We start from the raw sequence: 72089 nt of genomic DNA, 5'->3' as shown, positions 1-72089 counted from the left end.
TCACAATTCCCCAATTTCGTGGTAAGAATGATCCTGACACTTATTGTGAATGGGAATCTAAGATTGAACTCATGTTTCGGTATTATAAATGTCCGGATGATGAAAAGGTAGCATTAGCAACATTGGAATTTTCTGATTATGCATTAAGTTGGTGGACTCAACTTGGGGTAAACCGCCATCGGAATTATGAAGGTGAGATTTCGACATGGGATGAGTTGAAACAGATTATGCGTAAAAGGTTTATTCCACCTCACTACTATAGAGAAATTAAAACAAAGTTGAGAAGACTTATCCAAGGTAGTAGGACGGTGGATGAATATTTTAAAGAGATGGAGATGCTCATTCAGAGAGCTAATGTGGAGGAAGATGAAGAAACAACTATGGTTCGATTCATTGATGGTTTGAACAGGCCGATAGCTAATACATTGAGGCTACAAACTTACATTGATTTGGAAGAAGCAGTTCACAAAGCCATTGAGATCGAGCAACAATTAAAGGAACAAAGGTTTGGGTCCTTCTCTACTTCACAATATTATCGAGGTAACAATTCCAATTCTGATTTTAAGAGTTCAAAACCACCTTTTGTTACTAACAAGTCTTCTTTGAGTAATGGAAGTAAACAATCAGATTGGAAAAAGGGGCTCCTGCTAAAACGCAAACACCTTCTAAGCAACCCAATTTAGGTGATTCGAGTGCGAAGAGGACTCGTGAGATTGAATGCTTTAAGTGCAAAGGGCGTGGTCATTATAGTAGAGAATGCCCTAACACGAGATTACTTCTTCTAAAAGATAACAGTGAGTACACTTCCGACTCTGATAATACAGATCCAGATATGCCAGACCTTGTGGATGACAGTGTTAATGGCGACGAGTTGGTCGAACCACCAAAGGAAGGGGACTTTGCTAATTTTCAATGCCTCGTAGTTCGTCGAACCCTTAACATTCAGATGAAAGATGATGATAGCCAAAGGGCCAATATTTTCCATTCTCGGTGTTTTATTAAAGGTAACTTATGTTCACTCATTATTGATAGTGGTAGTTGCTCGAATGTAGTGAGTAGTTATTTGGTGGATTCTTTAAAGTTGCCTTGTACCAAACACCCTAAGCCATATCACCTTCAGTGGCTTAATGAATGTTCCGAAGTTAAAGTTACGAAATAGTCCTTGGTCACTTTTAAACTCGGCAATTATGAGGATGACGTATGGTGTGATGTAGTCCCCATGCATGCGGCACACTTGCTCCTTGGACGACCTTGGCAATTTGATCACGATGTTACACACCAAGGTAAACTTAATCGATACTCCCTTGTATTTAAAGGCAAGAAATTCACTTTTGCTCCTTTAAATCCTACTGATGTATATAAAGATCAATTGAGGATGATAAAATTTTGTGAGGGGGTAAGGGAGAAAGAGCAAGTACAAAAGACAGAAAGAAAAGAGGCTAATAGTAGTGGAAAAAGTCAAAATTTAAAAAGCCCAAAGGTGAGTGAATCCTCTAGTGGTAAAATGAGTGGAAAAAATCTTTTGGCAACAAAAAAAGATGTGAAGAGAGCCCTACTTAATAAACAGCCTTGTATCCTTGTGAGGTTTAGGCAAAATTATTTATCTTTATCTAACATTAACGAAAATTTGCCTAGTGTGTTTCAATCTCTTTTGCAGGATTATGAGGATGTTTTTAGTGAGGCCCCTAAAGGTTTACCACCTTTACGAGGGATAGAACATCAAATTGACTTAGTACCCGGAGCTTTAATCCCAAATCGACCAGCCTATAGATGCAATCCCGAGGAGACAAAGAATTGCAAAGGCAAGTGGAGGAATTACTAGACAAAGGGTACATTCGTGAGAGCCTAAGTCCTTGTGCTGTTCCTATCTTATTGGTGCCAAAGAAAGATGGTACGTTTCGTATGTGTGTTGATTGTCGCCCAATCAACAAGATAACGGTAAAGTATCGACACCCAATCCCTAGACTTGATGATATGCTTGATGAATTACATGGTTCAATAATATTTACAAAAATTGATTTAAAAAGTGGTTATCATCAAATTCGAATGAGGGAAGGGGATGAATGGAAAACAGCCTTTAAAACAAAATTTGGATTGTATGAATGGTTAGTTATGCCTTTCGGCCTTACTAATGCACCTAGTACATTTATGAGATTAATGAATCATGTTTTGAGGCTACATTTGGGTAAATTTGTAGTAGTTTACTTTGATGATATTTTAATTTACTCAAAGTCATTAGATGATCATGTTTTCCATGTTCGAACCGTTTTGGATATTCTACGAACTGAAAGATTATTTGCCAACCTTGATAAATGCACATTCTGTTGTGATAAACTAATATTCTTAGGTTTCATAGTTAGTGCTCAAGGTATTCATGTCGACGAGGACAAAGTTAAGGCAATTAAGGAGTGGCCGACTCCTAAATCGGTAACTGAGGTGAGATCTTTCCATGGTTTAGCCAGTTTTTATAGACGATTTGTGAAAGATTTCTCTACTATTGCTACCCCATTGATTGAAGTTATAAAGAAATCAGTGGGTTTCAAATGGGGTGAAACCCAAGAAAAAGCTTTTCAAACTCTAAAAGCTAAGTTATGTTCTGCTCCTTTGCTTAAATTACCTGATTTTGCTAAAACTTTTGAACTTGAGTGTGATGCTTCAGGAATTGGAATCGGCGCCGTTTTAATGCAAGATAAGCAACCTATTGCTTATTTTAGTGAGAAATTGAACGGTGCACAGTTAAATTACTCGACTTATGACAAAGAACTATTGGCATTAGTTCGTGCACTTCAAGTATGGCAACATTATTTGCTGCCTAATGAGTTTGTCATACATACAGATCATGAGTCTCTTAAATGGTTAAAGGGACAAGGTAAGTTGAGTAAAAGACATGCCCGATGGGTAGAATTCATTGAAACATTCCCTTATGTGATTCAATATAAAACAGGTAAAGATAATGTAGTCGCAGATGCTTTGTCTAGACGATATACTTTAATAACTACATTGAATGCTAAAGTCTTAGGGTTTGAACATATTAAAGAGTTATATGATGATGATACTGATTTCAGCCATATCTATAAGAATTGTGGACATACTGCTTTTGAAAAATTTTATCTTGTAGATGGCTTTCTTTTTCGTTTAAACAGGTTATGCATACCAAAGTGTTCCATGAGAGAATTGTTGATTCATGAAGCCCATAGTGGGGGATTAATGGGACATTTTGGAGTGGCCAAAACACTAGACATATTGCAAGAACACTTCCATTGGCCACATATGAAGAAGGATGTAGAAAAGGTATGTTCCAAGTGCATTACATGCAAACAAGCAAAATCTAAGGTAATGCCTCATGGCCTTTACACTCCTTTACCGATTCCTACTTCACCTTGGGTAGATTTATCCATGGACTTTATTCTAGGTTTGCCTCGAAATAAGAAAGGAAGAGATAGTATATTTGTTGTTGTTGACAGGTTCTCAAAGATGGCACATTTTATTTCTTGTCACAAAACAGATGATGCTACACATATAGCAGACTTATTCTTTAAAGAGGTGGTAAGACTTCATGGCATCCCTAAAACAATTGTTTCTGACAGAGATGTCAAATTTCTCAGCCACTTTTGGAAAGTATTATGGGGTAAGCTTGGTACTAAATTACTTTATTCCACTACATGTCACCCCCAAACTGATGGCCAAACCGAAGTAGTTAATCGGATCTTAGGGACTTTATTACGATCTGTTGTGGGAAAGAACATTAGAAATTGGGAAGAATGCCTACCGTTTGTTGAATTTGCATATAATAGATCTATTCATTCTACAACTGGTTATTCTCCATTTGAACTTGTTTATGGTTTTAACCCACTAACAGTACTTGATCTTGCGCCATTACCACTTGAACACATTGTTAATTTAGATGGTGAACAGAAAGCTGAGTTGGTGAAATCCTTACATGAGCAGGCTAGGCAACGAATAGCCAAAACATATGATGCCAACACCAACAAAGCAAACAAGGGGCGCAAACGGGTTGTCCTAGAACCCGGAGATTGGGTTTGGGTCCATATGAGGAAAGAACGATTTCCTGCAAGAAGAAAGACCAAGTTGGACCCAAGGGGCGATGGGCCTTTCCAAGTACTCGAGAGGATCAACGATAATGCCTATAAAATTAATCTACCTGGTGAGTACAATGTAAGTTCTACTTTTAATGTGGCTGACTTGTCCCCATTTGATTTTTCAGATTCGAGGTCGAATCTTTTTGAGGAAGGGGGGAATGATACGAGATCAAAGGCCCGACAAATGCGTTCCAAACTAAATGGGACCATCCAGGAGTTTGTTAGTAAGGCCTTAGATGCGTACACAAAAGAAAGGGAAAATCAAGATTTCAAATATTGGGAATCTTGGTCCAAGACACCAAATCTTGCAGCCAAAGCGCATTGGATCTCCATTACGAGCATCAACGATTCAATTTCGGTAGGAGATGGATCACAAGCCCAAATTCTTGAGGGCAAGGCCCAATAAGAAGATTCCAAGCCCAATCAAGAAATCCACCCATACTTAGTTGAAAATCAGGCCAAATTGTTAAAGTGGCCCAAGTTGTAAAGTTTTATTTTTATTTATTTATTTATTTTACTTAGTTTAAATGTTTGTCCAAGAGTCCCAAATAAAAGACCCTTGGCCGAATTTCCATATTAAAATAATTAGGAGTTTTTTTTTAGTTTTAGTTTTAGTGTTCTAATTAAATTAGGAAAACATTTGAAAGGCCTATTTATATGGCTTGGCCAACCACCCTACATTACATTACAATTACATTGAAAATTTCAGATTTGATTTGAGTGAAAATTCTCTTTGAGTTCTTCAAGGATTTTCTCTTGAGTTTTCTTTAGAAGTTGTTTTAACAATCTTTTTGATTGTGGGAGCCATCTTCAACCTTCTTCTTGCCATTGATATTCTTTGGAGGGGAGATTAGAGCCGTTTGAAGGGAGTTGTGAGATCTTTCGAGATTTCAAGGCTTCTTAGGACTTATCTTTTAATTTCTTACTGTCAATTCTTTCTTTATTTCTACTTGTGCTGAATCATTATCTAATCTATTTTCTGTTCTTATTGTGTTTTCAGCCTTTTTCTATCTTAAGGAATCAGCCCACAAATCCCCAATTTCTAGGGTTTTTCCATACTCTTTTTGGGTGAAATTAGATTGTCGAAATTTGGGGAAAACTATCTTGGTGTTCAATTGGGCAGAATCACAATCTCCTTGAGGGTTTCAAGAACCCTAACACTTATTTCTATTCTCAATTTGATTCTTTGCTGATTTTGGGGATTTTATTTCAGATCTGAAAATTCAAAAATCTAATCTTTTAATTTTCTGTTTCGTTTCAGATCTAATTGTTTAGGGTTTTTGTAGGAGTTTCTCGTGACTTGGCAACTCGATCTTGGTCCGCGCGCAACCCCGTATCAATCCTGGTGTGGCGTTCATCCACCTTTTTATACCTTTGGTTCCTACCTCTCTATAGGTAACGGGTCAAGGTCCATCTTCGACAATCCATTAAACCCACCTTAAGCAATATAAGTCCCGGGGCAATACTTCATATAGTATTGAATCGTTCTTCGCTTGAGTTCTATTTTTCCATTCCATTTTAACTATTAAATTATAAACAATATTTCTTTATTTCACCGAGCCTATCAAATATCTATCCAAACCATCTTTTGAACCCATTTTCTCAACTTCCGCTATAAAAAATCATCTAACTCCATCTATCTACAAAATCGAACAAACTTCTCGTCGACGATCGGGCAATCAAGTGAATCGACTCAATCAACCGAGCCGGATCACATCATTTGGTATCAGAGCTACTAAAACGAGGAGCGCCGACGTTCGTAATAAGGCCGCAAGTAGGTTCGAAACGTGAAAAAAAAAATCAAAAAAAAAATTGAGTTGTAATTTAATTTTTTTTCCCTTGTATTGAGCTTACTATTGTATTGGAGTAACAAAAAAAATCAAAAAAAATTCGAAAAAAAAAATTGATTGAAAAAAAAAATTCAAAAAAAAAGTGAAAAAAAAATCGAGCAAAAAAAAAGGTGAGCAAAAAAAAATCAAGTTAAAAAAAAAGTGAAAAGTCTTGCGAGTTTTTATTTTTTTCCCTCTTATTTGCTCCAATCATCAAGTTTCCCTTCCTACCATTATTTACCATCCCAACGCCACACTTAGCCTTGATTTTATTTTGTTTAGCCTACCTTACACCCACATCATTCCTTTGTAACCTATTTTGAAACCGACCCTCAAGCAGCAAATTAAGTCTATCGAGACGAATTACGAAATTGTGAGACGAGGTCGAGAGGTAAAAGGCACGTGTGTTTTACATCAAAGAAAAAGCCTAGAAGAGTGTAAACACGAGTGGAGTGCTATCCAATTTCCATTGTGAGTGAAACGTGAGATTTTTGTGGTGAGGTATTTACTTTCTATTTTATTTTAATCATTTTTTTAAAAAAAAAATCATGTCACAAGAATTTTCCGAATCAGATTTCCAATATTTGAAGCAAGAGATACGTAGAATTGTGAAATCAAATTTTGATAAATTGCATGATAGATTGGATCGAATAGAGACAAGAGCCCAACAAAAGCAAATTTTATCGAGTCATGAGACGGAGTTAAGATCATCCCGACGACACTACTCGACAAGAGACTCTTATCAAGACATTTATTCAACAAGGCGTTCGAGACCAAGAGAAGCAAACTCCGAGTTTGAGTCCTTCCGAGATGATAAACGAAAAAGTAAACGTGTCTCTACAAGTGCCTCAATTTATTCATCTACAAAGGATTATTTACGAAGAGGCGAACGTGCTTCAAGAGTGTCAAAGTACTCGGCTACGGAAGATCTATCACAAAGAGAAGATTGCCATTTGTGTGAAGAACCCTTTTCTTATTCTCAACAAAAGGTTTCTCTTTTTGATGATTTATACTTTTGTAATGAAATCGAAACATCATGTGAAAAAGAAAAAGAGTGTGAGCGAGAAAATGAAAAAGAAAAAGAAATGAAAGAAAAAGAAGATGAGTGTGAGATAGAAAAGAAAATTGAAAATGAGATTGAGAATAAAAACGAGTGCGAAAAAGAAAAGGAAACCGAAAAAGAGAGTGAGATTGAAGGAAGAAACGAGAGTGAAGAAGAAAGGAGTGTTGTTACTAACCATCCTATGAATTTTCCTTGTTTTGTTTCTACTTTTCAGGTTTCTCAAAATCCCATCGATCAATTTCAACTTCAATATTTTTCTAAGGAGAAACGATTTCGATTAGTCGAGAAAGGTAAGATCGTAGATGACCCTAGTCCACAAGTGCTTAAAGGTAAGCCATGTAAGGGATCTACTGTATTTGAGTCTTCCCAATCTTACTTGATTCTTGATGACGAGATTAGCAAAGACTTAGTTTGTGAGAAAGTTTTTCATCTTGATCTGATTGGAAATCATAATTTGATTGTTGATAAATGTGTTTTACATAGTAATGTGAAATATCTTTCTGCTCATGAGCCTATCATTGTCAAGATTGATCAAGAAGTAAGTCCAGGTAAGCCCGAACAAAATTTGGGATTGTGTGATGAAAAGTTGACATATAATCTGTGTGCTTGTGATGATCATGTGAATTATCTAAAATGTGGTGTGAACTTTTCTTGTTTACGTGTGCGAATGAAATATGAAGGGTTTGATTGCTCAAATGTATGTATGCCTAACTCCTATTTGCTTGACATGTGTGAAGTCTTGGTGAAGAAGAAATTTTTGTTGCGTTGCGAAACGATCAATGAAAATCGCGTTTTTAAACCCGGGATATACATTCCTAAGTTAACGTCAAGCCAAGCAAGGGGAAGCTTTGTTTTTGACCCCGGAGATTATTATTCTTTGTTCTTGTTAAAAGGGTTTGGATTTTGCAATTTTGATTTTCGAGATTATGCTTTTCGACTGACTTGTGATTTAGGTTTGTGTCCATTGGAGAAAAAGGTAAGAACGGTTTTTATTTTTGATCCCGGCACTGGTTCATTGGTGCAATTTTTGCATAAGATCTTAAGAAGACCTTTTGAACTTATAAACCATGGTGTCACTAATCTATTTAATTTTTGTGTAGGTGACACTTCGAAGTGGTTCCCTCCTAAAGAGGGAGGGTATAAACATAAATTGTGTCCTACTCAAGGCATGTCTGATTTGCAGGTTTTTGGGAGCAACTATGTCAACTCCATCGACAAAGGGGCTGGTGACGATGTAAAATTTTTTTTGAGAAAATGGCCCGATTTGAGGACAAATCGTCTTCAAGAGGGAGGGTATGATGTGATCTCAATCGCATCATGTTGTGGCACCACTCGTTGCTATCATGATTGGCCTAAACACGAGGGCCCCAAGTGCAAGATGAAGCTCAATCTCAACTCAACAAGCTCAATCTTAGTTTTTCCCAGCTCGATTTAGCTCACATGAGCTTAATTTAGCTCGTTTGAGCTCAATTTAGCTTACTTTAGCTCGTTTGAGCTTGGCTTAAGTTTATTTCAACTCATTTATTTTAATGTCTGAATAAATTAAGTAATTTATTAATTTAGTTTAAATTACTACAGCTCATAATCATGTTTTGACTTATTACATGTTTTAAATGTGTCTTGGCCAAATTTAATATGTCTTGTTAAGACTTTATTAAATTTGTCTAATTTAATTTATGTTTAATTAGTGTGTCTAAATTATATTAATGTTTGTTCAGCTGAATTTTATGTGATTTAATTTTGGTTCATGTGTTTTTGTAGGTGAGCTGAATTTGGAGAGTAATTAAACAAGGTTCATGCATGATAGGTTCAATGTATGGGACGGTGCATGTAAGGCCTCTTTCAATGAATGGTGGCTTATCCATTTGGCTCCCCAAGGCACCTATTTGGCCAAAAGGTGTCCAGCAATTTAAAGCACAAGCTTGGCCGATCGTATTCCCAAGGCAGCATCTAAGCCATTCACACCTCAATTTGACCAATCAGCTCCTATACATGTATGGGTGGATTCATGAACGTCCAAAGGGAGGAAATATTACCTTAATTCATCACATTGAATGTATAATGTGCATGTACAAAGGGGAGAACGAATTTAGAAGGTACATGCTTCCATTCATGAACCAGCCCATCATTAAAGCTTTAATTAAGAGAGATACATGACCCATGCACCTAGCATTCGTCCAAGAGGGGTTGGATATGAATTGAAGATGCACATTCATGGAACAAGGAAGCTTTCTTATTGGTTAAGCATGCATGAACGGGTTTTGGGAAGAAACATGATTATTCAACCATGCATGAACTTACACTATCCATGAACAGAGATTTAATGCTTGAAGTGTGAACATTTTTAATTGTTGTGTGAACACATTAGTAGCTGAATTTTAATAGGCATTAGAGAGCCTATAAATAGTTTATTTTGTTTATTGTAAAAGGTTACAGAATTTGATCAATTAAACTTAATAGAACTTTTGTTCTTGTGAGGTTACCTCCTCTCTTCTTTCGTTCGAGTCTCGTTCTGACTTATCTAGCTCGCTAGTGGCGTCAACCCGACTTCTTGAACTTATCACCATCCTGGTGTGGCGTTCATCCACCTTTTTATACCTTTGGTTCCTACCTCTCTATAGGTAACGGGTCAAGGTCCATCTTCGACAATCCATTAAACCCACCTTAAGCAATATAAGTCCCGGGGCAATACTTCATATAGTATTGAATCGTTCTTCGCTTGAGTTCTATTTTTCCATTCCATTTTAACTATTAAATTATAAACAATATTTCTTTATTTCACCGAGCCTATCAAATATCTATCCAAACCATCTTTTGAACCCATTTTCTCAACTTCTGATGTGATCCGGCTCAGTTGATTGAGTCGATTCACTTGATTGCCCGATCGTCGACGAGAAGTTTGTTCGATTTTGTAGATAGATGGAGTTAGATGATTTTTTTATAGCGGAAGTTGAGAAAATGGGTTCAAAAGATGGTTTGGATAGATGTTTGATAGGCTCGGTGAAATAAAGAAATATTGTTTATAATTTAATAGTTAAAATGGAATGGAAAAATAGAACTCAAGCGAAGAACGATTCAATACTATATGAAGTATTGCCCCGGGACTTATATTGCTCAAGGTGGATTAAATGGATTGTCGAAGATGGACCTTGACCCGTTACCTATAGAGAGGTAGGAACCAAAGGTATAAAAAGGTGGATGAACGCCACACCAGGATGGTGATAAGTTCAAGAAGTCGGGTTGACGCCACTAGCGAGCTAGATAAGTCAGAACGAGACTCGTACGAAATAGGATAGGAGGAAACCTCACAATCAAGTTTTCAATAATCAAATTCTGTAACCTTTTACAATAAACAAAATAAACTATTTATAGGCTCTCTAATGCCTATTAAAATTCAGCTACTAATGTGTTCACACAACAATTAAAAATGTTCACACTTCAAGCATTAAATCTCTGTTCATGGATAGTGTAAGTTCATGCATGGTTGAATAATCATGTTTCTTCCCAAAACCCGTTCATGCATGCTTAACCAATAAGAAAGCTTCCTTGTTCCATGAATGTGCATCTTCAATTCATATCCAACCCCTCTTGGACAAACGCTAGGTGCATGGGTCATGTATCTCTCTTAATTAAAGCTTTAATGATGGGCTGGTTCATGAATGGAAGCATGTACCTTCTAAATTCGTTCTCCCCTTTGTACATGCACATTATACATTCAATGTGATGAATTAAGGTAATATTTCCTCCCTTTGGACGTTCATGAATCCACCCATACATGTATAGGAGCTGATTGGTCAAATTGAGGTGTGAATGGCTTAGATGCTGCCTTGGGAATACGATCGGCCAAGCTTGTGCTTTAAATTGCTGGACACCTTTTGGCCAAATAGGTGCCTTGGGGAGCCAAATGGATAAGCCACCATTCATTGAAAGAGGCCTTACATGCACCGTCCCATACATTGAACCTATCATGCATGAACCTTGTTTAATTACTCTCCAAATTCAGCTCACCTACAAAAACACATGGACCAAAATTAAATCACATAAAATTCAGCTGAACAAACATTAATATAATTTAGACACACTAATTAAACATAAATTAAATTAGACAAATTTAATAAAGTCTTAACAAGACATATTAAATTTGGCCAAGACACATTTAAAACATGTAATAAGTCAAAACATAATTATGAGCTGTAGTAATTTAAACTAAATTAATAAATTACTTAATTTATTCAGACATTAAAATAAATGAGTTGAAATAAACTTAAGCCAAGCTCAAACGAGCTAAAGTAAGCTAAATTGAGCTCAAACGAGCTAAATTAAGCTCATGTGAGCTAAATCGAGCTGGGAAAAACTAAGATTGAGCTTGTTGAGTTGAGATTGAGCTTCATCTTGCACTTGGGGCCCTCGTGTTTAGGCCAATCATGATAGCAACGAGTGGTGCCACAACATGATGCGATTGAGATCACATCATACCCTCCCTCTTGAAGACGATTTGTCCTCAAATCGGGCCATTTTCTCAAAAAAAATTTTACATCGTCACCAGCCCCTTTGTCGATGGAATTGGCATAGTTGCTCCCAAAAACCTGGAAATCAGACATGCCTTGAGTAGGACACAATTTATGTTTATACCCTCCCTCTTTAGGAGGGAACCACTTTGAAGTGTCACCTACACAAAAATTAAATAGATTAGTGACACCATGGTTTATAAGTTCAAAAGGTCTTCTTAAGATCTTATGCAAAAATTGAACCAATGAACCAGTGCCGGGATCAAAAGTAAAAACCGTTCTTACCTTTTTCTCCAATGGACACAAACCTAAATCACAAGTCAGTCGAAAAGCATAATCTCGAAAATCAAAATTGCAAAATCCAAACCCTTTTAACAAGAACAAAGAATAATAATCTCCGGGGTCAAAAACAAAGCTTCCTCTTGCTTGGCTTGACATTAACTTAGGAATGTATATCCCGGGTTTAAAAACGCGATTTTCATTGATCGTTTCGCAACACAACAAAAATTTCTTCTTCACCAAGACTTCACACATGTCAAGCAAATAGGAGTTAGGCATACATACATTTGAGCAATCAAACCCTTCATATTTCATTCGCACACGTAAACAAGAAAAGTTCACACCACAATTTAGATAATTCACATGATCATCACAAACACACAGATTAGATGTCAACTTTTCATCACACAATCCCAAATTTTGTTCGGGCTTACCTTGACTTACTTCTTGATCAATCTTGACAATGATAGGCTCATGAGCAGAAAGATATTTCACATTACTATGTAAAACACATTTATCAACAATCAAATTATGATTTCCAATCAGATCAAGATGAAAAACTTTCTCACAAACTAAGTCTTTGCTAATCTCGTCATCAAGAATCAAGTAAGATTGGGAAGACTCAAATACAGTAGATCCCTTACATGGCTTACCTTTAAGCACTTGTGGACTAGGGTCATCTACGATCTTACCTTTCTCGACTAATCGAAATCGTTTCTCCTTAGAAAAATATTGAAGTTGAAATTGATCGATGGGATTTTGAGAAACCTGAAAAGTAGAAACAAAACAAGGAAAATTCATAGGATGGTTAGTAACAACACTCCTTTCTTCTTCACTCTCGTTTCTTCCTTCAATCTCACTCTCTTTTTCGGTTTCCTTTTCTTTTTCGCACTCGTTTTTATTTTCAATCTCATTTTCAATTTTCTTTTCTATCTCACACTCATCCTCTTTTTCTTTCATTTCTTTTTCTTTTTCATTTTCTCGCTCACACTCTTTTTCTTTCTCACATGATGTTTCGATTTCATTACAAAAGTATAAATCATCAAAAAGAGAAACCTTTTGTTGAGAATAAGAAAAGGGTTCTTCACACAAATGGCAATCTTCTCTTTGTGATAGATCTTCCGTAGCCGAGTACTTTGACACTCTTGAAGCACGTTCGCCTCTTCGTAAATAATCCTTTGTAGATGAATAAATTGAGGCACTTGTAGAGACACGTTTACTTTTTCGTTTATCATCTCGGAAGGACTCAAACTCGGAGTTTGCTTCTCTTGGTCTCGAACGCCTTGTTGAATAAATGTCTTGATAAGAGTCTCTTGTCGAGTAGTGTCGTCGGGATGATCTTAACTCCGTCTCATGACTCGATGAAATTTGCTTTTGTTGGGCTCTTGTCTCTATTCGATCCAATCTATCATGCAATTTATCAAAATTTGATTTCACAATTCTACGTATCTCTTGCTTCAAATATTGGAAATCTGATTCGGAAAATTCTTGTGACATGATTTTTTTTATTTTAAAATGATTAAAATAAAATAGAAAGTAAATACCTCACCACAAAAATCTCACGTTTCACTCACAATGGAAATTGGATAGCACTCCACTCGTGTTTACACTCTTCTAGGCTTTTTCTTTGATGTAAAACACACGTGCCTTTTACCTCTCGACCTCGTCTCACAATTTCGTAATTCGTCTCGATAGACTTAATTTGCTACTTGAGGGTCGGTTTCAAAATAGGTTACAAAGGAATGATGTGGGTGTAGGGTAGGCTAAACAAAATAAAATCAAGGCTAAGTGTGGCGTTGGGATGGGTAAATAATGGTAGGAAGGGAAACTTGATGATCGGAGCAAATAAGAGAGAAAAATAAAATAAAAACTCACAATACTTTTCACTTTTTTTTGTTCTTTTCTTTTACTTTTTTTTTCGATTTTTTTTGAATTTTTTTTTTCTGAATCAATTTTTTTTTTCGAATTTTTTTTTTGATTTTTTTTGTTACTCCAATACAATAGTAAGCTAAATACAAGGGAAAAAAAATTAAATTACAACTCAAAAATTTTTTTTTGATTTTTTTTTTCACGTTTCGAACCTACTTGCGGCCTTATTACGAATGTCGGTGCTCCTCGTTTTGCAAGCTCTGATACCAAATGATGTGATCCGGCTCAGTTGATTGAGTCGATTCACTTGATTGCCCGATCGTCGACGAGAAGTTTGTTCGATTTTGTAGATAGATGGAGTTAGATGATTTTTTTATAGCGGAAGTTGAGAAAATGGGTTCAAAAGATGGTTTGGATAGATGTTTGATAGGCTCGGTGAAATAAAGAAATATTGTTTATAATTTAATAGTTAAAATGGAATGGAAAAATAGAACTCAAGCGAAGAACGATTCAATACTATATGAAGTATTGCCCCGGGACTTATATTGCTCAAGGTGGATTAAATGGATTGTCGAAGATGGACCTTGACCCGTTACCTATAGAGAGGTAGGAACCAAAGGTATAAAAAGGTGGATGAACGCCACACCAGGATGGTGATAAGTTCAAGAAGTCGGGTTGACGCCACTAGCGAGCTAGATAAGTCAGAACGAGACTTGTACGAAATAGGATAGGAGGAAACCTCACAATCAAGTTTTCAATAATCAAATTCTGTAACCTTTTACAATAAACAAAATAAACTATTTATAGGCTCTCTAATGCCTATTAAAATTCAGCTACTAATGTGTTCACACAACAATTAAAAATGTTCACACTTCAAGCATTAAATCTCTGTTCATGGATAGTGTAAGTTCATGCATGGTTGAATAATCATGTTTCTTCCCAAAACCCGTTTATGCATGCTTAACCAATAAGAAAGCTTCCTTGTTCCATGAATGTGCATCTTCAATTCATATCCAACCCCTCTTGGACAAATGCTAGGTGCATGGGTCATGTATCTCTCTTAATTAAAGCTTTAATGATGGGCTGGTTCATGAATGGAAGCATGTACCTTCTAAATTCGTTCTCCCCTTTGTACATGCACATTATACATTCAATGTGATGAATTAAGGTAATATTTCCTCCCTTTGGACGTTCATGAATCCACCCATACATGTATAGGAGCTGATTGGTCAAATTGAGGTGTGAATGGCTTAGATGCTGCCTTGGGAATACGATCGGCCAAGCTTGTGCTTTAAATTGCTGGACACCTTTTGGCCAAATAGGTGCCTTGGGGAGCCAAATGGATAAGCCACCATTCATTGAAAGAGGCCTTACATGCACCGTCCCATACATTGAACCTATCATGCATGAACCTTGTTTAATTACTCTCCAAATTCAGCTCACCTACAAAAACACATGGACCAAAATTAAATCACATAAAATTCAGCTGAACAAACATTAATATAATTTAGACACACTAATTAAACATAAATTAAATTAGACAAATTTAATAAAGTCTTAACAAGACATATTAAATTTGGCCAAGACACATTTAAAACATGTAATAAGTCAAAACATAATTATGAGCTGTAGTAATTTAAACTAAATTAATAAATTACTTAATTTATTCAGACATTAAAATAAATGAGTTGAAATAAACTTAAGCCAAGCTCAAACGAGCTAAAGTAAGCTAAATTGAGCTCAAACGAGCTAAATTAAGCTCATGTGAGCTAAATCGAGCTGGGAAAAACTAAGATTGAGCTTGTTGAGTTGAGATTGAGCTTCATCTTGCACTTGGGGCCCTCGTGTTTAGGCCAATCATGATAGCAACGAGTGGTGCCACAACATGATGCGATTGAGATCACATCAACTTCCGCTATAAAAAATCATCTAACTCCATCTATCTACAAAATCGAACAAACTTCTCGTCGACGATCGGGCAATCAAGTGAATCGACTCAATCAACCGAGCCGGATCACATCATTTGTTTTACTCTTTTGTAGGTGACACTTGGAGATGGCGTCCCCCTAAAGAGGGAGGGCGTGGAAATAACCCATTTCCTTTTCGAACCATTTGTGGTTCCTTGGATTTTGGAAATAATTCCGTATCGATCATGAACAAGATGGTTTGTGATCTTGGAAAAAAATTTTCGAGCAAGTGGCCCTATTTGCGGACAAATCGTCTTCAAGTGGGAGGGAATGATACGAATCCCGATGAATCATGGTTCGACACAATTCGACAATATCAAGCATGGCCTAAGTTAAGGGCCCAAGTTCAAAATGAAGCCTGATCTTAAATTTCAACAAGCTCAATTCAGCCCGATTTTAGCTCAATGAGCTCGTTTGCTCATTTTTCTAGTTTATTTTAATTTAAGCATTTTATTAGTTGCTGGAATAAATTAATTGAGTCTAGTTAAACTTAATTAAATCAGCTCAATAATTTGGTTGTGTTATTTTTAATAAATTCAAATCTGGACATTTTTAATTATGTTTAAATGTGTTAGTTATATTAGTTAATTTGCTTAGCTCATAATTATGTTTAGCTTAATAATTGGGTTTTAATATGTTCCAGCCGAAATTAATATGTCTGAATTGGAACATGTTTTAATTTGTTCTAGTATAGCCATTTAACTTGTCTTAGTTTAGGACACATTTATTTCTTGTCCAGCCGAATGTGCTTTAAATTTGCTGTCAATTTAATATGTTCAAAGCTGATTAATTTTGGTTTAAATGTGCAGCTATTTTCAACATTAAAGGAGCAAGCATGCCGAATTCAATGTGCTTATTGCTACAGCCGAATTAATTAGTGAACAAGGCATGGACGGCACATTAAAGAGCTGCTGGTGCATAGGGGCATGAAACGTGATTAATGCATTAAAAAGCTGCTGGTGCATGAATAGCCTAGGAGCATGAAACGTGATTAATGCTTGAAGGCTGCTGGTTGGTGTTCCCAAATGGCCATTCAGTCAAAAGATGGCTAAATATTCATTGTTCCAAGCTGAATTAAAAGGTCAGCTGCTGTTTAAGTTTCTCTAGGTGCTTTTTCAGGAATAACAAGGGCCATGGCTAATTATAATTAATCCCATTCAGCTGCTCACATTCAGCTTCTATATCTATTGTCCATTGGCGTCCTCAAGGAGCATTTAAGCTGCCCAAGCCTATCCAGCTGGTCAAAGCAATATATTTAATATCATGCACTCTCTTTGGCCGAATATTACAAGATTTTTCAGCTCATTTAATTCTCCAGCTGATGAGGAAACTTCTAAGAAAATTCTCAACTCTTCTAGTTGAATTACAAAGTGACCATTCGGCTTTCTAGGTGGCTGATTAGCTCACCTTTATTTTAAATGAAACCAGCTTCATGAAGACACCTTGGAAGCTGTCCAAATACGTTCTTAAGGCTGGAGGAAGCATCCTAGAATTTTGTAAATTTTTCTGGAAATTTCAGCTCATTTAAAGGTTTAATTAAATGACCATTCAGCTACTTTTTGAGGCCATTCGGTTGACCATGTTTTAGGCTATAAATAATTGTTAAATTTCATTTGTAAAAGGTTAGACATTTTTTTTGTTAGACTTTTCACTTAATGAAACTTTGTTAAACTTTCATGGAATTTGTGAGATTTCTTTCTCTCATATTTCGTTGAGGACTTCGTTGGCTTATCTAGGAAGCCTAGTGGCGTCAACCCTGTTCTTCACTATCCCGAACTTATCACTATCAAATAGTGTGGCGTTCACCCATATTGATACGACCCGCCCCCGGGAACGGCTATTGTTTCAGCCTACAAGCGAGGCTCATCGTGTTTGCAAGCTGGACGTAGCTCAATTTTATTTTGTGGAGTTTCAATTAGCTTGTTTCCAGCTCTTTACAACCTCAATGAGCTCGAACTAGCTCAATAAACTCATTTTAGTTTCTTTTAGTTTTGCATTTTTTTTTATTTTGCTGGAATAAATTTTAGTTAATTTAGTTTAAGCTAATTAACTAATTTAACTAGGTGTTAATTGTGCCTTTAAGTCATTTAATGTGTCTTATTATTTTCGGCATTAATTAGTTGAGTTAATTAATTTGTCTTGATCTAGTTAAATTAAAGATGTCTTGATTTTATTTAGCTTGTCTAAATTTATACATGCATTAAATCTGTCCAGCCGAATTTATGTGTCATGTTTATTAATATTCAAGTTGTCACAATGATAATTAGGATGTTCACATTATGTTTTTAATTAAGTTCATTTGTGTTATGTAGGTGCACCCGAATTTGAAGATACATTGGGCAGATTCATGCATGTAGATTCAATGAATGTGAAGGTGCATGTGCAGCTGGTTTAATGCATTAAAGTTGATTAATTTTAGTGTTTTTCAAGGCAACTATTCGGCCAAAAGTGTCCAAGTTGTTCATTCCTCCAAGCTTGGCCGATTCTCTTCTCAAGGGAGCATAAAGGCTATTCACACCATGGCTGTTCGGTTCAGCCATGTTCACACCATGGGGACTCTTCAAAACCTTCCATTCACACCCCAAAAAGGCTGCTCAAGTCCTCTTTTAATGCTGGTCGTTTTTCATCAAGAGTTGCCTAATGAATGAGTCAATTAAACTCATTAGGTGAACTTGGCTGCTACATGAATCTCCGAAATTCATTTGATCAATTTGGAAGCTTTAATTTTTGGTCACCATTCAGCCGAATCTACATTGGCCAATATACATGGATTTAAGCTGAATTTATTTCAATGTTTGCTTAGATATTAAGTCTTGAACTTGTCTATTCGGCTACTAGTCACTCAAGCTATAAATAGTTGCTGAATTTCTTGTAAAAGGACTTTTTGCCAAATTTCTGAATGAAACATAATTTTAGTGAGAAATTCACTCTCTTTATTCTCCAAAGCTCAAATTGACTTATCTTCAACGAGTGGCGTCAATCTGACTTTGTTCGAACTTATCACCCATTGGTGTGGCGTTCTTCATACCGTAGGTTCCTATTTTGCTAAATAGAGGGTCTCGGTTTTTATCCTATTTCCATTTCTTTCTTTGAAACCTTAAGCCCGGGTCCTTATTTGATAATAAGGGTTCGATCTTGTTTCATCGAATTACCCAGCAAACAACAACCCATTAAACTCCTTTGTTCCTAAAGCCATCCAACTTCAAACACCAAGACTTGAATTTGATTCAATTCCGACACTACCTAATTTCGATCGGGAAAGATTACGACTCGTCTTTACATCCGAAACGAGCTCGTATCACATATACCGAGGTTCTTACTTTGCTAAGTAGCGGGTCGAGGTTTATCACTTTCATCCTCCACCTTGAAAGCCTATAAGCATTTGGATCGATATTTTCTAATATTGGTTCATGCTTGCTTTTAAGAACCCTTTTCTTCCATATCCATCATCTATTTACTTCTTTCACTTTCCCTTCCAATTTAGCCGAACCTATGCATATTATTCTTATCCATAAACCATCATAGAACCATTATACATAGCTTCCGTCCTATTTTTCCATCAACTTCATTTCAAAAGTGAATTGAACGATACTTTCTCGTAGACGATCGGGCAACTCAGCATACGACTCGACTCTCCCCGAGGCGGTTCGTATCATCAGCCGAATCAAGACCTAGCTAATTAATGTTTTCATTCTAGAACATTATAGTTAGTTCATAGCCAAATTTGCTTAGTCTTTAAGCTACCTAATTTGTCCATTCGGCAACACAAGTTAGTCTATAAATAGTTTACTCATTTCTTTGTAAAAGGACTTTTGCCAAATTATTGAATGAACATTGTTCTTGTGAGCTTGCTTCCTCTCATATCTCATACAAGTTTCGAAGGACTTATCTAGTTTTTGCTAGTGGCGTCAATCGACCTTGTTTGAACTTATCACCATTCTTAGTGTGGCGTTCACTTATCTTTTATTCCATCCTTTCACCTTAACAATATAGGAATTGGGGTGACACTTTTTAGCGTTGAATCATTCCTGACGTTAAGTTCATTAATCCATCCCCACTTTCCTAAATTTCTTAATCGAACCACCTTTCCAACAACCATCCTTTCTACCCTTAGCCGAACCTCTCACTATTTTTACACTTATTTGAAACCTTCTGCTTATTCAAACCTATGCATTCACTTCTATTTCCAAAATCGAGGCAAGAACTACTCTTCTTGTCTACGATCGGGCAACTACATGAATTCGACTCAACCACCCAAATCGGATCACATCATTTGGTATCAGAGCTTGTAAAATGAGAGGCGCTGACGTTCGCATCAAGATCGAAATAGGTTTGTTGTGAAAAAAATTTGAATTAAAAATAAAAAAATTTCAAGTTGTAATTTCGTTTTACTATTGTAATAGTGGCATTGTGAGGTATCAAAAAAATAAGAAATTAAAAAAAAAGTGAAGTGATCAAGTTCGATTCTACTGTTTATATCTTGTTCCGATCATCTCGTGTCTTTTCTTTAACTTTAGGCCCCCCATTCCCAAAACGCCACACTACACCAAAGAAAAATTTTCTTTTTAGCCTACCCGTACACACATACATCTTATTCCTTGTAACCATTTTGAAGCCGATCTCAAAGCACCACGACGAGTCAAGAGAAACAAAATACGAGGTTACGAGAGTAAGTTTGAGTGGTAAAAAGCTAGAGAGTGTGAGACCATTCGAGTGTTGAAAAAGCCTAAAATGAGTGCAAACACGAGTAGAGTGTTCATCAATTATTTTCTTTTTGAGAGAATTAGTGAGGTTTGTGGTGAGGTTTTAACTATTATTTAAAATCAACATGGAAAAAATGTGGAGGGAAGGCAACCCGTTTGGAATGCACCGGACTTAAACTTACAAGCCTTGCTTCGTGAAGTCGAGCGATTATTCAATCGTAAGTTGGAGCCAATACAAGAAAGACTCGACCAAGTTTGGGATGACGAGGTTTTCGAACCAAGTGAAGCCGAAAGCGAAGCTGACATTAGCGATCGGTAGAGAGGCCAACGTCATCATGGCCAACGAGAGCAAGAAAGGTTTGATGATGACTTGAAAAGCATTAAGATATCAATTCCCCCTTTTCAAGTGATGTGAGCACGCCCAGGGCATCTTCGAGTGCAAACCAAGATCTAAACGAGCTGCCTAAAGGACCTATAACTCAAGCTCATGCTAAACATTTCCTAGAAGCTATTTTAGCTTCTAATGCAAAACCTTGGTTCGAAACAAGGGCCAATGCTCACAAAATCAGCTTGAAGCAACTATCCAAAGGACCCGTGCATTGTTGGCAAGCTGATCCTAGCTCATTTCCAGCTCCTCGAGCTCCGTGCAGCTCAACTCAGCTCATTTGAGCTCGTTTCAGCTCGTTTGAGCTCAACCGAGCTTACTTTCAGCTCCTTCTTTCTTCCTTTCAATAAACTAAGTCTTAATTTAGTTTATAATTAAGTTTGCTACAGCTCATGCCGAAACCCCTAGCTCAAATTCAACTCATTAAGTGTTTTGACTATTTTTGAGCTAGCCGAATTTACTTCATAAGTTGACTTATAATTATTATGTCTAAATTTAATTATTGCTTTTAAATTATTTAGTTATTATTTTAAATTATAATTATATGAATAGTTGTGTGCTATTTAATTATGTTATTTAATTATGTAGGTTAGCCGAATTTGGAAGATACATTCATGGCATTTAATGCAAGGTGCATGAACGGGAATGTTCATTGAACGGGAGGATACATGCATGGACCGGTTCAATGTTTGGAGGACATACATTCATGTACATGGAAGGTTAATGCATATTGAAAGGTGCATCTCCCTTGGACGGCACACATGCATGAATGGGGGTAATCAATGCAAGTGCATGTACGGCTAGGTTCAAGGCCCCTTCCAAGTTCATGTACAACCGATGCATGTGGGAGGACCCTTGGAGTTTCCTAAGCACCTATTCGGCCAAGAGACACCCTTTGGGAGTTTCATGCATCCCATGGCCGAACCTAGACAATCCCATTGGCTTCCAAAGCTTGCTCATACATGAAGCTGCCCATTCACCTCCCATTCGGCCAAACATGGACAAGGACACCATTGGTCATTTTTCTAGAACGTTCATGTCTTAATTTAGGTTCATTACTTAATCCTTAAGTTCATGAATGGACTATTCGGTTAGCATAAGAAACTAGTATAAATAGTTTGTTGATTTCATTTGTAAAGGACTTTTGCCAAATTTGTTAATGAACATTTGTTCTTGTGAGGTTGCTTCCTCTCATATCTCGTACAAGTTTCGAAAGACTTATCTGGCTTGTGCTAGTGGCGTCAATCGTCTTGTTTGAACTTATCAACAATCTTGGTGTGGCGTTCACCTATCCATCTATCCATACTTCACCTTAACAATATAGGAACCGGGGTGACACTTCTTAGTGTTGAATCATTCCTGACGTTGAGTTTGTTTTTCCATCCCCCATCTTTCAACTTTCCTTCTTGTAACCAAACCGACCCATTTATCCATCACCCATCTTTGCTACACATAACCGAACCTATTACTAAACTTACCCTTCTTGAAACCTTCCACTTATTCTAATCCATTATTTTACTTTTATTACTAAAATCTGAGGCACGAACGACTCTCTCGAACTACGATCGGGCAACTACGTGAATTCGACTCATCTACCCGGGCCGGATCACATCATCAAGGCTGTTTGAATCCTGAAGCATATTTAGAGTGGGAGAAAAAAGATCAAACTCATTTTCGAGTGCCATAACTATTCGGAGACTAAGAAAGTCAAATTCACTGCCATAGAATTCACTGACTACGCCATGATTTGGTGGGACTAACTTACCTTAAGCCAGAGGCGAAATGGCGAGTGACCCATTAACACTTGGGCCGAAATGAAGGCTGTCATACGACGGAGGTTCATTCCAACGCACTGCCACCGTGAACTTTACCAAAAGCTCCAAAACCTTTCCCAAGGTACGAGAAGTGGCGAGGACTATTACAAAGAGATGGAAGTTGCTATGATCCGTGCGAAAAGAAGCAACTATGGCTAGATTTCTGTCCAGACTTAATCACGAGATCGCCAACATCGTGGAGCTACAATACTATGTGGAGATAGTTTATATGGTCCACATGGCCATCAAGATTGAGAAACAACTCAAGAAGAAAGGTGCTGCCCGAGGTTATTCAACCACTAATATGCCCAGATGGAGCCAAGGCATAAGCAAGAGTGCTTCGGCGAGCCAAACGAAAGATCCTATGGCACCCGCCAAAACTACTAAGCCTATGGTTGAAAATAGCAAATGCAAGGCTGTTGAAAGTACCCAAAACCGGTCGAGGGACATTAAATGTTTTAAGTGCCTTGGAAAAGGGTATATTGCGAGCCAATGTCTGAATCGGAGCACCATGGTGGTTTGACCCAATGGCAATATTGAATCAGAGGAGGAGGAAGACGAAAGAGTTGAAAACGATGCCGAAAACCCTTCTAATGCCTAGGAAGAATTGGAGTATGCGGTCGAAGGCTAGATGCTTGTTGTTAAGAGGAGCTTAGGTGCGCAAGGAACCAAAATCGATCCGCAATGAGAGAACCTTTTTCATACCCGTTGTTTTGTCCGTGGAAAGGTATGTAGCTTACTGATTGATGGAGGAAGTTGTACAAATGTTGCAAGCACCCTCCTAGTTGAAAGGCTTGATCTACCGACAAGTGTACATCTGAGTCCTTACAAGCTACAATGGCTTAATGATGGAGTTGAGTTAAAGGTAACCAAGCAAGACCTTGTTCCATTTTCAATTGGAAAATATGAAGATGAAATTCTTTGTGATGTGGTGCCCATACATGCGGGCCATATATTGCTTGGAAGGCCATGGAAATTCGACCGAAGGGTGAAGCACGACGAGTTTGCAAATCAATATACTTTCAAGTATCATGGCTAAAATTTTACTTTGGCACCCTTGACACCAAAACAAGTTGTGGAGGATCAACAACGACTGAAACAATCTTTGGAGCGTATAAGAGTGGAAAAAGAAAGTCAAAATGAAAATGAAAGAAAAGAAAATGAAAGAGAAAAGAAAAAGAATTGTGATAAAAATAAGACCAAAGTGAGAGAAAAGGAAATTCAAAGAAACATGAGCGAAGAAAAGAAAAGAGTTTTGATTAACCAAAGTTTTCTTGTTTCTAATTCTTTTCAGGCCGACTCAAATCCTATGATGCGGTTGCAATACATTTCTGAAGAGAGAAGGTTTGTAATGGTAGGAAAAGGTAAAACTAATTCTTGTTTACCTGCTCAAGGTATGGTTTCTGGAATTTATAATACATCTTTGTCCAATTCGGTTGATGAAGAAAATAATAACGATGAAGATATAACTGTTTTGGTTGATGGACAAAAGATTCTTGGTATGAGTGATATTGTATGGATATTTGTTTTCCAAATTGCATTGTTTGAGTAAACAAAAAAATAAACTCAATCTATCTTTTCCATTGCTTGTTTATGACGGACATTTGCAACTTTTAAACTGTTGCATGAATTCTTGTCGATGTCACTATACTTTGCGAATACAATTTGAGATGCCCAAGCGAATTACGGACATTATGTTCTTAAAGCCCTTGTTCGTTAATTTCTTAAGTTGCAATGAAACAAGTTTATTTGATAGTGAAAATGGGATATTGGTACTGTCTTGTTGTAATTGTTTTAAGCGTAAGATGACTTGCTTCTATGACCATTTGAATAAGATCCTGCTCTATAATGATTCTTATTTGGTTGCAAGTTTTGTGACATTTATGCAGCAAGGCATGATGCGACAATTAATCACATTTATACAAGAACGAACAAGTAGGCATCCCAAACAAGTAGGCATCCTTGTTTCAAAATTAATGATACGACCACACCTCCCGAGTTGTCGGCTGCCAATGAAGATCCTCTCAAATTGCTTGTAGGACCGATCACCCGAGCTCGAGCAAAGAGATTCAAAGATGCAACAACAGCCTTAGTTGATAAAGTTTGGGGTGAAACCGTTGCTGGACTTCTTGAAAGCTCTTGGACCAGCAAGCCAAGCAAACCATGCATACTCCTTCAAGCTCAAATCAGCTCAAATCAGCTCAACTTCAACTTAACTTAGCTCAAGGAGCTCGTTTCAGCTCATTTCATTTTTACGTTTAATTTGCTGGAATAAAATCATTTAATTTGCTGTTAGTTAAATTAGTTAATTAGGTCTTAATAATTATTTTGTCAAAATCTGGACTTTATAACTAGGTATAATGGTGTCCTAAACTAGCTTAATTTATTAGCTAATTAATTTGTCAAGTTTAAGACCGGTTTTAAATGTGCTGCTCATTAAATTTGCCAGCCAATTTTTGCTATTAAATTTGTCAAGTTCCAGCCGATTTAATACATGTCTTAACCTTGCATAATTAATTTGCCTTAGCTATTACAAGTTTTAAATGTGTCTTTAGCACCCGAAATTAATGTGTCTAAATAAATTAATGTGCTGAATTAATTTGTGTGTGCAGGTGGACAGCATGGGACGGCATTTAATCAAATTAAAGTGGCTGAATTAGTTTTCCCAAAAGCCATGATGGTTCGGTCAATACAACAATCACCATAAGCTGATGGTTACTCTCCCCAACGTGGCTACTCAATTTTCGAAGCTGGCATTCAAGATTTTCACACCAACAACCATGCGTTCACATTGAGGGGCTGTCCATTGATTTGCTTTCACACTTTATGGCCGACCAACTACTCAAGGAGCTCATTTAAATGCCAAGGCCATTCATCTCTTCCAAGCATCAGCTTAATTAAGCTCCCAAGTTCTAATGTCGAATTTAAATATGCATTTCAGCTCCCAAAACGTGCCATTAATTCCAGCTTCTAGAAATGCCGTCCAATGAGTTCTCCAAAGCCAAGAAGCTTCAAGGAAACTTCCTAAATAAATCTGGAATTTTCTAGCTTAATTAGGAAGAAAACAAAAGGTTATTTAGCTACATAAAGTGGCTATTCGGCTAGCCTTTACAACAGCTATAAATAGTTTGTTTATTTCTTGTAAATGAACTTTTTGGCCAAATTTTATAGAACCGAACTTTTGTTCTTGTAAGAACTTCTTCTCTAAGTCTCGTTTAAGATTTTCGTTGGCTTATCTACCTAGTAGTGGCGTCAACCTCTTTCTTTACGAAGCTGAACTTATCACTAGTTTTAGTGTGGCATTCAAAACCCTTTATACCGAGGTTCCTATCTGCCTAGATAGTCGGTCGAGGTCTATTTCGTTTCAACCATCCCTTCTTAAGAACTCATAAGTTTCGGTTCGGTATTGGCTAATATCAGTTCAACTTGTTCTTAGGACCACCATTCCCATATTTCATTCCTTTTTCCGGACTAAAACCAAAATTACCAATATCCTAATTCCCTTTCCTTACCCAAACCTAAGATTACTTATCCATCCTTGAACCCAACTTACATAACCAATTTAACTTCAATCTACATACGACTCAACTCAAGTCGAGGCGAGCTTGTATCAATTAACCGGTGACTCGACATGAGGACAAGTTGCTTTGAAGACGGGGGGAATGATGTATGCACACTCGGGACATCCTCAAATGCAAATCAAGATATAATCAAGCTTCCAAAAGGCCCCATGACTCGGGCTCATACTAAGCAACTTCAAAAAGCTTTATCAGCTTTGTTGTTGCGCATTTGGGATGATAACAAGGTCCATGACATTGGAGAAGCTAAGGACAACTCCTTGAAGACTCATTGCACTCTTTTACAATTCGATCTCCTCTCCAGCTTCCCAAGCTCCATTCAGCTCCAATCAGCTCACTTGAGCTCGTTTCGGCTTGTTTGAGCTCGATTTTAGCTCGTCTCAGCTCATTTCTTTTCCTTTACAATAAACTAAGTTCTAACTTTATTTTTAATTAAATTTGCTACAGCTCATGTCGATTTCCCTAACTCAAATTAGTTCATTAAGTATTTTTTATTATTTGAGCTAGCCGAATTTAATATGCTAGATGACTTTTAATTAATATGTCCAAATTTAGTTAGTGTCATTTAAGTTGTCTAGTTGCTGTTTAAATTATGATTATATGAATAATTATATTTTATTTAATTATATTTTTATTTCTTTGTAGGTTCAGCCGAATGTGGAGGTACATTAATGGCTAGGTGCATGTACGGGTTTGTTCATTGAATGAGAAGGTTCATGGATGGTTCGATTCAATGCTTGGAGGAATTATGTTCATGTACATGGAGGATTAATTGCATACATTGGATTATGAAGAATACATCTCCTTTGGACGGCACACATGCATGAATGGAGAACAATTAATTCAAGTTCATGAATGGCCAGATTCAAGCTCCCTTCCAAGTTCCATGAATAGCCGAATGAATGTAGGAGGACCTTTGGAGTTTCTATGCACCTATTCGGCCAAGAGACACCTCTTGGAAGCTACATGCATCCCATGGCCGAACCTAGACAATCTATTTAGCTTCCAAAGCTTCACATACATTCAAGTACTTTTGCTTATACATGAAGCTGTCCAATACACTCCCATCAGCCGAATTAAGACCTAGCTAATTAATGTTTTCATTCTAGAACATTCTAGTTAGTTCATGGCCGAATTTGCTTAGTCTTTAAGCTAGCTAATTTGTCCATTCGGCTACACAAGTTAGTCTATAAATAGTTTACTCATTTCTTTGTAAAAGGACTTTTGCCAAATTATTGAATGAACATTGTTCTTGTGAGGTTGCTTCCTCTCATATCTCATACAAGTTTCGAAAGACTTATCTAGTTTGTGCTAGTGGCGTCAATCGACCTTGTTTGAACTTATCACCATTCTTGGTGTGGCGTTTACCTATCTTCTATTCCATTCTTTCACCTTAACAATATAGGAATCGGGGTGACACTTTTTAGTGTTGAATCATTCCTGATGTTAAGTTCGCTAATCCATCCCCATTTTCCCAAATTTCTTTCTTTCATTACCAAAATCGAACCACCCTTCCAACAACCATCCTTTCTACCCTTAGCTGAACCTATCACTATTCTCACACTTATTTGAAACCTTCCGCTTATTCAAACTATCCATTCACTTCTATCTCCAAAATCGAGGCACGAACGACTCTTCTCGTTTATGATCGGGCAACTACATGAATTCGACTCAACCACCCAAGCTGGATCACATCACTAATGGTTCCGTAAGAGACGTGCTAGTTAACGAAGCTCACGGTGGTGGACTCATGGGCCACTTTGGAGTTGTTCAAACATTGGCCATATTGCAAGAACATTTTTATTGGCCAAGAATGAAACACGATGTGATGAAGAAGAGCGACCGATGTATTGCTTGTAAGAAAGCAAAGTCATGGATCAAACCGCATGGTTTGTATACACCATTGCCCATCTCGAATACACCTGGGTAGACATTTCGATGGATTTTGTTCTAGGTCTCCCTAGAACCAAATGTGGAAAAGACTCAATATTTATGGTTGTAGATTATTTTTTGAAAATGGCTCATTTTATACCTTGTCACAAGATTGATGATGCCACTAACATTACCAATTTGTTTTTCAAGGAAATTGTCAGGTTGCACGGAATATCCTGCACCATCATCTCCGACCAGGATACAAAATTTCTTAGCCACTTTTAGAGGACGCTATGGGGGAAGTTAGGCACCAAATTGTTGTTTTCAACCACGTGCCATCCCCAAACTGATGGCCAAATTGAGGTAGTTAACCGAGTCTTGTCGACTTTACTACGAGCCATCATTCGTAAGAATTTAAAGTCATGGGAAGAATATTTTCCACATGTGAAGTTCGCTTACAACTGAACAATTCATTCTGCCACAAAACATTCTCCTTTTGAGGTAGTATACGGCTTCAATCCATTAACTCCTCTTGACTTAGAACCTTTGCCTTCTAACCAGCTAGTGCATGTAAATGGCAAAAGAAAAGCCAATTTTGTTAAACAACTTCACAAGAAGGTCAAGGATAATATCGAGTGAAGGACCGAACAATATGTACGAGGAGCGAACAAGGGACACAAACGAGTCGTGTTCGAACCTGGAGACTGGGTTTGGATCCATATGCATAAAGAAAGATTTCCTGAGCAACGAAAATCAAAACTCCAACCAAGGGGAGACAGTCCTTTCCAAGTGTTGGAACAGATCAATGATAATGTCTACAAAATAGATTTACCTGGTGAGTATGGAGTTGGCGCTAGTTTTAACATTGCTGATATCTCCCCTTTCGATGTAGGTAATGATTTGGGGACAAATTACCTTTAAGAGGGGGGAATGATGCGAGCTTGGCTACGGAGCTAATAGTCGAACCCTTGGAGCTACCATTGGGACCAATCACTCAAGCCTGAGCAAAGAGGTTCCAAGAGTCTATTTCAAGCTACATAAATCAAACTTGGAAAGAAGGAGTGTTTGAATAGCAAGTGAACAACTCAACAAGCTCATGCTGCAGCGTCCTACAAGCTGACTTAGCTCTTTTCAGCTCAAAGGAGTTCAATTCGATACAAAGCTAGCTCATTGAGCTGATTTTTAACTTATTTATTTTATGCATCTTTTGTGTTGAAATAAATTCATTAAGTAGTGCTAGTTAATTTTCAGTTCAAATAAATAATTATTTAAATCTGAACATTTTTAATTTAATGTATTAAATATGTTTCACATTAATATAGGTGTTTTTAATATGTCTGGTTTAGGACATAATTTAATATGTCTAGAATAGAAAAAATTAATTAGTTGCTACTAATTTAATTTGTCCAGTGGCATGACATAAATTACATTGGTTTGAATGCTGTCGAATTTAATGTGTCCTAACCCTTTTTGTCTAGCCGCGTGACATGAATTAAATTGGTTTGCCTGCTGCCAATTTTAATGTGTTTTAACCCTTTAATTGTTGTTTTATCTTGCAGTAAACACATGCATGAATCGGCCAAAGGAGGGAGCTAAACACACATTAATTCCAGCTGACTTTTTCATGCACACCAATAATCAAGAAGGATTAAATTCAGCAACAGTCCTTTTCCTCTATTCTAGGTGATGCCTTGAGCAAAGTAAGGGACACCCTTATTCATTAAGCAACCAGCTAAAGGGGGGCTGACATTTGGAGTTTTCTAAGCTATTTTAATACCTTCCATGACTGTTTAGCTCAACGAAGGACCACCAGCTGGCTGCTTGCATTCGGCTGAACCTTCCAATAGGCTATTTGAACTCATTCATTCACCAGCAGTGGAGGAAGCTTCAAGGAAATTTCCATGGCCTATTCTAGCATGTTCTAGCCGATTCTAAATGTCCAATAGGCTGCCAAGAGTGACCATTCGACTAGCTTTTCATTTTACCTATAATAGTTGTTCAAATCATTGTAAAAGAGACTAATGCCAAATTTATGCTAAAATTGTTATTTGTGAGATTGTTGTGACAGCCCTAAATTGACCCTAGTCAGAAAGCGGTTCTGGGACCGCTAAACTGAATCATCGAAGTATTTGAATATGATATTTATTGTCTAAAATGTTTGAATATAAATGTGAAAGTTTTAAGCTCTGATTTAGTCGATTGCATGTGAATTCAGCTAATAGGACTTATGTGTGACACTTTTAAAATGTGACAGGTTAATCTATAAGGATCAATTAATGCATGTTATAAGAATGATGGGTTTGCATGTCAAATTTCCAATTATAATGAGTAGTGGCCAGCCATGAATGGGTCATTGATGATAATATGAATTTTCTATTAGCATTATTAGTTTAGAAAATAAAATAGTGAATTAAGAATGATAAAACATGAGGTGAGTGGGAGGAGAAACCAAAGTTGTCTCACCCTTACTCCCCCATTACCGTGACTAAAGAAAGAGGAGGAAGAAAAATCTTTAGGGAAGAAATTTGACCAAGGTGGATAGCAAGAGGAAGGTAAGTTCAATGCCATTCTTGAAAAAAAAAACTTATGCACCATTTGAATGATTAGTTAAATTCTACCTATTTTATGGTTTGAAGATAGGTTTTGTATGAGTTAAGTTTCGGCTAAGGTAGATTTGTGTTGATGTCATTAGCATGCTAAGTGTGAAGCTTTGTAATGATACATGTGATGGTGGATTGATGATTCTTGGATTTTCTTTTTAGCATTTTGAGTTAGTCATTAAGTTCTTTGCTTAACCCATGGCAAAATTTGAAACGGTGTGGTAGCTAGAGCATTCGGCCATGGTAGAAAATGGAAGAGATATATGGTTGTTGTTTCATGTTAAATTTAGATGAACGATGGTAGATGAGTGTTTGAACTATACAAAAAATCATATGTGAGCATTGGGTGCTACGGGTAAAGAATCGGCTACCTTATTATGTACCAAGACCGAATGTGAATTTGATTATGTTTGAGTAATTTATGTGCTTAAAATTGATGTAGTATAAATTATTTGCCGAATAAATATTTGATCAAAGAGGAGTTTGTTATTGAATATTGGTTCAGCTACTAAGCTAGGAAATAATTGTTGGAAACATGGTATCTAAGCACTTATGTAGATATATATATATATGGCACTTTAATTAAAATTGTTCATTTGATAAAGTTGGCTAATAGTTCAAGTAAGGATTACTCTATTTGAGAATGTACATGAATTGAGGGTTGATGTTTAAGTGAGGTAAGTATAGGTATATTCGGCTTGTAGTTTTATAATTGTGATATGAGTGTTTTGTTTTGTAAATGAGTAGTATGTTAAGAATGGTTCTAAAATATATATGGATGCCATGTGATTGTGTTTGATTGGGAAGCAAATTGTTTGATTTAGCTCAAGAGCTTAGAGGATCAAAGTTGGATAAGGGAAAGGAAAAAGTGATCGAATAGCCGTTGAAGTCGTTCGACAGCATCCGAGGTAAGTTTTTGAGTAATGGAACTTAGATTATGATTCGATTAGATCATGTTATATAGCGAATCAAAACCATGCTCTTTGTATGTGGCTATTGAGCTGAAAATGGTAATGGTAGATAGGTGCCTTGTGTCTGAGTTCTAGCAACGAAAACGAAATAAAAATGTGTTATGATTTGTGGACATGTGTGCATGATTATTCGGATGATAACCGGACTAAGATCCGAAGGCATTCGTGCGAGTTGCTATATCCGGGCTATGTCCCGAAGGCATTTATGCTAGTGATTATATCCGGCCTAAGACCCGAAGGCATTTGTGCGAGTTGCTATATCTGGGCTAAGACCCGAAGGCATTTATACGAGTTGTTATATCCGGCTAAATCCCGAAGATGCTTGGGTTTGGAAGTGAGCGATTTTGCTGTAATAATTTCAATTAATACGCTCATAAATCCAAACGATAAGGTATGTCTCGTATATGCATCGGAAAAGTCAATTCGTTTTAAATAGTATCCGTTCAATTGATTAACGAATTTTTGGCCTTTTGTTAGGTTGATACCTTGTGTATGAATATATTGATTGAAGCGTGAAGTAAGTATGATTATGAGAATGTGCATATATGAAGTTATTCATTTAGCCATATGAATGTTATACCTTAGCCGAATTAATTTCATTATTCAAAACTTACTAAGCATTAAATGCTTATTCCGTTTCTTTGATTCTCTATTTTATAGATTTTGGTTCGTCAGCTATCGGACTCGGGATTGTCAAAGTCGAAGTCATCCACACTATCAAAGCCCCTTTGGTACTCTTTTAGTTGAACTCTGAAAATGGCATGTATAGGACTACCCTTTTGTTGTTGGTCATGCACCTTTCGGTAATGTATATATTTGGATAGCCATGCGAAAATGGCTTATATATATTTTGAGCATAGCGTTATAATCATTTTGTATGTTGTTCATGGAGTGTTATGGAAATGTTGGTAACGATTAGCCATTGGAATGGTTAATCACGATCATTTTGGTGCTATGTATGACAAAATTTTAGTTGATCCATGGAAAACCATGAAATAGGTAAAGTTACCTTAAAAATAGATGCTGACAGCAGTAGTGATGTGGATTTGAAAAATCACTAAAAATAGTAGGAATGGAATTAAATAGTGAATAAATTATGTAATCGAACCTTGATGAATATATTTTTATATGAAAGTAACGAAATGATCATATGAGCCGTATTTTATGAGATGTTTAAGTTTTCGTAAAACAGGGCCAGAGCGATTTCTGGATCCCCTATTCCGAATTTGGAAATTCACTATAAATTAACCAAAGATAATTAGAAGTCATGCCCTATATGCACAGATTCCTTTTCGAGTCTAGTTTCTTTAGAAACAAACGGCATAGTATTGAAGCCCTGTACAGGGAGATATATAAGTCGTAATGCATGAAGGTCAGAGTAGTCAAACCCTGAAACAGGGGAGACTTTAACTAATAAACTGTACTAATTGGCTCGACCAAAAATTCTAGAAAAAAATTTGTAGATGGACATATGAGTATAGTTTCAGGAAAAATTTACGGAACTAGATTTCGAGTTTTTGAACTCGAGATATGATTTTTAAGGTGACAGTGACGCAGTTAGCCAGCTTGTCTGGAAATTTTAAAATGGACTGTGCAAATAAATGAATTAAGTCTGTTAGCACCTCGTGTTTGACTCCAGCAACAGTCTCGGGTACGGGGTGTTATAATTGTTCTCTCTTGTATTTCTCCAAAGATTGACCTGACTTATCAAGTGACCTTTGTGTTGTCAAACCGTCTTTGTTTACGAACTTATCACTTTGTTACTAAAGTGTGGCGTTCACTTATACCGAAGGTTCCAATCAATCTTAATAGAGAGTCTCGGTCTTCACTCTATTCTTCAATCACTCAATTATCCTTTTCTATCTTTCACTAAGCGTTCATATAAGTTTTGGGTTAACACATCTATATTGTGTTAGTTCATACTTGAACCTTAGCTGAACCATATCCCTATTCCTTAACTGACTTTGCCATTTCTTCCTAAACCATTCCTACTTTGAATTTTTAGCCTATTTGCAAACCGCTTAAAGCTTACCCAATTTAACAATCAGGCAAACTTTTACGACTCAATTCTTCATCGAGGCAAGCATATATCAGAATGTCTACCCCACATTGAATTTGCATACAATCAATCAGTACATTTGGCTACTAAGTACTTTCCATTTGAGGTAGTGTATGGATTTAATCCCTTAACTTCATTGGATTTGTTACCTTTACCTTCTGATAAAGTTGGTGCATGTAGATGGAAAGAAAAAGGTAGATTTTGTTAAACAATTGCATCAGCGAGTTATAGATAATATCGAGCGAAGAATGGAGCAATATGCTCATCAATTTAACAAAGGTCGTAAACAAGTGATATTTGAACCTGGTGATTGGGTTTGGATTCACATGCATAAAGAGAGATTTCCCGTTCAACGGCGATCCAAGTTTTTGCCACGCGGAGATGGACCCTTTCAAGTCTTGATAAGAATTAATGATAACGCATATAAATTGGATCTACCTGGTGAATATGGGGTTAGTGCGACTTTTAATGTTGCTAATTTATCCCTTTTTGATGTAGGTGATGATTTGGGGATAAATCGACTCAAAGAGGGGGAATGATGCGATCATAGCTCAGGAAATCACTACCGAATCCATTGATGATACAATCTGACTTTGTGATGAATCAAATTATATGTAAAATGCCCGATCATCTATGAGAAGCAATGATAATTTAGTTTAGTGAAATTGGTATGGAATGAAGTTGTTTTGGCAAATTAGCTGATGTGATCCGGCTCGAGATGATAAGTCGAATTCACTTAGTTGCCCTATCGTTGTTCGAGAGAGTCGTTTGAGCTTCGGGTTTTAGAACTAGAAGTGAATGAAAAGATACAGGTAAGCGGAAGGTTTCAAAGTAGGGTGAATTTAGTAATAGGTTCGATTTAGTAGCAAAGATGGATGATGGTTAAATGGCTCGGTTAGGAATAACAAGAAAATAATTCGAAGGATGGGAATGGAAAACGAACTTAATGTCAGGAATGATTCAACACTAAGAAGTGTCACCCCGGTTCCTATATTGTTAAGGTAAAAAGATGGATAGATGGATAGGTGAACGCCACACCAAGATTGGTGATAAGTTCAAACAAGACGATTGATGCCACTAGCACAAGCCAAGTAAGTCTTTCGAAACTTGTACGAGATATGAGAGGAAGCAACCTCACAAGAACAAATGTTCATTAACAATTTTGGCAAAAAGTCCCTTTACAATGAAATGTGCAAACTATTATAGGCTAACAAGTAGTAGCCGAATGGACAAACTAATAGTTTTAAAGACTAAATAAATTCAGCTATGAATGCACTAGAATAATCTAGAACAAGTCTTTAATTAGCTAGGACTAAATTCGGCTGATGGGAACTCCATTGGACAGCTTCATGTGTAAGCAAAGCATCTTGGATGAATGTGATGTCTTGGGAACTCAATAGCTTGTCTAGATTCGGCCATGGAAGGAATGAATAATCAAAAAGTGTCTCTTGGCCGAATAGGTGCTTAGGGAAGTCATTTGGACAGCACACAATTCATGTATTTCACCCACATACATTCAGCCATGCATGAACTAGAAGGGAGCTTGAATCTGGCCGTACATGAACATGCAATAAATGCCTTCATTCATGCATGTGTGCCGTCCAAAGTGAATGTATCTTCTTAATCCACATGCGTGTAATTAACCTCCCATGTATATGAACTTAATTCCCTCCAAGCATTGAACCAGGCCGTGCATGAATCTTCCTATTCATTGAACTTTCCCGTTCATGCATCTCTTCATGAATGTACCTTCCACATTCGGCTAACCTACATGAATTAACACACAATTAATTAAAATATAACTATTCATAAAAATCATAATTAATAATTAAACAATTTAATGAAATTAACTAAATTCAAACATAATAATTATAAGTCAACTTATGAAGTAAATTCGGCTAGCTCAAAAATAGTCAAAACACTTAATGAGTTGAAATTGAGCTAGGGGTTTCGGCATGAGCTGTAGCAAACTTAATTATAAACTAAATTAAGACTTAGTTTATTGAAAGGAAGAAAGAAGGAGCTAAAAGTAAGCTCGATTGAGCTCAAACGAGCTGAAACAAGCTTAAATGAGCTGAGTTGAGCTGGACGGAGCTCGAGGAGCTGGAAATGAGCTAGGATCAGCTTGCCAACAATGCACGGGTCCTTTGGATAGTTGCTTCAAGCTGATTTTGTGAGCACTGGCCCTTGTTTCGAACCAAGGTTTTGCATTAGAAGCTAAAATAGCTTCTAGGAAATGTTTAGCATGAGCTTGAGTTATAGGTCCTTTAGGCAGCTCGTTTAGATCTTGGTTTGCATTCGAAGATGCCCCGGGCGTGCTCACATCAATAGGATTAGTGTGCCAAATTTATTTAGGTGTAGGTACATTGCATGGGCAGCATTTAAGCTAGTTAAAAGCTACTGATTAGTGTTCCCCAACAGCCATGATGGTTCGTTCATTGCAACAGCCACCATTGCTCTCTCCAACGTGACCACTTAGCTCTCCCAAGCTACTCTTGAAGACGTTCACACCAGCAGCCAAGTTGCTCACATTACAAGGGCCAATGCTCACAAAATCAGCTTGAAGCAACTATCCAAAGGACCCGTGCATTGTTGGCAAGCTGATCCTAGCTCATTTCCAGCTCCTCGAGCTCCGTCCAGCTCAACTCAGCTCATTTGAGCTCGTTGTTTCGAAAGACTTATCTGGCTTGTGCTAGTGGCGTCAATCGTCTTGTTTGAACTTATCACCAATCTTGGTGTGGTGTTCATCTATCCATCTATCCATCTTTTCACCTTAACAATATAGGAACCGGGGTGACACTTCTTAGTGTTGAATCATTCCTGACGTTAAGTTCGTTTTCCATTCCCATCCTTCGAATTATTTTCTTGTTATTCCAAACCGAGCCATTTAACCATCATCCATCTTTGATACTAAATCGAACCTATTACTAAATTCACCCTACTTTGAAACCTTCCGCTTACCCGCATCTTTTCATTCACTTCTAGTTCTAAAACCCAAAGCACAAACGACTCTCTCGAACGACGATCGGGCAACTAAGTGAATTCGACTCATCATCCCGAGCCGGATCACATCATTTGGTATCAGAGCTTGTAAATCGAGAGGCGCCGATGTTCGTAACAAGATCGAAATAGGTTCGTAGTTAAAAAAAATTCGAATTAAAAAAAATTCAAGTTGTAATTTTCATTCTCTCTCTTGTAATAGTGATATTGTGAAGTATTAAAAAAAAGAGACAAAAAAATATACGAAATTAAAAAAAAAAGAAGGAAAGTGTGTGATCAAGATCTATTCTTTTGTTTACATTTTTTGTTCTGACCTTCAATGATACGCCCCGGCTCGGGAAGGAGAGTCGAGTCGTAGATGTGCCCGATCGTGAATTGGAGTAATACTCGAGGGTGGACGAAATAGGTTAAGAAAGAAGAGATAAAGGCTCAAATTTAGTTCAAAGGGGTTATGAAATGTATTGAGGATGATAGGTGAATGAAAACCAAGTATTCAAGTTGAACCAACACAATATAAGTGTGTTAACCCGGGACTTATACGAATACTTAGGAAAGGTTAAATGTTGTATGGATGGAAAACGAATAAAATGGAACCTTGACCCACTATCAAAGATGATAGGAACCTCGGTATAACTTGAACGCCACACTTTGGGTGCAAAGTGATAAGTTCGAAATACAAAAACGGGTTGACGCCACAAGGGTTACTTGATAAGTCTAACCAGTCCTTGGAGAACAATGAGAGTTGAAAACAAACTCACAAAGTAAACAAATTTCATATAAGTTTTAAAAATATCTTGTCTAACCCGAAAATGATTACAAAGCAACTATTTATAGCTAATATTGAATGTCAAACCGAATGGTCACAAAAGGTAGATAAATGGACAGTTTTAGTTCAGCTTAATTAAGTTGAAATTGCTTGGAAGCTTCCTTAATCGTCCCTTGTAGTTTCCTAGGTCACTTGGCTTAGAAATCTGAAAAGAAATAACTTCTAGAATGAGAGGATTCGGCTGGACATTGATGGAGAAATTTATGGACTAGTCCCGATTCGGCCTTGATACTTTAAAATGGCTTTAAAAGCTTCTTTGGGTAGTGTAAAGTTCGGCCTTGAAGAGAGGAAACGCCAAGCATGATGTTGGCCGAATGGCTACTTGGAAAAACCAACCAACAGCCCTTTGTTGTTCACGAAAATAGCACCTGCTTCAGCAGCTCATTAATGGACGAATCTTGCATGCCCAACAGCACCTTAAATGCATGTCTATGCTTTACATTAAATTCGGCCAACACCTCCTTTATTGCTGCTCATTTAATTCATGTCTTTGCTTCCCTTTAAATGCCGTTCCTTGCATGTAGAACAGTAACTTAAATGCATGTCTCCTTTGCCATTAAGTAGTTGTTTCCAGCTGAATTAATTACCTGCAGACACAAAATAAATTCGGTCAAGACATAAATTAAACCTCATTAAATTCGGCAGCCTCCTTTAATACATAATTAACTCATGCATGAAACAAACAAGTTAATTAACATATTAATTTTGGCTGGACAATAAAAACAACAATAAATTCGTCACTTTTAAAGAACTTAAGACACATTTAATACTACTCTTTAATTCGGCTGAAACTAAAAAAAACATTAATAAATTCAGCATATTAAATAGATGTAATAAATAAAACACAATCAATTAAACTAAAAAAATTATTAAAGATGTTCAGATTTCTTAATTAAACACTTAGTAATTATTTGAGCTAAAATAACTAACTCAACTAATTAATTTATTCCGGCAAATTAAATTAAAAGAGCTAAAGAGCTAATAACGAGCTCAACGAGTTAAATTGAGCTTGAATGAGCTGACTTGAGCACGAATGAGGTAACTTGAGCTCGAATGAGTTGAACCACAAGAAAAGAAATTCAAATGAGCTAAAAATTCACGTTGGGTTGTGACATTACATGATGCGATCAGGATCACATCATTCAATCTTTCTTTCCAGCAACTTTTACCCCCCAAAACGCCACACTACACCAAAGACTATTTTTCTTTTAGCCTACCCATACACCGTGACATTCTAACCTTTGTAACCATCTTGAAACCGACCCCAAGGCACCAAGACAAGTCGAAAGAAACAAAATACGAGGTTACGAGAGTAAGCTTGAGTGGTAAAAGGCTAGAGTGTGTGAGAACATTCGAGAGTTGAAAAGCCAAAAACGAGCGAAAACACGAGTGTGAGTGCCATCATTCTTTCTTTCCAAGTGAACTCGTGAGGATGTTGTAGTGAGGACTTTGTGTCTATTTTACTTAACAATTTTCCTTTCAGCGATAACATCATGTCTCGCGAAGAATTTGCCGAATCAGAATATTAATATTTGGTGCAAGAAATGCGAAGAATGGTGACAACTAAGTTTGACAAATTGCATGAGAGATTAGATCGAGTGGAGAAAAGAGACCAACGGGCACGAACGTCATCAAGTCAAAAAGTGGATTCGAGAGCATCACGGAGATACACATCCAATGACTACTCAAGAAGAGATTACGATCGAGATTCTTTTTCATCAAGGAATTCAAGACGAAGAGAAGTCGATTTTGATTTTGAATCCTTCCGAGAAGACGTGCGAGATGAAAGATACACATCTTCAAGAGCTTCAAAGAAAATAGCCACGGAGAGATCTTCACGAAGGATTGTTCGTGAATCATATGTAAATGATTTTTCTTCTTTTGAACAAAATGATTTTTCTCCTAAATCTTTTGTAACCTCTTGTAAAAAGCAAGCGAGAAAAGAAGAAGACGAAAAGCAAAAAGAGATCAAAAGAAAAGAGAGGCAAGAAAAGATTATGAGAGAAAATGAGAGGATTTTGAATGAAATCGAGAGAAGAAATAAAGAAAATGAGAGAATCTTGAATGAAATCGAGAAAAGAAACAAAGAAATGAAAGAAAAAGAAAAAGAGATTGAGAGTGAGAGTGAGAGTGAGAGTGAAAAAGAAAATGAGATTGAGATTGAAAAAGAGAATGAAAAAGAGTTTGAGAGAGAAAAAGAATGTGAACAAGAAAAAAGAGTGGAAAAAGAAATTGAGATAAAAGAAACGAGTGGTTCAGAAGAAATAGAATCGGGTGAAAATGATGTTAGTGAGCAAGCGAGAATTCTTTCTACTAACACTTATGCTCGATCTTTTAGTGATCTTTCTTTTCAGGTTCCTAAAAGTCCGTGCGACCAAATCCAACTCCGATACCTTCAAAACGAGATTTTTTTTCAATTGTTTGAAAAAGGTAAGTCCGTGGACGACCGCCACCCATTGGAAATCAAAGGTAAAGAAGGTAAGGAATCTTTGTTTATCGAATCAAGGCCGCCTGATTTAAAAATTATTCATAAAGATTTAGATGGCATAACTTCTGAAAAACTTCCATCTTTTGATCTGGCTAATTATTGTTCACATATTAATGTTAACGATGTTGATTCAATAGATGCCACAAAGATTTCGTTTTATGACATGTTTTATAACGACAATTCTGTTGATTCTGTTGGACTGGTTCATCCTGCGCAAATTGTGAATGTATATGATAAAAGGTTTTCACATTTTGATAACCATGGCTATGTAAATTCTTTGAATTCATCATTCTGTTTAGACGTGCCTATTCAAATGATTTGTGATGGATTTGAATTTCTGAAAGGTCGCATGAACACAACTTCTTTGCTCGATATATGTGGTAAAAGATTTTTGCATGAAATATTTAATCTGTTTGATTATGCTCTTCAAGAGAAATCTTTGAATTTCTATGCAAAATATCCATGTTTCGGACTGTTTGTTCGACTAGGATTTGTGAAACATGAATGCTTGTGTATTTTTTAGTTTAAAGTCTCTTTGATTCACTTTTGCGACCTATCTGTGAAAATAAAATTTTTGTTGCAATTTGGGATAAGTGATCAAAACCGAGTCGTTAAGCTGGGAGTAAGCCAATTCGAGTTCTTTCCAAGAAAAGGTAAGCATTGTGATCTTATTGTAAGTAACTTTGTTTTACCTTCTCATCTTCTTTGAGTCTTATCTTTATTTTTGGAAATTAAGCATGTGGCTGGATTACAAAATCAAAACCTAGTTTTTGATTCTGAAAATTTTAATTTTGATCCCGGCATTAGTTTATTTGCCCAACTTTGGATTAAGAAGCTGGAGCGAGATTGTATGTTCGTTCATGCATGGCCGAATGTATGTGGGTGAAATACATGAATTGTTTGCTGTTCAATTGACTTCCCTAGGTGTCTATTCGGCCAAGAGACACTTTTTGAATGATTCATTCATCCCATGGCTGAATTTAGGCAAGCTATTGAGTTCCCAAGACATCACATTCATCCAAGATGCTTTGCTTACACATGAAGCTATCCAATGGAGTTCCCATCAGCCGAATTTAGTCCTAGCTAATTAAATACTTGTTCTAGATTATTCTAGTGCATTCATAGCTGAATTTATTTAGTCTTTAAAGCTATTAGTTTGTCCATTCGGCTACTACTTGTTAGCCTATAAATAGTTTGCACATTTCATTGTAAAAGGGACTTTTTGCCAAAATTGTTAATGAACATTTGTTCTTGTGAGGTTGCTTCCTCTCATATCTCGTACAAGTTTCGAAAGACTTATCTGGCTTGTGCTAGTGGCGTTAATCGTCTTGTTTGAACTTATCACCAATCTTGGTGTGGCATTCACCTATCCATCTATCCATCTTTCCACCTTAACAATATAGGAACCAGGGTGACACTTCTTACTGTTGAATCATTCCTGACGTTAAGTTCGTTTTCCATTCCCATCCTTCGAATTATTTTCTTGTTATTCCAAACCGAGCCATTTAACCATCATCCATCTTTGCTACTAAATCGAACCTATTACTAAATTCAGCCTACTTTGAAACCTTTCGCTTACCCGTATCTTTTCATTCACTTCTAGTTCTAAAACCCGAAGCTCGAACAACGATCGGGCAACTAAGTGAATTCGACTCATCATCCCGAGCCAGATCACATCATTAGCTGTTGGTTTAAGATTATGGTATGAAAAAGGTAAGGTGGAAAAGAAGGAATTTGTTTTGGTTCGAAATAGTAAGATGTGAAAAGAAAGAATTAGCTTCGGAACCAAATGGTTAAGAAAGGAAAATGGATTGAACAAAAGTGCAAACAAGAACCAATACCGGTTTGGTATCGACACGTTCCTTATAAGCCCTTTAGTTCGATTTAAGAATGGTTAAGGTGACCTCGACCCACTATCTAGCAAGATAGGAACCTTGGTATGTTTGAACGCCACACTACGAGTAGTGATAAGTTTAGTTTCCGTCAAAGAAAATGGATGACACAACTAGAACACTAGGTAGCCAACGAATCCTTAAACGAAAATATAGAAAAGTTTGCCTCACAAATTTGGCAGCATAAAATTAACAAAATGTCCCAAAAGTTCTTCCATTCAATAAACTGGTTACATATATTTATAGTGTCAGAAAAGACTAGCTGAATGGTCACTTTTAATTAAGCTAATAATGAGGCCTAATGAAAAGTCACAACTATAGAAATTCTAATCCAAGTAACTCCAGCCTTCAATGTGATTTACTTCTTCAATTATGTTGCTTTCAAACTATTTTGAAGTCTCCATGAGCAACCGAAAAGACACCAGATTCTTTGATGGAGAATTGAATTGATGTAGTGATTACTCATGAAGCAAACGGTTATGGAAGATGAAACAAAGTTGCTGCCCAATTTAGAGAAGAATAATGCTCTCCTTTAATTGATAAAAAAACTTCTTAATGATATTTAAAGCCTGCCCCCTCTTTTGTAACCCAAATCTCTTGAAAAGTCACCTTATTGAATGCATAACAACCCCGTAAATGTAATGGATGTGAGCTGGAAAGTCACCTGCAATTAACACATGTAAGCAACACATTTATTCAATTATTAAACTTAAAACAAATTAACAACTAACTTAAATAAATGAACTATCACTTATGCATCATTTATTCCAGCAACTAATTTAATTAAGTGAAGCATTATTAAATGAACTTTAACTCATGCATCAATAAATTATCCTAGTAACTAGATTATTTAAAGAAGCAACTATTAAATCAAGTTCATAAAAAACTCAATTAATTAAACTAGGATGAGTTGAATTAATGATCAGCAACTCATTTATTAAACTAAGATGCTTAAATTCAAGTATTAAAATGCAACTAAAGGCAAAGCTGAAAAATAAAAAGTTCAATTTAGTTGGAACGGCTTCAAAGAACTGGAATTGAGCTGAAATCTATTTGCAATATGTTTCAAGGAAACTTTATTGAACTGGTCCCAACCCGTTCTATTTCTCCAACCAAAGCCTCACCCCACAATTGGTTAACTAAGGATGAAATGGCCTCTTTGAATTGCTTAGCTTGAGCTCACGTAATTGGTCCTTGGGGCAGCACCGTTGAATCCTTGCTTGAACTTGATGCACTCCGGGATGCGATCATATCAATTGAGCTACCACGAGGACTTATAACTCGATCACAGCAAGCTATGTCGATCGAGGTTGGGGAGTGCAAGAAGCCAAATCCAATAGCCACGCATGGAACAGCTCAACTGGCATCACTTGCAATTTATTGCAAGTTGAACTTGAATTTTAATAAACTCATCTAATTTTAATAGAGTTTTTGGTGAACTTCATTTAATAAGTGTTGCTCATAATTAATCTAGTTACTAGGATTATTTATGGATGCATGGTTTAAGTTTAATTAATTTTGCTTCTATTAATTTAACTAGTTGTTGGAATAATTGTTGCATAGGTTTTAGCCATTTATCTAAGTTAAGTGTTTAATGAGTGCATGTTCAATAAGTGTTTAAATGTATTTAATAAGTTTAATTTAATGTGTTTAAATGCAGGTAACTGTTCAGCTCATAACCGTTACAATTCAAGGCTATAACACATTCAATAAAGTGGCTTTTCAAGTCATTTTCGGTTACAAACAAGGAGGCTGTTACAAATGAGTCATTTAAGGAGCTTTAAGGAGCATTATATCATCCTTTTATTTCATGATGTGATCCGGCTCAGGTGGTTGAGTCGAATTCACGTAGTTGCCCGATCGTAGACGAGAAGTGTCGTTCGTGCCTCGATTTTGGAAGTAGAAGTGAATGGATAGGTTTGAATAAGCGGAAGGTTTCAAATAAGTGTAAGAATAGTGATAGGTTTGACTAAGGGTAGAAAAGATGGTTGTTAGAAGGGTGGTTCGGTTTTGGTAATGAAAGAAACAAATTTGAGAAAGTGGGGATGGAATATTGAACTTAACGTCAGGAATGATTCAACACTAAAAAGTGTCACCCCGGCTCCTATATTGTTAAGGTGGAAAGATGGATAGAAGGATAGGTGAACGCCACACCAAGAATGGTGATAAGTTCAAACAAGATCGATTGACGCCACTAGCACAAACTAGATAAGTCTTTCGAAACTTGTACGAGATATGAGAGGAAGCAACCTCAAAAGAACAATGTTCATTAACAAATTGGAAAAAAAGTTCTTTTACAAAGAAATGAGTAAACTATTTATAGACTAACTTGTTTAGGCGAGTGGACAAATTAACTAGCTTAAAAACTAAGAAAATTCAGCCATGAACTAACTAGAATGTTCTAGAATGAAAACATTAATTAGCTAAGTCTTGATTCGGCTGATGAAAGTGTATTGGAAGCTAAATGGATTGTCTAGGTTCGGCCATGGGATGCATGTAGCTTACAAGAGGTGTCTCTTGGTCGAATAGGTGCATAGAAACTCCAAAGGTCCTCCCACATACACTCGGCTATTCATGGAACTTGGAAGGGAGCTTGAATCTGGCCAGACATGAACTTGCATTAATTATTCTCCATTCATGCATGTGTGCCGTCCAAAGGAGATGTATTCTTCATAATCCAATGCATGCAATTAATCCTCCATGTACATGAACATTATTCCTCCAAGCATTGAACTGAACCATGCATGAACCTTCTCATTCATTGAACAAACTCATACATGCACCTAGCCATTAATGTACCTCCACATTCGGCTAAACCTACAAAGAAATAAAAATATAATTAAATAAAATATAATTATTCATATAATCATAATTTAAACAGCAACTAGACAACTTAAATGATACTAACTAAATTCAGACACATTAATTAAAAGTCACTAGCATATTAATTTCGGCTAGCTCAAATCATCAAAAACAACTAATGAACTAATTTAAGCTAGGGATTTCGACATGAGCTGTAGCAAATTTAATTAAAAACAAAGTTAAAACTTAGTTTATTGAAATGGAAAAGAAATGAGCTGAAACGAGCTAAAATCAAGCTCAAACGAGCTGAAATGAACTCAAGTGAGCTGATTGGAGCTGAATGGAGCTTGGAGAGCTGGAGAGAAGCTAAAGTTGGGTTGTAAAAGAGTGCATTTGGTCTTCAAAAGAGTTTCCGTAGCTTCTCCAACGTCCAGGGCCTTGTTCTCTTCCAAAATGCGCATCACCAAGGCTGATAAAGCGTCTTGAAATTGCTTGGTTCGAGCTTGAGTATGGGGCCTTTTGGAAGCTCGATTAGTTCTTGATTTGAATTCTAGGATGCCCCAGGTGTGCTTACATCATTCCCCCCGTCTTCAAAGTGACTTGTCCTCAAGCCAAGCCGCCGGTTAATTTTGAAACAGGGATGCCTACTTGTTCGTTCTTGTACAAATGTGATTAATTGTCGTATCATGCCTTGCTGGATAAACGTCACAAAACTTGCAACCAAATGAGAATCATTATAGAGCACGATCTTATTCAAATGGTCATAAAAGCAAGTCATCTTACGCTTAAAACAATTACAACAAGACAGTACCAATATCCCATTTTCACTATCAAATAAACATGTGTCATTGCAACTTAAGAACTTAACGAACAAGGGTTTTAAGAACATAATGTTCGTAATTCGCTTGGGCATCTCAAGTTGTATTCGTAAAACATAATAACTACGACAGGAATTCGTGCAACAGTTCAAAAATTGCAAATGTCCATCATAAACAAACAATGGAAAAGATAGATAGAATTCTTGTTTTTGTTTACTTAAACAATGCAATTGGGACAACAAATAACCATCAAACTCAACAATATCACGTGTACCAAGAATCTTTTGTTCATCAACCAAAACAGTCATATCTTCATCAATCGAATTGGACAGATGTATTAGAAATTCTAGAAACCATACCTTGAGCAGGTAAACAAGGATTAAGTTTACCTTTTCCTACCATTACAAACCTTCTCTCTTCGAGAATGTATTACAACCACATCATATGATTTGAGTCAACTTGAAAAGACTTAGAAACAAGAAAAATTTGGTTAATCAAAACTATTTTCTTTTCATCGCTCATGTTTCTTTGAATTTCCTTTTCTCTCACTTTGGTCTCATTTTTATCACAACTCTTTTTCTTTTCTCTTTCATTTTCTTTTCTTTCTTTTTCATTTTCACTTTCTTTTTCCACTCTCATATGCTCCAAAGATTGTTTCAGTCATTGTTGATCCTCTACAACTTGTTTTGGTATCAAGGGTGCCAAAGTAAAATTTCAGCCATGATACTTGAAAGTATATTGGTTTACGAACCAGTCGTGCTTCACTCTTCGGTTGAATTGCCATGGCTTCCCAAGCAGTATATGGCCCACATCATGGGCACCACATCACAAAGGACTTCATCTTCATATTTTCCAATTGAAAATGGAACAAGGACTTGCTTGGTTACCTTTAACTCAACTCCATCATTAAGCCATTGTAGCTTGTAAGGACTCAGATGCACACTTGTCGGTAGACCAAGCTTTTCAACTAGGAGGGTGCTCGCTACATTTGTACAACTTCCTCCATCAATCACTAAGCTACATACCTTTCCTCAGACAAAACAACGGGTATGAAAAAGGTTCTCTCATTGCGGATCGATTTCGGTACCTTGCGCACCTAAGCTCCTCTTAACAACAAGCATCTCGCCTTCGACCACATTCTCCAATTTCGGCATCAGAAGGGTTTTCGACATCGTTTTTAACTCTTTCGTCTTCCTCCTCCTCTGATTCAATATCACCATTGGGTTGAATCACCATGGCGCTCTGATTCAGACATTGGCTCGCAATATGCCCTCTTCCAAGGCACTTAAAACATTTAATGTCCCTCAACCGGTTTTGGGTACTTTCAACAGCCTTGCCTTTGCTATTTTCAACCATAGGCTTAGTAGTTTTGGCGGGTGCCATAGGATCTTTCGTTTGGCTCGCCGTAGCACTCTTGCTTGTGCCTTGGTTCCATCTGGGCACATTAGTGGTTGAATAACCTCGGGCAGCACCTTTCTTATTGAGTTGTTTCTCGACCTTGATGGCCATGTGGACCATATCAACTATCTCCACATAGTGTTGTAGCTCCACGATGTTGGCGATCTCACGATTAAGTCCGGACAGAAATCTAGCCATAGTTGCTTCTCGATCCTTGTCCACGTCCGCACGGATCATAGCAACTTCCATCTTTTTATAATAGTCCTCGACACTCCTTGTACCTTGGGAAAGGTTTTGGAGCTTTTGGTAGAGTTCCCGGTGGTAGTGCATTAGAATGAACCTCCAGCGTATGACAGCCTTCATTTCGGCCCAAGTGTTAATGGGTCACTCGCCATTTCGCCTCCAGTTTGAGGTAAGTTGGTCCCACCAAATCATAGCATAGTCAGTGAATTCTATGGCAACCAACTTAACTTTCTTAGTCTCCGAATAGTTATGGCACTCAAAAATGAGTTCAATCTTTTTCTCCCACTCTAAATATGCCTCGGGGTCCGAACGGCCTTGGAATGGGGGAATTGATAACTTAATGCTTTTCAAGTCATCATCAAACCTTTCTCGCTATCGTTGGCCACGATGACATTGGCCTCTTCACCGGTTGCTAATATTAGAGCCAGTTTCGCTTTCGACTTCACTTGGTTCAGAAACCTCATCATCTCGAACTTGCCTTCGGCCACGGTCCCTAGGTGGACTTCTTGGGGTCCTTGCTCGTCTGCCTCTTTTCCTCCACTTGGTCGAGTCTTTCTTGTATTGGCTCCAACTTGCGATCGAACAACCGCTCAACTTCAGGAAGCAAGGCTTGTAAGTTCAAATCTGGCACATTCTGATACGATCCACCTCGGGAAAAGTCGAGTCGTATGCTGAGTTACCCGATCATCTACGAGAAGTATCGTTAACTTAGTTTAGAAATTTTAAAACAAAAGTCGGGGTTGAGAAGAAATGTGTCTGAAAGAGAAGGTATAGATATAATGGCACGATAAGGTCAGTTTTTGGTATGTTTTGTGTAAAGAAAGAAATGGGTTCGATCAAAGAATGCAAACAAGAACCAATACCAATTTGGTATCGACTCATTGTTTATATACGATTTATTTTTGTTTGGTTTAGGTTTGGTAAAGGGAACCTCGACCCACTATCTAACAAGATAGGAACCTCGGTATGTTGAACGCCACACTACGGATAGTGATAAGTTCAGGTTCGACAAAGAACACGGTTGACACAACTAGAATGCTAGGAACGCCAATCGAATCTTTGAACGAAACATAAGAAAAGTTTGCCTCACAATTTCGGCAGCATAACCTTAACAAAGTTTTCAAAAGTCCCTTTTACATGGAAAATGAACAAGTATTTATAGGCCTAAAGTCTAGGTAGCTGATTGGCCTTTCATACTTACAAATTAATTAAAAGAAAATTCTAGAAGAATTAACTCTTAATGTGCATGACTAGATTCGTCTATGGGAATGGTGGATGAATGCATCTTCATGCTTAAGAAAACAAAATGAATGCATGATGTCCAATGGTCACTTGTAAGGTTCGGCCAACCTTGTTAAATGAAGCAATGTTTGGCCAAAAATTATGAATTAATTGTGGATACTCCAAGGGCCAACATATGTGTGAAAACCGAATGTTGAAGAGTCTTCTAGTGTGAACAAGGTGAGCCGAAAAGTCTTGCCATGTGAACATAGATGTGAAACGAATTAAGGAGATTCATGGGGAAGCTAATCGGCCAAGCTATCTTCATGCATGTGTGGGTGTCCTTTGGCTGAATGGTCACCTTGAAAAATGAAGAGATAGCACACCATACATGAATGGAAACATTCATGAACCTTGAAAACATTGAATGTGGTCATACATGCACTTAGCCGAACATGCACCTAGGAGATTCAAATCCATTGTGTTCCTACAAGAAATGTGAACAGAATTAATTCAAGCTAATGTGAACACAAATATCAACATTAAATTCGGTTATGACAAATTTAATTATCATCAATAAACACTTTTAAGACATATTTAATAAAACTAATGTGAACTAAATTTAATATGTGGGATATTAATTAACTAATTATTGAACTTATTAAATAAAAAAGTCAATAATAGTCAAATGAAGTCAAAGTGAACTCCATGAGCTGATGTTTAATTCATGAGCTAAACACGAGCTGGGCTTAGACTCGTGAACTGATAATGAGATGGTCCCGAGCTGTGGAACTGGGAATGAGCTGAATCCGAGCTAAGAAACTGGTGTTGAGCTGCATGGGAGCTAACTTGAACTGGAGGTGAACTCGGTGAGCTGAAATGAACTTGTAGAAGAGTTCGGCATGGATTCCTAAAGTTTCCACCAGCTAGTTCGGTAGGTCTAGCATTGACATCATCCCAAATTTGCTGAACTAAAGCTATAACAACTTCTTTAAATTATTTTGCACGAACCCTTGTGATCGGTCCTTGAGGTAGCACCATCGGATCTCAGCTTGGGCTTGACTTATGGGAAAGCGTGATCGTATCACATTCTGAATGGGTTGCCTTTCCTCCACATTTCGTTCCATGTTGATTTTCAATAATATTTAAAACCTCACCACAAACCTCACTAATTCTCTCGGAAAAGAAATATTTGATGAACACTCCACTCGTGTTTTCACTCATTTTTAGGATTTTTCAACTCTCAAATGCTCTCACACTCTCTAGCCTTTTACCACTCAACTTACTCTCGTAACCTCATAGTTTGTTTCTCTTGACTCGTCTTTGTGCTTTGGGGTCGGCTTCAAAATGGTTACAAGGGATAAAATGTATGGGTGTACGGGTAGGCTAAAAGAAAATTTTTCTTTGGTGTAGTGTGGTGTTTTGGAATGGGGGTAGAAAGTTGATGAAAAAGAACATGAGATGATCGGAACAAGATATAAATAGTAGAATCAAACTTGATCACTTTACTTTCTTTTTTTTTAATTTTGTATATTTCTTTTTTTTTTATACCTCACAATACCACTATTACTATAGTAAAATGAAATTACAACTTGAATTTTTTTTAATTCGAATTTTTTTACAATGAACCTATTTCGATCTTGATACGAACATTGGCACCTCTCGTTTTACAAGCTCTGATACCAAATGATGTGATCCGACTTGGGTGGTTGAGTCGAATTCATGTAGTTGCCCAATTGTAGACGAGAAGAGTCGTTTGTGCCTCGATTTTGGAAGTAGAAGTGAATGGATAGGTTTGGATAAGCGGAAGGTTTCAAATAAGTGTAAGAATAGTGATAAGTTCGGCTAAGGGTAGAAAAGATGGTTGTTAGAAGGGTGATTCGACTTTGGTAATGAAAGAAAGAAATTTGAGAAAGTGGGGATGGAATATCGAACTTAACGTCAGGAATGCTTCAAACTAAAAAGTGTCACCCCATTTCCTATATTGTTAAGGTGGAAAGATGGATAGAAGGATAGGTGAACGCCACACCAAGAATGGTGATAAGTTCAAACAAGGTCGATTGACACCACTAGTACAAACTAGATAAGTCTTTCGAAACTTGTACGAGAAATGAGAGGAAGTAACCTCACAAGAACAATGTTCATTAACAAATTGGCAAAAAGTTTTTTTACAAAGAAATGAGTAAACTATTTATAGACTAACTTGTGTAGTTGAATGGACAAATTAACTAGCTTAAAGACTAAGCAAATTCAGACATGAACTAACTAGAATGTTCTAGAATTGATATGAGCACGCCCCGCAAACTTCATCGAACAAGTCTGTCAAGCCGAGCATTGACATGTTGGCAAGCTGATCCCAGCTTGTTTCCAGCTCCACGAGCTCCGTCCAGCTCAAATCCAGCTTGTTCAAGCTCAATCCAACTTGCCTGAGCTAAACCGAGCTCACTCCTAGCTCATATTCAGCTCACGGCTAAACCTTAGCTCAACTTCAGCTTAGGAGTTTAATCTCAGCTCAACTTTAGCTCACGAGCTAAAGCTTAGCTCATTTTAGTTTAACTCGGTTTTGTCTTTAATGCATTAAATTTTGCACATATTTATTTAAGCATTAAACTTGTCTTGTATTAATATTTGTTATTAATATGTCATAGATATCACCTAACTTAAATGTGTTCACATTGTGCTGAATTTATGTGTGTTCACATGATGTCTTATGAATTGTTTTTTTCTTGTAGGTACAATGCTCATGGACGGCGCAATGAATGCTTGAAGAAACATCTCTTTTGGACATCCCACATGCATGAATGAACAACATTTAATTAGGTGCATGTATGACCAGATTCAAGGTGTTTACAAGTTCATGTATTTGTCAAATACATGAATGCACAAAATACATGAATGTTTGGGTTCAAATGCACATTCGGTTACATGAATGATGAAGATTCATGCATGAATGTATCTAGAAGATCCAATCCCTTTGGACAGTACACATGCATGCATGGAAGGAAATTAATGCAAGTTCATGTAGGGCTTGGTGCAATGTATGAAGAGGTGCATGTAGAATTGAGGTTCAATGGACGGCATTTAAGGGAGTACATGTATTGGAGACGTTCATGCAAGTAGGGGCTATTTAATGTTCATGTTCTTGAAGGTTCATGGACCGAATTTATGGAGGAACATACATTGGCACGTTTCATGCATGATCCATGCATTTTCAAGCTAACCATTCAAGTATTCAAGGTGCATTAAAGCTTCATTCGGCCAAGGGGGATGATGGAACATTAAAGGGCTACACATTCATTGATATTCATGATTTTTCTTCTAGAATTATCTAGGTGTTTATGGCCGAATTTCTTAGCTTCTAAGCTTGTCCATTCAGCTACTTTTTGTAATATCCTGAAATAGGGCCTAATCGGAATAGTGGTTTCGTGACCACAAATCCGAGATAGAAATAATTATTTATAATTATTTGAGGTTTATGATATGATTGCATGATTGTGTGAAAATTTCATGATGAAATTCTATGCCTAAAGTGCTTAAATTGAAAGTAGGGACTAAATCGAATAAGTTACAAAACTTGCATTCTAGAAGTTTTTAGTATGAAATTGTTTTGGAATATTAATGAGGAGGTCTTAAATAGCAATTTGACCAATTTTAACTTCATGGACAAAATTAGGACATGGAAGGAATTTTTGGAAAGTTTAGTAGTAAGGGTATTTTGGTCATTTAGTTATTAAAATGAATTAAAAACAAAATTAAAAGCCAATTTTTGTCCATCTTCTTCATTAGGCCGAAATTTCAAGGGTTCTCCATAGCTAGGGTTTGTTTCAAGCTTCCAAGCTCCATAGTAAGTGATTCCAAGCCCCGTTTTTAATGATTTTTACGTTTTTGAGATCCCGGTAGCTCGATTAAGCTTATGCTAACAATAATTCAACTTAGGGTTCATATTTGGAAATATACCCATAGGTGAAATTTGTTTATTTTGATGTTTTATGATAGAATATGGGGTTTTAAATTATGTTAGACAACTTGTGCTACTCGGTTTTGAGTGAAACGAGTAAAAGGGCTTAATCGGTAAAAATACCTAATAGTCATAAGTACATGTTAGAGTGAGAATTTGATGTTGCCATAGAAGAGAAAAGTGATCAGCATGTTGTAAAACATAAGAATAAGGAATAAAGTTTAATCCCGAGCCTAGGGGCAAAAATGTAAATATGCAAAAGTTTAGGGGTAAAATTGTAATTTTGCCAAAATTTGAGTTAAGGATTAATTTGATAATGTGAGTATTAAATAAGCTAAATGTGTTATTTTAGATCAAGAAAGACGTGGAATCGACCTCAATCGAGGAAAAGAAAAGATTATGGACTAAATTGCAAAATCTTTGTATTTTGGTACCAAGGTAAGTTCATGTGTAAATAATGTAGCATAATGGTTATTTTAAGTTATTGATGTTAAATATAATTGTTACCGAGTATTGATTTCGGCATTCTACGGAAGACGGCAAGGATAAGTGTTCGAGGAAAAAGCCCGTTTGAACCTTAGGAATAGATTAGGATACAAGTGACATGTCACTAGGATGGTTGAGCATCCGAACTCGTTGAGTTGAGTCCGAGTTCACTTATGGATGCGAATGTCCGAACTCGTTGAGTTGAGTCCGAGTTCGTGAGATGTAACTAGGCATCCGAACTCGTTGAGTTGAGTCCGAGTTCACTTATGGATGCGAACGCCCGAGCTCGTTGAGTTGAGTCCGAGTTCGCTTATGGGCGGGTTACATGATTGCTTGATTGAATATGTGGCACTTATATGCAAATTATCCATGTATCCGAATTATATTCCGATGTGTTCAACGGGTAAAGTTCTACTCAATGGAGGAATATTCGAGATGTAAAGAGAAGTATTGGTGAGTGATGTGAAATGGATATTTTGGACAGGTATGTATTTAACCCTCGGGTTGAGTATTGATACAACCACTATAAGGTAATAAGATGATGAAAAATGATCAGAAATGTGATATGTGTTTTAGTGATGTATGCTAATGTTGATTGGTATAACTGTTTGTTGTTACTTATTATTTGCATATGAACTTACTAAGCATTTATGCTTACTCCCTCCTTCTTACTCATTGTAGTTTTGGACAAGCCAGCTAAGGAGTCGGGATAGGTCGAAGGCTCAGTCACACTATCCGGAAGACTTTTGGTAAATGGCTTGTAAATTTAAGTATGGCATGTATAGCAATATACCTATTTTGTGTAAATGATCTTATGGTATGGTTGTGGAATGGTTGAGGAAATGCTTGATAATGATAAATTATGAAAATGGTTAGTGTAGATTATGTTTTATGTTAAGGAAAACTATTAAGATACTTAGTGCATAAAAACTCATAAAAAGGATGAAATTTGCCATAAACAGAATACTGCAGCAACACTGACGCGAGTTTGAAAATTTATTAAAAATCATAGCAATTGAATTTGGTGATGGAATACATATCAAATTGAAGCTTATTATGTATAGTTTCACATGAAACAAATGAAATAGGTAAAGGAATTATATGTTAGAAGATATTTGAATTTTAGTGAAACAGGGTCATAGCAGTTTTTGAATCCCCTGTTCCAACTTTAGAAATTAATTATATTTTATAAAGATATAATTAGGTGGTATATTTTATATCCTCAGAATCCTTATTTAGTCTAGTTTTAGTAGAAACAAATCTCATAGTCATATGAATTTTGTACAGAGAGAAATGTGGTTCGTAGTAAACAGAGGTCAGACCAGTCGAGTCCTGAAACAGGGGTAACTTTAACTAATAAACTGTACTAATTTGACCAACCAAAAATTCTAAAAAACATTTAGTAGATAGGTATATGAGTCTAGATTCAGGAAAAATTTACGGATCTTGATTTTGAGTTTCTTAACTCGAGATATGATTTTTCTTGTGACTGTGACGCAAGTAGCTTAAAAGCTGTGAATGTAGAAACAATAATCCAAAGTTCTAAAAATGTTAAACTAAGCTTAGTAACACCTCATACTCGACTCCGGCGATGGTCTCGGGCGTGGGGGCGTTACACTTTTATTTAGGCTATAATAAATATATGTTATTTCATTTGTAAGAGGTTAGACTTTTCACTTAATGAAACTTTGTTAAACTTTTATGGAATTTGTGAGATTTCTTTCTCTCATATTTCGTTGAGGACTTCGTTGGCTTATCTAGGAAGCCTAGTGGCGTCAACCCTGTTCTTCACTATCCTGAACTTATCACTATCAAATAGTGTGGCGTTCACCCTTATACCGAGGTTCCTACTTTGCTAAGTAGCGGGTTGAGGTTTTATCACTTTCATTCTCCACCTTGAAGGCCTATAAGCAATTGGGTCAATACTCTCTAGTATTGGTTCGTGCTTGCTTTTGAGTTTCTTCTTTCCATTCTTTCATTTACTTTAAACCGACCCTTAATATTCATATTTTAAACCCTTTCTTTGAACCCCTTGAATAGCTTCCGCATAATTTATTTAGAAACATCCTTTTTGAACAAACCGAACGATACTTTCTCGTAGACGATCGGGAAAACTCGCATACGACTCGACTCTCCCCGAGGCGGTTCGTATCAAGAATGAAAACATTAATTAGCTAAGTCTTGATTTAGCTGATGGAAGTATATTGGGCAGCTTCATGTATAAGAAAAAGTAATTGGATGAATGTGAAGCTTTGGAAGCTAAATGGATTGTCTAAGTTCGGCCATGGGATGCATGTAGCTTGCTAGAGGTGTCTGTTGGCCAAATAGGTGCATAGAAACTCCAAAGGTCCTCCCACATATATTTGGCTATTCATGGAACTTGGAAGGGAGCTTGAATCTGGCCATACATGAACTTGCATTAATTATTCTTCATTCATGCATGAGTGTCGTCCAAAGGAGATGTATTCTTCATAATCCAATGCATGCAATTAATCCTCCATGTACATGAACATTATTCCTCCAAGCATTGAATCGAACCATGCATGAACCTTCTCATTCATTGAACAAACCCGTACATGCACCTAGCCATTAATGTACCTCCACATTCGGCTGAGCCTACAAAGAAATAAAAACATAATTAAATAAAATATAATTATTCATATAATCATAATTTAAACAGCTACTAGACAACTTAAATGATACTAACTAAATTCGGACACATTAATTAAAAGTCACTAGCATATTAATTTCGGCTAGCTCAAATCATCAAAAACAACTAATGAACTAATTTGAGCTGGGATTTCGGCATGAGCTGTAGCAAATTTAATTAAAAAAAGTTAAAACTTAGTTTATTGAAATGGAAAAGAAATGAGCTAAAACAAGCTAAAATCAAGCTCAAACGAGCTGAAACAAGCTCAAGTGAGCTGATTGGAGCTGAATGGAGCTTGGGGAGCTGGAGAGGAGCTAAATTTGGCTTGCAAAAGAGTGCATTAGGTCTTCAAAAGAGTGTCCGTAGCTTCTCCAACGTTTAGGACCTTGTTCTCTTCCAAAATGCGCATCACCAAGTGATGTGAGCTTGCCTACGAACCAAATGGAGAACGAACAAGAAGCTATTAAGCTGCCCATTGGTCCAATAACGCGAGCTAGAGCTAAACGATTTAAAGTTGCTATTTTAGCATTGGTGGAACAGATTGAGGAAAGTGAAAGCAAAGAGCTTAAAGACGAGCTGAATATTTTCAACTTCTTTGAAGTTGAAATTCGTTCTAGCTAATTAAATTGCTGCTGGATTTTAAACCATTTAAATAAGCATTTAATTAAGTCTTATTACAGCTTATTAATATGTTTTTATTTAATATAAGTGTTTAATATGTCTTAATTTAGTTACATTAAAGATGTCTTGATTTCATTTAGTTTGTCTAAATTATTACATGTCTTAAATCTGTTCAACCGAATTTGTGTCATGCTTTATTAATATTTAAGTTGTTTCAATGTTAAATTAGGATGTTCACATTATGTATTTACTTAGTTCAGCTTAATTTGATTGAAATTAATTAAGTTCATGTGTGTTTTTAGGTACAGCCGAATTTGAAGATTCATTGGGCAGATTCATGCATGAAGATTCAATGGATGTGAAGATGCATGCATGTTGGGTTCAATGCACCAAATGGTACATGCATGGACTATATTAAAGATGGTGTGCTGATTGTTGAAGTTCTCTAAGTGACCATTCGGCCAAAAGAGATGATTTTCCATTCTCCAAAGCTGCCATTTATTTCCTTCACATTGCTGGGTACATTGTGGCTATTCGGTTCATGATGTTCACACCTTATGGTCATTCAAAACCGTCCATTCACACTTCCAAATGACTGTTCAAGTTGCTAATTAATGATGGTAATTTTTCAGCAAGAGTTGCTTCATTATTGACCTTATTAAACTCCATTGGCCGAATGTAGCTGCTGCCAATTTTCCAAGTTCGTTGAAGCTCTTCCTTGGTCTATATTCAGCCGAACATTGATTCAAGACCATTCATGGATCTTAGCTCAAAATTAGTTCAATGTTTACTTAGTTTTTAAGTATTGAACTTGACTATTCGGCTACTAGTCACTTAAGCTATAAATAGTTCTTGAATTTCTTGTAAAAGGACTTTTTGCCAAATTTCTGAATGAAATATAATTTTAGTGAGAAATTCACTCTCTTTATTCTCCAAAGCTCAAATTGACTTATCTTCAACGAGTGGCGTCAATCTGACTTTGTTCGAACTTATCACCCATTGGTGTGGCATTCTTCATACCGTAGGTTCCTATTTTGCTAAATAGAGGGTCTCGGTTTTTATCCTATTTCCATTTCTTTCTTTGAAACCTTAAGCCCGGGTCCTTATTTGATAATAAGGGTTCGATCTTGTTTCATCGAATTACCCAGCAAACAACAACCCATCAAACTCCTTTGTTCCTAAAGCCATCCAACTTCAAACACCAAGACTTGAATTTGATTCAATTCCGACACTACCTAATTTTGATCGGGAAAGATTATGACTCGTCTTTACATCCGAAACGAGTTCGTATCACAAAGAAATGGAAGTGGCCATGATCCGCGCCGATGTGGAGGAAGATCGAGAAGCCACCATGGCTCGATTTCTCGCCGGCCTTAACCGAGATATCGCAAATATCGTCGAACTACACCACTATGTTGAGGTTATTGATATGGTCCATATGGCCATAAAGGTCGAAAAACAACTAAAAAGAAAAGGTACGTCACGAACTTTCTCTAACACTTCTTCTATGCCTAGGTGGGGGCAAGGGACCAACAAACGTGACATACCAAGCCGAAACAAAGAAGTAAGTGGTGCCACCAAGTTCAACAAACCGATTGCCAAAACGAGTAAAGGAAAGATGGAAGCCCAACCAAGTCGATCTCGAGACATAAAATGTTTCAAATGCCTTGGAAGGGGCCACATCGCGAGCCAATGTCCAAATCGGAATGTGATGTTTGTTCGAGACGATGGCGAGATTGAATCTGAAAGTGAACAAGAGAAGGAGGCCATTGAACAAACCGAAGATGAAGAAGATGTTGAACAAGCCGAAAATGGAGAAATATTGGTGGTGAAGAGAAGCCTTACTTTGCAAGGTGCCGAAAATGATCAACAACGCGAAAACATTTTTCATACTCGATGTCAAGTGCAAGGTAAGATTTGTTGCGTTATAATTGATGGGGGAAGTTGTACAAATGTGGCAAGTTCAATGATGGTGGAGAAACTCGGATTGGCCACCATTAAACATCCCCATCCGTATAAACTCCAATGGCTTAACGATGGTGGAGAATTAAAGGTAACGAAGCAAGTGTTGATTTCGTTTACAATTGGGAAGTATCAAGATGAAGTTATGTGTGACGTCGTACCAATGCATGCGGGGCATCTTCTTTTGGGGCGGCCTTGGCAATTCGACAAGCGAGCGATTCATGACGGATATACAAACCGATACTCTTTCAAACACATGGGACGAATGGTGACGTTAGCTCCATTATCACCGAAACAAGTGTATGAAGATCAACTCAAAATGAGGAGTTCGATTGAAAAATCAAAAGAAATCGAGAGAGAGCAAAAAATGAAAAGAATAAAGAAAAGAGTGAAGAAAAGAAGAAAAACAAAAAGATGAGTGATAAAAAAAGAGAGAGTGATTCAAAAGAAAAAGAAACGAGTGATGAAAATGAAAAAAGAATTTGTTGGTAAAAGAGAGAGAAGTTCGAAAATCGATGTTATTGAAACAACCATTATTGGTTCTTTTGTACAATGAGAGCTTGCTTGGCACTAACGAATTTGATGATAAGTTGCCCTCTTCTATTTTGTCTGTGTTGCAGGAATTTCGAGACGTATTCCCGGAAGAAATCCCGAGTGGGTTACCACCTATTCGTGGAATCGAACACCAAATAGATCTTGTGCCGGGAGCCGCGATTCCAAACCGACCTGCTTACCGGAGCAATCCTGAAGAGACGAAAGAATTACAAAAGCAAGTAAATGAACTCCTTGAAAAGGGCTATGTGCGCGAAAGCCTTAGTCCATGCGCCGTGCCTGTTTTGCTTGTCCCGAAAAAGGATGGAACGTGGAGGATGTGCGTGGACTGCCGTGCTATAAACAAGATAACTATCAAGTATCGTCATCCTATACCACGATTGGATGATATGCTTGACGAGCTAAGTGGCGCAAGTCTGTTTTCAAAAATTGATCTTAAGAGTGGTTATCACCAAATACGGATGCGTGAGGGTGATGAATGGAAGACTGCGTTTAAAACGAAGCATGGGCTTTACGAATGGCTCGTTATGCCATTTGGCTTAACGAACGCCCCAAGCACGTTCATGAGGCTTATGAATCACGTTCTAAGACCTTTTATTGGTAGATTTTGCGTCGTATACTTCGATGATATATTAGTTTATAGTAAAAATTTAGATGATCATGTTTTACATTTGAAGGCTGTTTTGGAAGTATTGAGGAAAGAAACTTTGTATGCTAATTTAAAGAAATGTGAATTTTGCACTAACAAGGTTGTGTTTTTAGGTTTCGTTGTTAGTTCGGAGGGCCTTGAAGTCGATCAAGAGAAGGTCAAGGCGATCCAAGAATGGCCCCGTCCGACGAATGTCTCCCAAGTCCGAAGTTTCCATGGATTAGCAAGTTTTTACCGTCGATTCGTGCCAAACTTCAACACCTTAGCCGCACCCTTGACTGGAGTTATTCGTAAGAATTCCAACTTCGTTTGGGGAGAGGAACAAGAAAAATCCTTTTTGAAAATTAAAGATTGTCTAACTCATGCACCGTTATTAGCTTTGCCTAATTTTGATAAAACCTTCGAGTTAGAATGTGATGCCTCAGGTTTAGGCATTGGAGCCGTGTTGATGCAAGATGGACGGCCTATTGCCTATTTTAGCGAGAAACTCAATGGTGCCGTCTTAAACTATCCGACTTATGACAAGGAGCTCTATTCGTTGATTCGAGCCTTAGAGACGTGGCAACACTATCTTTGGCCCAAAGAATTCGTCATACATACCGATCACGAATCCTTAAGTACTTAAAGGGTCAACACAAGTTGAATAAGCGGCATGCTAAGTGGGTAGAATTTCTCGAATCATTTCCATATGTTATTAAATATAAAAAAGGTAAGGAAAACGTAGTGGCTGATGCACTATCTCGAAGGTATGCGTTGTTAAATATTTTGGATGCTAAGTTAATGGGGTTTGTATTTCTTAAAGATTTATATGTCAACGATGCTGACTTTAGTGAATTCTTTAGGTTATGCGCAAAGGGAGCTTACGAGAAGTATTATCGACATGATGGGTACTTGTTCCGAGAAGGAAAGCTTTGTATACCCCAAGGTTCCGTACGAGAAGTGTTGATCGAAGAATCTCATAGTGGAGGATTAATGGGGCACTACGGAGTTGCAAAGACGTTAGCCATGCTCAACGAACATTTCTTTTGGCCTAAGATGCGACGAGATGTCGAACGGTTTTGTAATCGATGCATTGCATGCAAACGGGCTAAGTCACGAATTAAGCCCCATGGTTTGTATAAGCCATTGCCTATTCCCGAAACCCCTTGGTCTGATATCTCAATGGATTTCGTGCTAGGTTTACCGAGGAGTAAAAATGGCCTAGATTCAATATTTGTGGTTGTAGATAGGTTCTCAAAAATGGCTCATTTTATAGCATGTCATAAAACTGATGATGCCGTGAATATTGCTAATTTATTTTTCAAAGAAGTGGTCAGGTTGCATGGCATGCCTAGGAGGATTGTGTCCGACCGAGACGCGAAGTTTCTTAGCCATTTTTGGAGGACACTATGGGGGCGCCTTGGAACGAAGTTGCTGTTTTCAACCACTTGCCATCCGCAAACGGACGGCCAAACCGAAGTGGTCAATCGGATTTTGTCTACATTGCTTCGAGCTATCATCCGGAAAAATTTGAAGGCTTGGGAAGAATGTTTACCACATGTGGAGTTTACGTATAATCGAGCTATTCACTCAGCTACCAAATTTTCTCCTTTTGAAATCGTTTATGGTTTCAATCCGTTAACACCATTTGATTTAATGCCATTGCCTTCTAACCAATTTGTGCATGTAGATGGAAAGCGTAAAGCTGATTTCGTCAAGCAATTGCACCAACGAGTTCGAGAAAACATTGAGGCAAGGACCAAGAACTATGAACAACATGCTAACAAAGGTCGTAAACGAGTTGTGTTCGAGCCGGGAGATTGGGTGTGGTTGCATATGCGCAAGGAAAGATTTCCTATGCAACGACGATCTAAACTACTTCCGAGAGGGGATGGACCGTTTCAAGTCCTTGAACGAATTAATGACAATTCTTATAAATTGGACTTGCCTGGTGAATATAATGTTAGCGCGACTTTTAACGTTTCTGATTTGTCTCCGTTTGATGCAGATTCTGATTTGAGGACAAATCGTTCTGAAGAGGAGGGGAATGATGTGAGCTTGCCTACGAACCAAATGGAGAACGAACAAGAAGCTATTAAGCTGCCCATTGGTCCAATAACGCGAGCTAGAGCTAAACGATTTAAAGTTGCTATTTTAGCTTTGGTGGAACGGATTGAGGAAAATGAAAGCAAAGAGCTTAAAGACGAGCTGAATATTTTCAACTTCTTTGAAGTTGAAATTCGTTCTAGCTAATTAAATTGCTGCTGGATTTTAAACCATTTAAATAAGCATTTAATTAAGTCTTATTACAGCTTATTAATATGTTTTTATTTAATATAAGTGTTTAATATGTCTTAATTTAGTTACATTAAAGATGTCTTGATTTCATTTAGTTTGTCTAAATTATTACATGTCTTAAATCTGTTCAACCGAATTTGTGTCATGATTTATTAATATTTAAGTTGTTTCAATGTTAAATTAGGATGTTCACATTATGTATTTACTTAGTTCAGCTTAATTTGATTGAAATTAATTAAGTTCATGTGTGTTTTTAGGTACAGCCGAATTTGAAGATTCATTGGGCAGATTCATGCATGAAGATTCAATGGATGTGAAGATGCATGCATGTTGGGTTCAATGCACCAAATGATACATGCATGGACTATATTAAAGATGGTGTGCTGATTGTTGAAGTTCTCTAAGTGACCATTCGGCCAAAAGAGATGATTTTCCATTCTCCAAAGCTGCCATTTATTTCCTTCACATTGCTGGGTACATTGTGGCTATTCGGTTCATGATGTTCACACCTTATGGTCATTCAAAACCGTCCATTCACACTTCCAAATGACTGTTCAAGTTGCTAATTAATGATGGTAATTTTTCAGCAAGAGTTGCTTCATTATTGACCTTATTAAACTCCATTGGCCGAATGTAGCTGCTGCCAATTTTCCAAGTTCGTTGAAGCTCTTCCTTGGTCTATATTCAGCCGAACATTGATTCAAGACCATTCATGGATCTTAGCTCAAAATTAGTTCAATGTTTACTTAGTTTTTAAGTATTGAACTTGACTATTCGGCTACTAGTCACTTAAGCTATAAATAGTTCTTGAATTTCTTGTAAAAGGACTTTTTGCCAAATTTCTGAATGAAATATAATTTTAGTGAGAAATTCACTCTCTTTATTCTCCAAAGCTCAAATTGACTTATCTTCAACGAGTGGCGTCAATCTGACTTTGTTCGAACTTATCACCCATTGGTGTGGCGTTCTTCATACCGTAGGTTCCTATTTTGCTAAATAGAGGGTCTCGGTTTTTATCCTATTTCCATTTCTTTCTTTGAAAACCTTAAGCCCGGGTCCTTATTTGATAATAAGGGTTCGATCTTGTTTCATCGAATTACCCAGCAAACAACAACCCATCAAACTCCTTTGTTCCTAAAGCCATCCAACTTCAAACACCAAGACTTGAATTTGATTCAATTCCGACACTACCTAATTTCGATCGGGAAAGATTACGACTCGTCTTTACATTCGAAACGAGCTCGTATCAACAAGTCGACCCCTTATTAGCAAATAAGGACCCGGGGCTTAAGGTTTCAAAGAAAGAAAGGATTTGGGATAAAATCGAGACCCTCTTTTTAGCAAAATAGGAACCTACGGTATGAAGAACGCCACACCAATGGTGATAAGTTCGAAAAAAGTCAGATTGACGCCACTTGTTGAAGATAAGTCAATTTGAGCTTTGGAGAATAAAGAGAGTGAATTGCCTCACTAAAATGATATTTCATTCAGAAATTTTTCAAAAGTCCTTTTACAAGAAATTGAGCAACTATTTATAGTCTAATGTCTAGTAGCCGAATGGACATATTCTAGACTTAATTTCTAAGCAAAAATTGAACAAAAATTCAGCTTAAATTCATGTATATGCTTGCATCAAGGTTCGGCTGAATAAAGACCAAGGAAGAGCTTTCAATGAACTTGGAAAAAAATGGCAGCAGCTACATTCGGCCAATGGAGTTTAATGAGGTCATTCATGAAGCAACTATTGATGAAAAATTACCAGCATTAATTGGCAACTTGAACAGCCATTTAGAAGTGTGAATGGACGGTTTTGAAGAGCCTTGAAGTGTGAACATGGCTGAACCGAATAGACATAGTGTGAACAGCTTTTATACGCCCTTGGGAAGAGAATCGGCCAAGCTTGAAAGGATGAAAAACTTGATCACTCTTGGCCGAATAGTTGCCTTGAAGAACACCAAAATTAATCAGCTTTTAATGCATTAGTTCAGCTGCACATGCATCTTCAAATTCATTGAATCTCCATGCATGAATCTGTCTAATTCATCTCCAAATTCGGCTGCACCTAAAAATAAACATGAACTTAATTAATTTCAAGCAAATTCATCTGAACTAAATTAAAATATAATGTGAACATCCTAAATAACATTGAGACAACTTAAATATTAACAAATCATAACACATAAATTCGGCTAGACAAATTTAAAACATGTAATAATTTAGACAAACTAAATGACATCAAGACATCTTTAATTTAACTAAATCAAGACATATTAAACACTTAAATTAATTAAGACATATTTAAAAGCTGTAATGAAACTTATTTAAATGTTTATTTAAATGGTCTAAATTCCAGTCATCAAATTAATTAGCTAGAACGAAATTCAACTTCAAAGAAGTTGAATATGTTCAGCTCGTTTTTAAACTCCTTGCTATCATTTTCCTCAACCCGTTCCACCATTGCTAAAATAGCATCTTTGAATCGTTTAGCTCTAGCTCGCGTTATTGGACCAATGGGTAGCTTAATGGCTTCTTGTTCGTTCTCCATTTGGTTCGTAGGCAAGCTCACATCAATGGTCATGACCACCTCGATTGGTCATAAAACATGCACTAACACACATGACATATTACCAACCATGCATGGCAAACAGGCATATTTACATCACAATTATTAGACACAACATGAATAGCTAGATTTACAGGTCGTAATCAATAGCTCAATATAGGACAATACATTTCGCCAAATTATAATAACACATGTTATAAAACTAGGTCCTTATACATGCCACTCACTTTATATTTCTAACTTATGTATAAATACTCCAAAAGTATTGGCTTAATAGCGTGATGCTGCCTCCGACGATCTCCAACCCCGAGCTGACCTAAGAACACTAAGGAATGGAAAGGAGGGAGTAAGCTTTACTCTTAGTAAGCTCGCATGAAAAATAATAAGCAATGTATTAACATGCTATTTTCAAATTCTTATTTTCAAATTCTTTCTATTTATTCAAAGTCCAGTCAAGCTGTTTTCTCGAGTTACAGTGAGCAAATTATTTATATATGGAGATACGGAACTCCAAATTAAGATCTATTAATTTTATCTAAAACTATACTAAAATATATTCTTACCATAAAATGTTTAGAATTTTTGGTCTAGCCAATAAGTACAGTTTATTATTCAAAGTCTCCCCTATTTTGCTGTTCAATAGTTCCGACCCCTCTGCACTAAAAATTAATTACCTCTTCGTACAAGATTTGGATATGTTCCTGTTTGTTTCTTTCAAAAATATACTCATTATGTATTTTAAGCATATAAATTATAACCCATAATTATTTTTGTACAATTTTTAATGATTTTACCAAATCAGTATAGGGGATTCCAAAATCATTCTGACTCTATCTCACAAAAATTCAAATATCTCATAATATGAAATTCTTTTATTTACACCGTTTCCTTTATATGAAAATAGACTCAATAATATTTTATTTCATATCTTATTCAACTTATAATTTGATTTGAACCATTTTTGGTGATTTTTCAAAGTCACACAACTGCTGCTGTCCAAAACTGTTTTATTACTAAATTTCACTCTTTCATATTTTCTTTGTAGTAACTTTCATTATAACACTTACTCCATATCAATCTTACCAAAGTTCGATCACATATCAAGCACGTTGCTCGTAAGTTTACACACACAAACCTTCACTTATTCATTACATAGTCATGTTCATATGTATTTTCACTTAGTAAATTTCCCGTTGAACTCATCGGAATAATAACAGATACCCGGTGGCTTGTACATATTACCACCCTTGTAACCAAAGCTCTCTGGTACGCATAGTAGCCTGCACTTAGTACTACACATGCGACCTAACAGTTTGGTACATGTAGTAGCCTGCACTTAGTACTACACACATGGCCTAAACATTTGATACACGTAGTAGCCTACACTTAGTACTACACATGCGACCTAACAATTTGGTACACATAGTAGCCTGCACTTAGTACTACACATGGGACCTAATAATTTGGTACATGTAGTAGCCTGCACTTAGTACTACACACTTGACCTAAAACCATCTTAAACACATAGTAGCCTGCACATAGTACTACATATGTGTTCTCACAATGGATCATTCGTATCTTTTCTATTCCGAAGGTCCAACTGGGAAATTCTTCACTTTTTAACATTTTACTAATTCATTCTTAGTCAATTCTGATTCGCAATTTACATCAAATGATCATTCTATAGGCAGTTACATCTCATATAATAACAAAAGTGATGTGATTCGGCTTGGTTGATTGAGTTGATTCACTTGATTGCCCGATCGTCGACGAGAAGTTTGTTCGATTTTGTAGATAGATGGAGTTAGATGATTTTTTATAGCGGAAGTTGAGAAAATTGGTTCAAAAGATGGTTTGGATAGATGTTTGATAGGCTCGGTGAAATAAAGAAATATTGTTTATAATTTAATAGTTAAAATGGAATGGAAAAATAGAACTCAAGCGAAGAACGATTCAATACTATATGAAGTATTGCCCCGGGACTTATATTGCTTAAAGTGGGTTTAATGGATTGTCGAAGATGGACCTTGACCCGTTCCCTATAGAGAGGTAGGAACCAAAGGTATAAAAAGGTGGATGAACGCCACACCAGGATGGTGATAAGTTCAAGAAGTCGGGTTGACGCCACTAGCGAGCTAATTAAGTCAGAACGAGACTCGTACGAAATAGGATAGGAGGAAACCTCACAATCAAGTTTTCAATAATCAAATTCTGTAACCTTTTACAATAAACAAAATAAACTATTTATAGGCTCTCTAATGCCTATTAAAATTCAGCTACTAATGTGTTCACACAACAATTAAAAATGTTCACACTTCAAGCATTAAATCTCTGTTCATGGATAGTGTAAGTTCATGCATGGTTGAATAATCATGTTTCTTCCCAAAACCCGTTCATGCATGCTTAACCAATAAGAAAGCTTCCTTGTTCCATGAATGTGCATCTTCAATTCATATCCAACCCCTCTTGGACGAATGCTAGGTGCATGGGTAATGCATCTCTCTTAATTAAAGCTTTAATGATGGGCTGGTTCATGAATGGAAGCATGTACCTTGTAAATTCGTTCTCCCCTTTGTACATGCACATTATACATTCAATGTGATGAATTAAGGTAATATTCCCTCCCTTTGGACGTTCATGAATCCACCCATACATGTATAGGAGCTGATTGGTCAAATTGAGGTGTGAATGGCTTAGATGCTGCCTTGGGAATACGATCGGCCAAGCTTGTGCTTTAAGTTGCTGGACACCTTTTGGCCAAATAGGTGCCTTGGGGAGCCAAATGGATCAGCCACCATTCATTGAAAGAGGCCTTACATGCACCGTCCCATACATTGAACCTATCATGCATGAACCTTGTTTAATTACTCTCCAAATTCAACTCACCTACAAAAACACATGAACCAAAATTAAATCACATAAAATTCAGCTGAACAAACATTAATATAATTTAGACACACTAATTAAACATAAATTAAATTAGACAAATTTAATAAAGTCTTAACAAGACATATTAAATTCGGCCAAGACACATTTAAAACATGTAATAAGTCAAAACATAATTATGAGCTGTAGTAATTTAAGCTAAATTAATAAATTACTTAATTTATTCAGAAATTAAAATAAATGAGTTGAAATAAACTTAAGCCAAGCTCAAACGAGCTAAAGTAAGCTAAATTGAGCTCAAACGAGCTAAATTAAGCTCATGTGAGCTAATTCGAGCTGGGAAAAACTAAGATTGAGCTTGTTGAGCTGAGATTGAGCTTCATCTTGCACTTGGGGCCCTCGTGTTTAGGCCAATCATGATAGCAACGAGTGGTGCCACAACATGATGCGATTGAGATCACATCATACCCTCCCTCTTGAAGACGATTTGTCCTCAAATCGGGCCACTTGCTCGTGAAAAATTTTTCGAGATCACAAGCCCTTTTGTTCATGATCCGAAAAGTATTGTTTTTAAAACTCCAGGAACCACAAATGGTTTGAAAAGAAAATGATTTAGTTCCATGCCCTCCCTCTTTTGAAGGAAACCATTCCAAAGTGTCACCTACATAGAAATGGAACGAATTAGTGACACTAAAATTTATAAACTCAAACGATCTTTTCAGAATCTTATTCAAAATTAGAATGCATAATCCAATGCCGGGATCAAATGTAGAAGTGGATCTTACCTGTTCACAATGGTTTTCCATACTTGGTAATAAAGGATGCATCAGAATCAAATCAAATTTATAATCAAAATTTATCAAGGAGTCCTCCAAATGATCATGTAATCTAAGTTCCACTCGATCAATCTTACTTAAACATGCAGAATTTATATAGCAAGGCAGATTTGAGACACCATCTTCAAATTCAAATGCACTAACCATTTTACATGCCATCGTCTTATCACATATTCGGATCAAAAGAAAATTAAACAAGCATGCCTTTAAACATTCATATGTCTTGATTCTGTTAAACAAAAATAAACAACATTCTCTACAATCAAAAATTTGATTTTGTCTTAACAAGCCAACAAGATTCACACGTCTCGTTTTCAAACTTAGTGACAAAGCATCATACAAGCAACGATTGTTTACTTGGTCATTCAAACAAAATTTACAATGCTTGCCTTCTCTCAAAGATGAACCAGAATAGCAAACTCCAGGGTTGAACACACAATATTGTTCACTCGTTCCAAAATGCAGTGTGAATTTCTTAATTACCAACAATTCACACAAGTGGAACAAAAAGAATTTGAGCATGCATATGTTCAAACATTCATACATCGTAAATCTCATTCGAATAGACTTGTTCAAACATGGGGAATTTATGCAAAAAAATAGAAAATTCAAATTATCACCACACACAAGTAGACTAGGCGTTTCACATGCCAACTTTTTATCACAAGAGTTCAAAATTTGTTTGTGCGAATTTATTCGTACTTCAGTAAAATTCTTGCCAATACCATACTCATCAATAGGAAAACACTTCTTACCACTATGGAAGGTGTAATCACCATCATTCAGAATATGATAATCAAACAAATCGAACTTTGTATGTGAATAATCTTTATCGCACACTATCACACTTTGTTCATGCTGATCTAATCGAACGCCTTCAATAAAATTGCCAACAACAAACTTATCATAGAAAAAACTTTTCAAAGCACTAGTTGAAACAAAATCATAAATAATAGATGAACAAAAATTAACCAATTCAATGGGGAAAACAATTTCGCAAAAACAATTTTCAGCAATCTTGTCATAAACATGTGAGTAAATGAGTTGAAACTCGCTCAACAAGGAACCCTTACCTTGCTTACCATTGGAAATGTGACAATCATTTTTATCTTCCAACTTACCTCTTTCAATCAATTGAAAACGTCTCTCGGTAGAAAGGTAATGAAGTTGGAACCAATCCGTGGATGGAATCTTGCAAACCTGAAACAAAGAAAAATCACAAGGTAATTTCGAAAGGGGGTTAGCAAAAGAATTCCTCTCTTTTTCGTGATTACTCACTTCACTCGTTTCTTTTATAGACTCTCTTTCTTTTCACTTGATTTCTTTTCAAGCTCTCTTTCAATTTCTTTTTTCGCTTTTTCTTTTCAATTTTCTTTTCTTCATTTTCTTTTTCTCTCACTTTTTTTATTTCTTTTTCTTTTGCAATTTCTTTTTCTTTTCTTTTTCGTTTTCTTTTGTTTTCTTTCAATTTCTTTTCAATCTCTTTCTCCTTTTCTCGCTCAATGGATTGCTTCATTTTGAATTGGTCTTCTTGCACTTGTTCCGGTGTGAGCGGTGCTAAAGTGATTTTCCTTCCTTGATGCTTGAAGGAATACCTATCGGTACGTTCATCGTGAATGACCTTGCGATCCGATTGCCATGGTTCTCCTAGCAACAAATGGCAGACTTGAATAGGCACAACATCACAAAGGACTTCGTCTTGGTATCTTCCGATGGAAAATGCAACACGCACTTGTTGAGTAACTTCAAATTTGCCTTCAACACCAAGTCCTTGCAGTTGATAGGGTCGTGGATGCTTGGTAGTGGCCAAGCCAAGTTTTTTTACCGTTCGAATACTAGCCATGTTTGACCTACTTCCACCATCAATAATGAGGCAACAAACTTTATCGTGGACACGGCAACGCGTGTGAAACATATCTTCACATTGTGGTTCATTTTCCAATCTTTGAAGGATTGCACTAATCTTGATGTCAACGATAGTAGATGTCAAATTTTCTTTATCTTTGTCGAATTGTCGAAATTCAGATCGCATTATCCTTTGCATTTCTTGTCTCCACATTTGGAATTCAAATTCAGAAAATTCTTCAGACATGCTTCAACAAAATATTAGAAAACAAAAGTTAAATTAGAAAGAAAAATAATTCTCACCACAAATCTCTCAAGTTCGCTCAAAAAGAAAAATTCACTCACTCGTGTTTGAACTCTCTTTTAGGCTTTTTTTTTGAATGAACTCACGCTCTCTTGCCTTTTACCACTCGACCTCGTCTCACAAATTCGTAATTCGTCTCGATAGACTTAATTTGCTGCTTGAGGGTCGGTTTTAAAATGGGTTACAAGGAATAATGTCGGGTGTAGGGTAGGCTGAATAAAGAAGAAAATTGGTTTAAAATGTGGCGTTGGGATGGTAAATAATGGTAGGAAGGGAAACTTGATGATCGGAGTAATAAGTGATAATGATAAAAACTCGCAAGACTTTTCACTTTTTTTTCTTTTTTTTCTTTTAACTCGATTTTTTTTTGTCACTTTTTTTTCTTTTTTTTTAAATTTTTTTTTTCGAATTTCTTCTTCTTTTTTTTAAATCCAATACAATAGTAAACTAAATACAAGGAAGAAAAAAAATTAAATTAAATTCCAACAAATTTTTTTTATTTTTTTGACTTTTTTTACGTTACGAACCTACTTGCGGCCTGATACGAACATCGGTACTCCTCGTTTTAGTAGCTCTGATACCAAATGATGTGATTCGGCTTGGTTGATTGAGTTGATTCACTTGATTGCCCGATCGTCGACGAGAAGTTTGTTCGATTTTGTAGATAGATGGAGTTAGATGATTTTTATAGCGGAAGTTGAGAAAATTGGTTCAAAAGATGGTTTGGATAGATGTTTGATAGGCTCGGTGAAATAAAGAAATATTGTTTATAATTTAATAGTTAAAATGGAATGGAAAAATAGAACTCAAGCGAAGAACGATTCAATACTATATGAAGTATTGCCCCGGGACTTATATTGCTTAAAGTGGGTTTAATGGATTGTCGAAGATGGACCTTGACCCGTTCCCTATAGAGAGGTAGGAACCAAAGGTATAAAAAGGTGGATGAACGCCACACCAGGATGGTGATAAGTTCAAGAAGTCGGGTTGACGCCACTAGCGAGCTAGATAAGTCAGAACGAGACTCGTACGAAATAGGATAGGAGGAAACCTCACAATCAAGTTTTCAATAATCAAATTCTGTAACCTTTTACAATAAACAAAATAAACTATTTATAGGCTCTCTAATGCCTATTAAAATTCAGCTACTAATGTGTTCACACAACAATTAAAAATGTTCACACTTCAAGCATTAAATCTCTGTTCATGGATAGTGTAAGTTCATGCATGGTTGAATAATCATGTTTCTTCCCAAAACCCGTTCATGCATGCTTAACCAATAAGAAAGCTTCCTTGTTCCATGAATGTGCATCTTCAATTCATATCCAACCCCTCTTGGACGAATGCTAGGTGCATGGGTAATGCATCTCTCTTAATTAAAGCTTTAATGATGGGCTGGTTCATGAATGGAAGCATGTACCTTGTAAATTCGTTCTCCCCTTTGTACATGCACATTATACATTCAATGTGATGAATTAAGGTAATATTCCCTCCCTTTGGACGTTCATGAATCCACCCATACATGTATAGGAGCTGATTGGTCAAATTGAGGTGTGAATGGCTTAGATGCTGCCTTGGGAATACGATCGGCCAAGCTTGTGCTTTAAGTTGCTGGACACCTTTTGGCCAAATAGGTGCCTTGGGGAGCCAAATGGATCAGCCACCATTCATTGAAAGAGGCCTTACATGCACCGTCCCATACATTGAACCTATCATGCATGAACCTTGTTTAATTACTCTCCAAATTCAACTCACCTACAAAAACACATGAACCAAAATTAAATCACATAAAATTCAGCTGAACAAACATTAATATAATTTAGACACACTAATTAAACATAAATTAAATTAGACAAATTTAATAAAGTCTTAACAAGACATATTAAATTCGGCCAAGACACATTTAAAACATGTAATAAGTCAAAACATAATTATGAGCTGTAGTAATTTAAGCTAAATTAATAAATTACTTAATTTATTCAGAAATTAAAATAAATGAGTTGAAATAAACTTAAGCCAAGCTCAAACGAGCTAAAGTAAGCTAAATTGAGCTCAAACGAGCTAAATTAAGCTCATGTGAGCTAATTCGAGCTGGGAAAAACTAAGATTGAGCTTGTTGAGCTGAGATTGAGCTTCATCTTGCACTTGGGGCCCTCGTGTTTAGGCCAATCATGATAGCAACGAGTGGTGCCACAACATGATGCGATTGAGATCA

The 72089-nt window shown here is 36.7% G+C and overlaps 1 protein-coding gene across 1 annotated transcript; it reads left to right on the top strand.

The window, feature by feature from the left end:
• Positions 1–47451: 47451 nt before the first annotated feature.
• On the top strand, positions 47452–60159 carry LOC121203724 (uncharacterized; the record flags this gene model as incomplete). The annotated part of the gene is made up of 4 exons (XM_041074172.1): positions 47452–47676; positions 58577–59114; positions 59277–59356; positions 59791–60159. Coding segments are annotated over exons 1-4 (1212 nt in total), but the record flags the coding sequence as incomplete, so codon positions are not given.
• Positions 60160–72089: the final 11930 nt, after the last annotated feature.

The sequence above is a fragment of the Gossypium hirsutum genome, chromosome A07 (genome assembly GCF_007990345.1).
Source record: "Gossypium hirsutum isolate 1008001.06 chromosome A07, Gossypium_hirsutum_v2.1, whole genome shotgun sequence".
In the NCBI taxonomy this organism is placed as follows: domain Eukaryota; kingdom Viridiplantae; phylum Streptophyta; class Magnoliopsida; order Malvales; family Malvaceae; genus Gossypium; species Gossypium hirsutum.
This window is presented reverse-complemented; position numbering and strand designations above follow the sequence as displayed.